Raw genomic sequence first — 60186 nt, 5'->3', positions numbered from 1 at the left:
TCTTTGTGTGCATGTGCACAGCACGGACGTGCATTTTCCAGTTCTCCCGTGACAGTGGAATGCAAAAACATGACTCCTTTGGACAGGAAACCATCTGCCTGGGTGTAATTAGCTTGTGTAGTGTCAGGGTGTTTACAGCGAGGCTACACGCGTGAGAGAAATCAAACAGGCAGGACTTCATTAATCAGTTTCCCACTAAAGCCCCCGGAGTCTCTGCAGCCCCAGCACGGCGTGATGCTCATCGCAGGCGAAATCATCGACGTGTTTTGCCCCCATTCCGTCGCCTCATTGGTTGAAAACAAATAACAAAACCTCTCTGAGAGAATGAAATTCCAGTGCTGCATGTGCAGCATCTGGCTGTGAAGCAAGCAGAGCACGGCCACCTGTTGGCCCCCACAGATGGTGGCCCTCTCTCTCAGCGCGCTCAGGCATCTGGTCAATCAGAGGAGCCGCTGCTCCGTTAATACGCGTCCTCAACATCCAGGAGTCGTGACTGCATTCCTCAAAATGTGGACTTGAAACGAGACTGCTCGAGCAGGTTTCTGCATTAAGTGTTGATGAGGAAAATCGCCATCATCAGTTTGAAGCTTTCTAAAATTTGCTGCTACTTTCCCCCCCAACATGCCACCTTTCAGCTTTCCTTACGTCCATCAGGCTTTGTGAGCAGCTAGTTGCTCTTAATTAGGAAATATTTAACTAACCCACATAGTAATAATAAGCAGCCAGGAGAGAAGGAAGTGTTAGGGAGTCCACAAGTCCACTTCATAGTTCTTGTTATAGTCCTGATTCACTGGTTGTAAAGTGTTTGTTTTTAGCCACTTCTTTAGATTTGTCTTGAAAGTGGCGTGACATAATGTGTCCCTTATCATGGAGGGTGTGACTATTCCAGATGTGGGTTCTTGTTTGCCCACACGAGGTGGTCTGAGTGGGATTATATAGCCCCCCTCTTGTAGTGACCCTGGTGTGTGGCCAGTGTTTTCACTCTGCTAAACCTATGCAGACTCCAGAACAGCACTGGGCCTCTAGAATTGTTTTATATGGGATTGAATGTGATTGAGGGCAGGTTTAGTAGAGAACAATAAGAAGATCATAGCATACACTTTTAAACACCCTGGCTGCTGTTGTTAACGATAGCCTGACTAATTTGAAATTGTAAAGATTCATCTTGATTGTTTTTAAGCGCTTTAATATGGCTCTTGAAGGTGAGGGTTGAAGATAGGGTGACGCCTATTTTTGAACTTGTTTTCTAGCTAAAGCTAGATAAAGAACATTCGTGAATGTGAGTTTATTGCTTTGAAAGAATGCGGGCACCCTCTTGAGGAGCTTTTACATTTATATGTAAGTCAAAAGTTTATCGGCACAAGAATCCAACCTTGCGGGATCCCCAATGAACATGTATGTGATGAGAGGACTGGACAAAAACACACTGATTCTTATAGTTAGATGTGATTTCAGCCACATGATCTTAAGTTAAAAAAAGACTGCATGACCCTCCGGATCAACGCCCTTTTCAGATCCAGGAATTCTGCACCAATGCAGGCAGACCTGTCAAGAAGCTGTCTAGATTTTTTATAGAAATATGTTAATAGCTTCCTACGTCAAGTGGAGTTCCTGGAAGCCAACTTGTGCCTGGGGTCAAAGGAGTATGGTCAAGTTTCAGGAAGTTGTGTCAGTACCCGTTTCTCAATTGTTTTGGAAGTAACTGGGAGGATCAGTAAGCCTATAGATGTCCGTGTCTGTCATGCCTCCAGCCTTTAAGATGGAATAAACTACAGCTACATACCGAGGAAGAAGCCTCTGAGTGTCGGAAAAGTGGTCAATGGAACAAAAAGGGAATCTTTGCTTTTAGAAGCATAGAAACATGCTGTGGAGTCCATCTGTCACAAAGGAATTACTGGACACCGACAACGGCAGAGAGGAAAGATGGTGTGTGTGTGTGTGTGTGAGTGTGTGTGTGTGTGTGTGCACGTGCGCTATTGAGCTTTAAGAGGCTATTAGGCCATTTAGAAGCATTACCACAGACAACACATTGGCGCAGTTGGAAAATATAAGTCAAAGAAACTATTAGTCTGACGCTCAGAGAGGTGTTTGAGGCGCTGTTGGCTTCTTGTCTCCTCCCTCCACTGAACTCTGGCTTACCTTTCATCTCACATGCCAGCTACCTGGGCCCCCGCTGCTCCTCCAGGTGTGCGAAATAAACCTCGCAACTGAGGTGGCGAGCAGAGTATGTAGACGTTGGAGGAGGGATCAAGTAGGGGCTCGAGATTTTTAACAGCGAGAGAGATTATTTACAACAAAAACCCTGCAGCAAAAATGCAGCCTTGGCACTGGCGTAAAGCATTCCATCTGACGGACGAGATGTTCCTTTTGTGGTCAAAACGGGGGTCCAGGTTTCACTCTGAGCCTTCTCTGCTCAGTTTAGTTTCAGGTTCTGTTGGGTTTTCCCTTCCACTGTGTTTCATCTCTGTACATACAGAGAAAATGTAAACACAAAAAAACATGTTTCAGCCAGATATTCATCCTAAAGTGACATGAAAGACATAATGTTAAGTGTGTGCTGGGGGGGTTCCCAATCTATGCTGTTCAGAACATGGAAAATCAGCTGATCTGAGAGTCAGCTGAAAGCCAATTCATAACAACCAATTTGTAGAGCTCGTTTTCCATTTTCCTGCCATTTTGCAACCTCATTTTGTCTCCCTCATTATACCAGTGGACCAACTGGTGCAAAGCTAATGGAAAAATCTGCTGTTGGCTACGTAGCAGCAACCCGAACAGAACTACCCAGTCAAATCATTTCAGTTGCTTTTAATCTCAATGTTGAATAGCTACTTTTTAAGACCATGAGCTTTAGCGGCTCGATCAGCTGTACCTGTTTTTCAGACCAGCCTCTGCTGGTCTGCTTCAGGACTGACCCACAACACTGACTAACAAGACTCATATCCATTATTTAAATCACAGAACATCATTTCTTCAGGTCCACTACGCAGAAAAGGCCCCACCTTCTTACCCCTCCAAGAGCTTCCAGAAGCCACAAGCAAGGCAAAGCTCAATGCTCGTATATCCACTTTTTTTTAAAATGCAATTGCCAAAGAGCCTTTTTGAAGATAGAAAATATTTGTTTGAGTAGTCAGATGATCCCGCTCATCACATTCAGTCTCTTATTTCCACGGCTGTTGCACTGAGACCGGGCAACCCACCCTCGCCAAATCAAACAGGCCCAAACAGCAACAGCCTTTCCATCACAGTGTTAAACATCGTGATGTGGGCGTAGCAATGCGAGGCCACTACGTCAACTCTGGGATGTTTCCTTAATGTACGATGGCAGTTCATGGTCTTTGGGTGATTTAAAACATCCCATTTGCTCCACGTAGCTTCTTCAACTTGTAATTCAAGGCTTAAGTTGGAATACACCAGCATTTCATGCTTGAAATTAACTTTAAGTGGATTTGGTTTTTCTTTGGATCTAAAGAACATTTCTTCTCCAGTAGAAACAGAAGAAACAAAGAGTTGCTTTTTTGTAAATGCGAGAAAGTTTTTGACATAGACTTGTCCAAATACAAGCAAAGGGCACAGCGACATTTAAAGGGCTCCCAGAACGAAAATGGCTCCAATTAACACAGGAAGAGATGTTATCTTTTTAATACTTGCACTCCTGAAACGGCACTTTATCCATGTTATTTCAGCGTACTTCACAGCCGCTCCGTGTGTCACTTCCAGGAAAAAATACATGAAACGATACCACGGCTTTTAAACACAATCATTTTCTCGATGGAAATGACAGCCTGCTGGAGATGAAGCCCTTCCTGAAAAAGCACCTTTTAAAATGACCCACAATAAACAGTTGGAGCCTTTTGCAGATGTAGACACATGTGCTGGATGGCAACCAAAAAATCTGATCTAATGCATAATTCTCCTACCGTGTGATGGCTGTCACACTTTATTAGCCAGTCTGAGGCTTGTATGGTAGCCTTGAAAGGACAAACTTTATTTCTACATGCTATTAACTTAAGTTTCCCAAACAATTTCAGTGATCCTCAAGATGGAAAGTAATTATAAATGTATTCTGGTCCCCAACAGCCACCGTAGATTCTGCAATAAAGAAGAGCTGCTTTTGTAATCTGTATTTTATTCTGCTAATTGATGTCTCCCACACCTCCAATAGTGAGTATTGGTCATAATTCCATGTTGTCATGTGATCAGGCTTCATTCTGCAACAAGGCAGCGAGCAGCAGCGCTAACAGCTCGTTGAATAAGCGACTCCAAGGCTGCACACCTCCTGAGACCTCATACTCTTTTTTTTCCCCCACCGACATCCTTCCGCCACTGGAACCTCGTACAAAAATACAGTCCTGCACACTGGGTGGGGCCAGAATTCAAGGAACTCGCATGTGGTCCACAATATTACCAGGGTTGGGTCCAGACTTGTTTCCACTCCGTGGGTGCCTGGCACCAGCGGGGCACCGTGCTTTGGTTTTCCTGAGTGGGGCACTCCACCCTCCCCTCAGTGGGGTTGAGGTCACAACCACAGGAATTACAGCTTATGTGAATGTTTGTCGCCCAGAGTCAACTAGAAGAACCGCCGAGCTCCCTCCTCATCCCCGCTGAGAGTGAGTCGTCATGGGCCGACAGTCAAGTATTACCCTGGGAAGCCAGTAATGGCTACCTCCAGCTCTACTTGGCGTTCTGTGGTAAAACTGAGGACTTAAAATGTTATGAGGGTGAAAAAAATCAATGTGTCTTTATTGGAATCTCAGTTTTTTTCCCCACATAGAGTCAACGAATGTGGCAGCGTGGTTGTCGGCACGCACGGTCGGCTGTGGTAGCTGAAAATTAGATTCCCAACAGAGGCTAAAATAATAACCTAAATGACAGATGGACACACTCTAACGGCCTAAATTATAGGCTGTATTTTCTGACAACTAGTTCATGCGTACTGCCAATTACTGCCTCCCTGTGTTTTAAAGCATGCTGTGTGGTTTTTCCTCTTTGTTTCTATTTTTGTGTGTGTATACAAGCCCCAAAAACACATAATGTTGGAGTTTTGAGATAAAAACCGGGATACACAGGGGAGTTTTTAGCAGATGGCCCGTGCAAGTGCTGAGTTTATATTAATGTCCATGATTTCAGTCATGGCTCAGTGGGCAACTTAGAGAGTAGACAGAGCTCGAGTGTTTGAATGGGGAAATTATTTACAGCAAACCTGCATAAGAAGAGACAAGTGTCAGAGGCCCGCAGCAAAGTTCCCCTCTGCCTCAGTCTTCCCAGGCGTGACAAAGACGATAAAACCCTGTAGTCGCTGGTTGTGGGGGGGGTAAAAACTGAGATCACATTTAAAAACTGGAGTGAAAAGGAGGGAAAATCTTAACATGCTAGTGCTTTGATGGACAGACTAAGCTTTGTGTCTTCAGTGAGAGGTGGGGGATGCCAGCTCATTACTGAACTGACATATAGAGACAAACACACACATCTCATGTCAGTTTACAGCCACTAACTCTACTATCGCACAAATGTATGAGTTTGGACTGTGGGAGGCAGCCGGAGAGCCCAGAGAGAACCCGAGCGGGGAGATTAGCACATGCAAAAATGCTCCATCCTTCTTGCTGTGAGGTGGCAGTGATAACTGCCCCAGCCATTCTTTATATGTGGTGTTAAAAATGCCTTTAACATTTTCACAGACCCACATCGACCATCTAACGTCACACCGTTAAGTAACAGAAAAGGCCCTTTTACACAAATTTGGACGGAACCGGGGATAAATATGACTGCAACTTAACAGGCAGCGTGGCAAAAAGTGCACGCCTGAGTCTCGGAGAAGTCGTGAAAACCTAAAATGGTGCGATACAGTTGAGTGCCGACAGCTTAGTTTTTCCACTGCTGGCAGAGGTCATACGGTTTGTTCTCCTTTGAAGCACAGTCACACTTCCTCTCTCCACGGCCTGGGACAGAGGCAACATGGATCCCAGCACTGGATGCTGCATTTTGGTTCCAAAAACCTTCTGTCTTTATTCAAAAGGTGCAGATTTTTTGGGTGTTATCAAATTCTCGCGCAGCCGGTGACTTATGGGGCCTTTATAAAAGGACCTACAACAAGATTAACCACATTGTTTTATTTACTACATATAAATAATCAAATGTTTTTTTTAAAAAAACATATATATATGTGATTGATGATGTAATAAGGCTTGATAGGCGTCTGCAACCTGCCGCGGAGAAGCTTTGGCTCCCCCTATAGGCAGAGATGTGAACTTGATGCGACATTTTCATGAACTTTTAAATCGGAAAATCGGTTTTCTTGTTCAGGCTGAATCTGCCAAGTTCCAGACATAAATGTGTGCATAAGTGTTTGTTTTCTTGTTGCTTGCGAGCTAAGAGTCAGAGGGCAGATCTTCTCAGACACAGTCAAATTTTCTCATGTCCTGAGTTTTCCTGGGGAAGATTTAAGACTGCGAACTTAAGAGGATGCGAGACCTCTAATGAACCACAACAAAATGATGAATAAAAAACACATTTAATCTTTTTTTCTATTTCAATTCATTTATTGTGTGCCGACAATTTTAGAAGCAGGACCATTCTGACTTTTGCCTATCGTTCCAGCACGTTTCCTGTCGCTAACACACACACATTTTAGACACACACATGCCTCGTTGTTTGCCTCAGGGCCGGCTACCCTCATGGCGTTGACAGGAGAAACAAGGGCCCCCATTTACAGGATCACCCTACTGGTACCAGATGCTCAGAATAAGAGGGCAGTTCGAAAACGGCGTCCTTTAAATGCGACACATTCGTTCTTCTGCCTTTTTGGATTTTCCCAGCACGGACAAGGTGAAGAGGTGATGAATGCAAGGGGGAAGAAACCAAAAAATCATTACGGTCGAAGCAAAAGGGCATTTCCACCCCTGCCGGTCTGGATCTTCTCACCGCGTTCCTTCAGAGATTTATGCACTGGGATCGTCCTGGACGGGGACGTCTCAACCTCGCATCGCAGCCGTTGCTGCTTCTCGTCAAGCCCGAGCCCCGGAGCCCCGAAGCAATCCGACAAGCGCGGGAGCCAATCAAGGTTTCGCCCCGCAGCAGACATGAAGCAGAGGCGTCCGCTCCAGGTAGCAGGACAAGGTCACGGCGGAGACGTGGCAGCTGCCAACAATCATCTGCTCCCACATGATATCATTATATCGTGTTTGAGCCACAACCCGCACAGGGCTGCAGACACGTTACAACTTTAATAGTGTTCCAAAACGCATCCAGACATTTATATAAGGAGGAATTTCCTAAATAAAACCTGCGTTGGGGTGAGATGGGCAACAATGGTGAAGAACTATATTAGAAAACCCAATAGTTTAGGTGGAGCCTTCGACTGAGGTATCATTTTTGGGTATTATACGTCCAATTGGACGTATCAGTATTAAATGCATTAAACCATTAGCAGCCCCGGCGTGTCATGGTATCGACTGACCGCTCGGCCTATTGCCGTGGGAAACAACACGCGCACGCTACAGCGTCAGGGTCGTAACTTCTGCTGGCACCGGTTTTACAGCCGCGTTTAAGGTGCCCATTATTGAATTAGGCGGCTCGGCCTTTCATGTGGAGGGGAAAGACAAGCGGTGGTTTTGTTTCCTCCTCCGTTTCACTGTCAGCATTAATGCAGAGCTGGTAAAAATGAAACACTGATGGCAAATTAAAAAAAGAAGATTTATAATGCTGGGTTATCGTCACGATGAATGACATCACTTAGAAATATTTTCCAGCATAACTCAGTGGGGTGTTGACATGTCCATGGAGCACACTGGGGAATATCTGCGCAACGACCATCAGAAAGACACAAAACATGAAACTAAGAGTGGAACCTCCTGAAAGAGGTTGTGGAAACCTGTCTTTCGCTCATTTTTGTTTCTTTCTCAAACAACTGGAGAATCAGTCACATGTCCAAAAGTCTGCTGATTCCTGGGCCCTTAGATCATCTGTCAGGAGAAGGTCCATGGTTACTGGTCACGACCGGGCTCTCTTTTATTGCTTATTCATTTGATTTAGGGAATTAGCCAGTGTGTCCTGTCAGCAGCGCTGCATTCACATGCTCTCAGGAACCTAAGAAGACACAGCTGGGCGCCTGACATATGCTTCAGTCAGTAAATACACAGGCTACCAGTAAATTACACACACATAAAGCTATGACAACACTGCTACACACATCTGGACGGTGGATCCCCGTTCATCCCACATCCTCAGCGTCCAGCTGGATAAACCCGGTTTCCTTTTCTCTTGAAACAGAATATGTAAGGTTCTCAAAGGTCATTAAACATGAGCGGCGCGGGCGTGTGTGACGCGGCGTCATTTGTTTGAGACCCACAGCATTTTGGGACGGACCTACTTAAGGCCAGCTGGTTGTAGTTTATGTGGACAAAGCATCTGCAACGTTGACCCTTCCGGGCTCTTCCAGGCCAACGGGAGAAGGTTATAATAATCCAGATGAGAAAAACACAAGGCGAACTCAAAAGGGTGAGAAAGGCACCCTCGAGGCGCTGCTCGGTGACTGACGGCTCTATAACGAGCAGAGGTCACAGGTCAGATGCCGCAATTTGTACTCCTGTGCCAGCATTGATCGGATTTAGATTCAAGGATCGGACAAATGCGGCCATCTTCAGAGTGTGTGTGAGTCGGGCCTGCCTGTGAAGACTTTTGCATGTGTGTATTTTTTGGCAGCTTTCATGAGTCCTATAGGACTGTTTTGCATGTGAAACAACATTGCAGCCCACCACGGGCTCCTGTGGCTTCCTGTTTGAGCAGACCTCCCTCTGCCTCGTCCAAAAACCAACTTGCTGCATATTCTGTTCATTCTTCGTCCCGGTGGCGTCCACAGATTTTAAAAAAAATTAAAATTAAAAAAAACAGGCTGGAATTAGCGTACAGACCATTCCTATGATTTTAATGTCCCCCGCCGGAGAAATGTAGGGAATAACATCAAAGAAACATTCAGTGGAACCTTTCACAAGGTAAGGCCTGCCTCCTGTCGGCAAGAAGTGGAACTACACCAGAAATATTCTCGTTTCCATATCAAAGTTTATTGCTGACATGCATGTAGAGATTTGATGACGTAGAAAAATATGCTTTTTATACAAACGTGTATTTCATCTGTACAGTTATGCAGTTGTCTCTGTCTAGATGCCCATGACTGTCCAAGCAGCTTACAACACATTATCCCATTGGGGTTAAACTACACCACATTTCATGTCCTACAGTTTCCAGTTGAAACAGTCAGCAAGATATTGGTTACACACTTGGGAATAAGGACTGTGCAGGGTAAAAAAATAAAAAGTGGGGGAGAAAAAAAAAAGCATAGCTTCCTGTAGGACCCAAAGAATGAATTATCTTCAAATTGTCAGCTGGCAAGTTCACTATCATGCAACAGTCACATGTTTAACCTCACTATTGTCATGCTGTTCAATCCACCATGAACTCCACTAGAACATGTCTGCTTCGAGAGAAAACAAGAGCACATCGACTGTGGAGCAAAATCGCGAGCTAAAAACGCAAAACACTTTAATGCGAGGGGGGGTCTGTTGAAGCTGTAGTCGCCAGCTATTCCAATAGTGTCATGGAAGAAGGCTCGACACATTTTAAATGCCAAAATTTGACGTCAGCATTCAGAAAAGAGCTACAAAGTTCGGATGAGTAATTGAGGCTACTGCAATACTGTCGTATGACCGTGGGATTCACATTGTGGCAGAAAGAGGATTCTTTCTTTAGACAGCGTGGCCCCCGTGGCCCCTAATGCACGTCGGGGTTGTAGCTCGGTGGGAAGTCGTGATGGTTGGTTTTAGACACGGACTGGAGAACGCAGCCTCGATGAGGAGTTTCAAGATTCTTAAAAACAAGAAAGATAACAAGCGGGTAGCATCTTGTCTTACATGATAAAAATAGAACAAAAAAGTCAGTCTTGTTATTAGTGTAGCTTAAGGTAACAATGGAAAGAAATGGGCGAAGAGGCAAATCCCCAAAAAGAGAGCTGTGACCCTCCTGAATGTGGCTGGAAGGGTTCAAATATGCAAAGGCTACCAAGGACGTCTGGGTGAACGGGGCGTTGAGGGGAGGGTGGCGCGAGGAAATAAATAAAATTTAACCCGGGGAGAAAAAAAAATTAAAATCAAAGAAAAAGATGCAAAGACATCTAAAAATAATCCAGCGCTTATGTTCATGCAATTTCAAATATAAATAGAAAACAATTAGAATAGAAAAACAGCCTAAAGCAGGTACCAAAGTCAAGTCGCAGTGTACAAATGCTTTAACAGTCACTGGTTAGTAGCTTAAAATAGTGTGAAGAAAGCTTTTGATTAAATAAGAACATTAACAGCCAAGAAGACCCAGCAACTTAAAACCGGCGAGTCCGTATTTCTCCAAAAGATTACAGTATTGATTACAGCCACAAGCTAGCCTCTGCACGGAGAGCTACCTCTGCCAGATAATGAGCATGTATAAGACGAGCTAGAAAGAGATCGTAAGGATGACAACAGATTTGTGGCAGTTTCCAGTCACAAGAAAGCATTCGTGACGTTGTATGGACATTCGATCAAGCCCATCTGGGAACAGCCTGCTCTGGGTTTCACAGTGTCTGCAGCAGGTGCAGGCCAGAGAACAGGACGCGATGCCCGGAGGCTAGCTTAGAGGGTCCGAGAGCATCAGAGAGTCGACTGCTCCACAGCTCTGCAGACTCTTGTTTTCAAACACACACACACACACCCACACACACACACACACACTCAGAGATACTGCAGATGTATCAGCATATAATGCCAGTTCACATTCATACTGACGAGAACCTGTCCTGGGACCTGTCCTGGTACAGATAAATGGGGAAGTAGGACTACCTGGAAGCCGTTGGATTCTGAATGAGACTGTGGTTACCGGTTTTCTTGGCTTTGAGTCATTTAAAGACATCATTTTTGGCTAAATGTTACAGTGCCTGGTGTTTACTGTAAGGGCGCTGCACAAGTGTTAGCATTGACGTGCCTTGGCAGAGCGGAGCCAACAGTTTACCCCATTCAGTTCTTGGCTTTGGGACATCCAGGTACCTCACACTAGCTGCCTAGATGATAAAAATAGATTTCCACAGGGATGGGCAAAAGCGGGAGACAATGCACTCAGCAAATATCAAAGGACTCGTGTACGCACTCCTTGATATTCTCGATCTTCAATCAAAAATGCTACTTACTGAAGTAAATGTGATTTAAAAGCTTATTCGGATTTTTTGTGTGTTTTGAAACCAATGAAAGGCTCCAAAGCATCGTGACTTTGAGAGATACAACGATTAATGCTTTCTAACTGGTGGCATCGAGACTCTTATTACAATCCCTTGTCTCAGAACAGTGAGCATGGTTTACCGACGGAGAGGAGAGACGGAGAGGTAGATTGATCTGAAGTCACCAGACAGGACCAGATAATTGATCAGGAAGGAAAACGGTAGGAGGGGGGGGAATGGAGGTACACAGAAGTGACGTCTGAGAACAGGAGATCGGAGACGAGGCGATACCGTCACCCGCGTGTCGGGGGAAGGGGTGCTACATGATTCCAATCCTGTATTGCTCAGTGGATTCAGAGATGAGAGGGAAACTGATCCTCAAAAGAGGAAGAGGGGCGGGATGAACGAGCTTCAGGCGGAGCTTTGGGTTCGCTCCACGTGTGACGGTGCCACCGGGCTGGTTACACAGTGAGATCTGACTGTTGGTGACCTGAGGGAAGGGACCTTTGGTGCAGATCTTCCTCCATGGCTTTCAATGTTTCACTGGATGTTCAGGACGCGAGGAGGGACATTCGAAATTGTACTTTTGTTCTCGTTTCCTCCTCGTGTGGATGCCTAACACAAAGTGCACCTATGAACGGGGCTGCGGGCACCCTGGAAGTGTTTAGGGGCCCTGCTTGTGAGTTCAGGTGTGGGCTTCAACGTCGTCGGTCCTCTCTGGGCTTCGCAGGACTCCGACGGCTCCCGGGGAGCTCAGAGAGGCTCAGTCTGCTGGGTTTCAGCCTATTTGCGGAGGAAACGTTGTGCCAGGATCGCAGCGTCGAGTGGACTGACCGGCTGGGCGTCATGACCCAGACGCCGTACAGGAGGGATGCTACCGAACTGGCGGTTGGTGAGAAAGCTCTTGGCCTCGTGGATAGTGTTTTTCTCTTCAGCCAGCAGTAACTGCTGACGCATGTAGTTCTCAAACTCGTACTGTGACGACTCTTCTATCGACTTAACCTGAGGGTAGAAAACGTTCTCTTCAGCGGGCTGTAACGGTCATCAAAACACGCAGGTTCGCTAGATCGCTTCCATAATAATGACGAGATGTATTTTACCTCTTGTTCAGGATGATTGACTTGATCATCGATGTCTGGCACCACTTGCAGGGGGCCACTCAAAGAGGAAACAGACTGCCTGCGATCGGGAAAAGACAACACGGGTAATGGTTAATAACGATGGCGAGGCGGGGTAATTCCAAAGAGATCCGGCAGAGGGAGCACTTGCCAAGAGGCAATGATGACGCTGAGAGAGCCCAGCACTTCTCCTGCGGTGAGCCTTTGCTGAGGGTCCAACACCAGAAGCTTTCGAATGAGGCACACCGTGTTCTCAGACACACGACCGTCTCTGAGAGGGTGGGGTGGGGGGGGCAAAACACATGAGAAAACATTATTAGCCACACAAGGTGCATCAAAGGTTACACAACAGAATGCAGACTGATTTTGACAGATTGTGTGTGTGTTTTTTTTTTTTAATTAATTCTAAATTTGAATTTCCAGGACTCCACACTCACTCTGGGATGGAGTACTCGGCTGCCTTGATCTTACGGAAGAGTTCTTGAGGTATGCTGTCATAAAAGGGAAACTGTCCATACAACATGGTGAACAGGACCACACCGAGAGCCCACATGTCACTGGGTTTGCCTCGATACGGCCGCCCTGGAAGCAGAAAATAAGATCTGGCATTACAAAATGATTGCACTGGTGTTGACGGAGACCGAAATTAAATGAATTAGGTTGCGGAATTATGATGTCTTCTTTGGAACTCGCCGAACTGTTCAAGGTGCTATTCATGGCAACCACTAAAATGATTAATAAGGCGAGTAAACAAAGAGAATGACTGTTATTTTAGCACTCAAAGGGACCGACAGCGCGCTGCACATTAAAGCCAGCAAATTATTATCTGTATTAAATGCAGTGGAGCTGGTGAGGGTCGGGTACGTGGGTTACTGCTCGGCAGGCAGTAGCAACAGGAGGAGACAATTATGTTAAAGCTTGTGACACACAGGCAGGAGAGGGAGGGGAGGGATGGGGGGAAGGGGGTGGATGGGAGTAGTTTCCCTCCAGTGAGTCACCACTGCGTGAGTCACTGTAGCTCCATTTAATTGTGCGTCTGTCACGTTATGCTGATGTACGAGCCCTGGTTTCATCTACAGACACGGGCGAGTTGTTGGACGCTTTGCAACCTGTTCAGCCTTGGAGAGCTGGATTCTTATTTTACAGATTCAAGGATCTTTTATAAAACACGCATGCATTTAGGGTGCGTACAGTGACATTAACATGAGGACTGAAGAGTACCAGACAAAGGAAATGTCTCACACAAAAGAGGAAAATAGTTTTCTCTGCAGAGTAATATGCAATGTCAGAGCGACTATGCAAAGACTTTTTCAACAGTTTAATACTTGCTTACTTATGTAATGATACCAACTGATAAATTAGTCTGGCAGCTGGACTGCTCTTCTGAAAGAATATAATGATCCAGTCTGGACCACATTTTACAAGGGACATCTTTGCAAAAGTCTAACTGCAGTGACCACAAAGAAGGAACAGACAAAAACAGACCAGTAGGCGACCCGAACGTCACAATAACATGACACAACGCCTGGAACCGTGGCCGTTGCACATGAAGTTCAGCTTCTTTTCGCTCACCACTGAGGACATCAGGGCTGATGTAGGCAGGACTTCCTCTCTGGTCTTTCAGCAGGTCGTCCTCGCTCACCAGGTGTTTTCCCAGGCAGAAGTTTGTGATGGTAATCCGGTGAGTCCTGGGTGCACACAAACAACACACCTTGTTAATTCCTGCGTAGTGTACTCTGACTCCAACCCCAACCATGCATTAGATCACCTAACACAACTAAATACAGAACTTAACAGAAGCACGTTTGTAATGTAAAGATTTACCGTTCCTTTCGGGGTGCTTAGTGATCTAGCGTTTGTAAGATTAAAGCTACATTAGAAAAGTGTAATCTTCAATCTTCTTCATTAGCATAAATGTTGTCTTCGTGTGCAGTGAACTCCAAATCTCAGAGGTAATGCTTTGAACTCTTTAAACCCTCTTTTCCATTGAGCTGCAATGCTTTTTTAGCAGAAAGGATGAAATAATAAGCTGCTATTTGACAAACATATGAGTCAAGTTGTGGTTGGGTATAATTGTCTTGATGACTCAGGTTGCGCGGCAATAGGCTCAAGAACATTTCAACTATGTACACAACATGCAAGTTCAAGTGCACCCACGCAACCCCCCCTCCTTCGGTGACACGACAAACACACAAAATGCTCTCAATCACGAGGACGCACGAGCCACGGTCCATGTCCGCGGTCCTCCCAACATCATGCTTCTCACCCACATCCGCTTTCTAAATCGTCTGAGGTCAACAGCTTCCCCAATCCTCTCTCACTTTCACACCCTGCTCCGTCTCACACTCTCGGCTCCAATTACAGTGTCTGGATTCAATTCCTGTCAGGCACTCAATTTTCCACTAAATGCTTGAATCTCAAGTTTCCTTCAGAACATGCAGTTCACATCATTTCCAGCCTGTTATGTGATTCCAGTGTCCACATCCACGCAGTTGCCCTGTATCTGGCAGAGAACCACAGCGCCAAGAACCATTTACATAAAAGCTTCCTTTATGAAGGAGTCTGTGCTTTTGTTTGTGCACCACGACCCACGCTGCTATTCTGGTACCGGAGACTTGGTTAATCAAATTGGGTGTTTGCATCACGGGACAAGGGTCCCTGAGGACTAAAGAGAACCCATGCCAGTGACACTTCCTGCTCCTGTGACCACAGATAAATCAGGCAAACCAGAAACCTCAACACCCCCACCCTTCATTCTGACAGTTCACCAGCTGATGAGAAAGGGGGTGAAGTGTGGGACAAATGTGTTCCGTTTTCTTGTATGCGAACAATTTAAAGGAAACGGGGACAGCCGAAGACCTCCCTCATCTATTATTGCTGTAACAATCGAGCAGCAATCTGAAAATAGATAATGTAATTCCAGTGAGATCTTTTTTTACCCGTCACTTCTTGAGCCAAGACCGTGATGTAATCCAACAGGAGCAGATCCAGAAAGAAACTAAAGGCAATGATATTTTAAGAGAGAATGATAGACATAAAAAGGTGAAAGACCTCACAGATTGATTTATGACATCCTGCTTTCATAACTGCTGGCTCCGCAACAGGAAATCACATCCTTGCTCAAACTGCTGGCCTTGTTGACGGCCCGGGTGCATTTCTGAGAGACGTATCAAGCAGTCGTGATGCGCCTAAAACAATCACGTCCTTTCATTTCCATAATGTTGCATATTAATGCCCATCCAAAGCATGATGCAAAAAGGAAATGGGAGAGAAACGGGGACATGACAATGGGATCAATGCAAACAAGGAACCCAAGCAAGTAAATAGGCATACACAAAGTACAGAAAACAATGTGGAATGTAAATAAGAAAAAAAAATCTAACAGATACCTCTGTGTGTGTCACGCACTGTGGTGAGTCAGCTCAGAGCTATGAGGCCTTTGGCAAGCCTCTCCCTAGTCTCCAGCGTGGATGCAGAGTACTGCCTGTCTGCTCCTCACAGCCGTGCTCCTCTGGCCAAAACACTCTCCTGTTTTAACCATCTATCCAAATAAACTGGCTCCGGTGCCAGAGCACGGGTGGCGGAGAACCGAGCCGCCATCGTTACGCCTCATTGAGCGTACTCAGACGTGCTCATCGTGCATGAGTGGTGGTTGAAAGGTGGGATTACACCCCAGGTGTGACGCAAGCCCCTTTGGTTGCGACGATGTGGTGATTATTGATACTCCTGCACGATTAATTCCATCTAATGCAAATGTTTTCTGAATCATCTGGAACAGATGCACATTAAGAAGGAAGCAGCAGCCAAAATCAACAGCATCACGGGACTCAGAAGGCTTTGCAGCCTAGTAGTTTTCCATTCTCTACTCTGTATCGTGCTGCTGAGCTCCTGGGGAGCTGCAGCAGCCGGATCATTCAGCACCATTACTGCCCCTCCACTAAGCATTTACAGAGGTAGCATTTGCTAAAGCAAATTTCACCCAGTCTCCAAAAATCTACTCACTAAGGTTTCGAGAAAAAGAACTTGTGGCTCACACTCTCAGAATGAGCACTCCGTCTTGAGAGATTTTCGAACACATGCTGGATACAACCTGATGACTCCTTTCACGTGTGTGACCTGAAAGCGGAGGACTTGCTGGCAAGCTAAAATAACCGACCTGGTATAATTAGTAAAGCTCGGGAGTACTTACCGTTTATTTAGCACCATGTTTCCCAGCTTCAGATCTCTGTGCACAATGTTTTTCTGCAGATGGAGAGACAATAATATTGGACCTGACCTTTCTTATTAAATCAGTGGTCAAATAATGAAGACTTAGGAGCTCAAATCATCTCCCATGATTGATCAAGAAGTGGAACTTTGATGCCGACCTTATGAAGAGCCTCCACCACGCGCACTACGTCGTAGAAGATGACAATGGCCTCCCGCTCGCTCAGTCTCTTCTCCTTGATGACGTAATGCTGCAGGTTAATTAGATCGGCGGTCTTGTCGCTGAAGTCGTGAGCACAGAGGCAGTCCAGCACCAGGCAGATTCGTTTCTTCATCTTGCGCACTTTGTTAGACTCCATGTCCTCCACTATTTCATAGGCTCGGTCCTGGCGACCAAGAAAACAAGCGTTGCAGATCTTAGTCACTTTTGAGCAGACTTGGATCTCCATTACTGTCATTACGCCTGAATTCAGGAGCCAGTAAAGGAATGCATCAATGTCACAGGATTACAGGACAAGCAGAGATTGATTAGCTCAGAGAACGGTTCCAGCAGGACAGACACAATTATCATCCTTTAATTTAGCCAAAGTCAACAAGACACATCCTCTGTCACAACAGACTTGGTTGGTGAAGGTCAAAGGTCGTTCCATTGCTTTCATGTGAAGGCCAAGTGATCTTTCTATAGTATATGCGTTCAGCACATCTGCAACAATACATCATCTGGTTTCCCCAAACAGGGGTGCTCTACAATAATCTAATCAATATGCAAGCCTCATTGAACCAGAGCGAATGGTTCAATACTGCTATTCTAAGAAAGAAGCAAAGTGCAATAAACACTAAGTAGGGGACTGAAAAGGAAAAGGTGGGTGTTGGTATGTAGCTATTCGGAGTGGATAAGACTGGAGTGTAGCTACCTTGGGTTTTTAAAACACCCCCCTCTTTCTGTGCTGAAGCCCCGATAGATAAAATTCAGGAAGCTGGCTAGACTATCAATCCATCCATCATCTCCAGCTTTATCCTTTGGCAGGGTCACGAGGCTGCCTAGACTAATGCTGGCTTAGTACGGCTTTGACTGAGATAAGAAAGTGCTGGTATTCTGGCAATTCCCATATGTCAGGTCCGTAGCTAAAGAATTCTACATAAACAGCAAGACAAAAAAAACAAGTGATGTCACATGTGGCTGAAAGATTAAGGGGTCTTGTGTACCTGGAAGAGACCATGGTGGTGAACCACTCCATCCTGGTTGTGCAGCAGAGAAAGGAGGGAGTACTCTGTATGCAGCAGCATCTTCCCCTGCCGCTCTTCCTGAGTCTCTCCAGCACAGTCCACACGTTCTTCCAGCGTCAGGATCTAACGCAAACACCAGAAAGCCTCAAATCACTTACATGACAATGACACTGCAGCCGGAGACATCGAGTTATATGCACCCCCCCCCCCACTGCTGTACATTTACTTTCTTTAAAAGCTGAGACATTCATGATGGATCCTCAGTAGTTCTCTGAAAGCTTTTTAAATCAACTTACTTGATATTATTTGCATTGTGTAACGTAAATAATATCCCAATAATAATATTCGATGTTGTTTTGAATGCTATGGCTCTGTTTTCATGGCAGTCTGGTTCTGGTGCTTTTCTTTTAAGAAAGACATAAAGAAAAAGAACTTACTTTAAGTTGGTAAAAGTCATCCGTGCCATCCTTTCTGGCCAGACACTGCACTATGCTGGGCACTGGTGAGTTGCCCAGGCGAGGCCCTGCGAGGTTAAGAAATGCGACAGCTGCGTGACCAAAAGGCAAAAGTGTGTGCTCTTAAACTCAAGGGTCAGCATATGCACAGATCCATTAACACCCCTGGTGTGATGTTTTCTTTGGCACTCGGCAGTGCAAACAATTATAGGACTTGTGCAGTTTAAATACGTCCAAATTTAGAAAAATAGAGGGTAAAATACAGATGAAGGGAAGGACCGTCCATTAATACAAACTCCGACCTATCTGCTCAATATCATAGGGACCAGAAGAATTCCTCACATTCTTTACCGAGGCATGAACACACACCCCTCAACTTGCATTCTTCTTTGCGAAACATTGCCAAAAGTCTGCTATATGCATGCGTTTGGGCTAAAAAGACAGATTCTACTGGCAGTTTTAAACAAAAGAGGTAAAGAAAACCCATTCCTTACCGAGGATGAAGGGTCCAGCTCTCTTGGCATTATTACCAGATATCCCCGGACACTGCCTGCTAGCCCTGCCCGATGTTTCTCCAGACCCTCTCTCCGATAGACGTCTCTTGGACATACTGCAGGACTGGTGGAAAAACATAGGATTAGTATACGGAATAAACATTCCCTGACACCTACAAGAGAAAAAAAAATCTACCATCGGTAATCTGTGATTTAAGATCAGCTGTTTAAACAAAAACAAATGCGGAGAGCTTCACCGCTGTTTACTGGTATGTTAAGAGGGAACTGATTAGTGAACAGAAGCCAAAGGAGGTAAATTTTAGGGCAGCTCCTCCTCGTCTTGTTTAGATATACCGCCTCCACATTTAGCAACACCTCGGTGTGAATGTGGGCCCATTACAGCTCATCCACAGTAATGGCTGCTGGTGTCAAGGGTGACACCTCACATTCAATCCCAACAGCCAATGCAAATGTCCTCCAATCTGCAATTTAAGTAGTCGACGTTTTCATTTAAATTTGATGCCAAAGACACGTTCTTACATTTTAACAAAATGCTATAACACATCTGCGCCATCTTGGCAATGAAATAAAGTCAGTTTTAGCTTTTCCTCTGGCAGTATATAAGGGTTTAGAAAATCGTGCCGCACTTAATCTGCACATTTTATCTCAAAATCTGGACAGCCTCTTTAACCGCACAGACCTTCCTCTGTTTCCGCCTTGTTCGAACACGCATGCCCTTTAAACCAAAGATGCCAAGCCTTTGCACTAGAACAATAAAGCGGAGAATGACAGTGACACACTCTGACACACCGCTTGTAGTAAAACTGACTTTAAACGCCGCCCAGAATCCAGAACCTACGAGGTATGCTTTGTTTACCGATTCAGAGTTCCAGACTTCCAGTGTGATGAAACTCCATCTGTTTCCTGGAACAGGGAAGTAAAGCCATGAACTGAGAGGAGTGACTCAGCCTGCTGCACGCCGTTTCCAGTGGACATTGGCCGATATACGCTACGCATGCATGATGACACGGGGAAATGGTCCTTTTCTTGTGACAAACATACACACATATCCTCACTAAGGTGGGCAGGAAAGGTAACTTGATCATTAAGGAAACGGCACATAAGTATTTGTGTGAAGAACGAGCGTATTTATGATCAAAAACGCCATCTTCCAGGTTCAGGCTAAGCATGTGCCTCTCGCTATCTGGCATTCCTGGGCTGGCGCTTAGTTACATGCTCGGAAGATCTGTCCGTTCTGTGAGGGTTATTCTGTGAGGGCGATTCTGTGATACCAGACAGTGTCATCATGTTTCTCCCCCCGTCCGGCTCTATTTCTACTCGCCATGAGCCACCGCGTCTGGTGAGCTGAGGTTTTCTGACAACATTCTGGGACACAAAGTCACACCGCCAACTGTAACTGTCTCAATTACCGGAGTCGACGTTCAGCATTCTGCCCGTAATTCTTTTCTGCCTTTAGGTGAAATGATTATGCTGGTGTAATTAGCTACACTGTGTTTGTGTGGGTCACCCTTGCAGCAAGTTTAATATTACATATATACTGTAAATATATAAATGTATGTGTGCAAAATCCTGGCTTATGTTTGAGTAGAATTTGTGGCAGTCCAATGCCGAATTTTTGATACTGAAATGAGCTTTTTGCACCACTTAATTTTACACTGTGAAGCCGAAACTCACCAGCACAGAAAAACTCCCCGCTACAAACCCCAGAGCACCTATAGATACAGAAGGCTACGGCGGTTTAAGTGGTGGCGGTGGGGAGCCCTCGATATAAGTCCATTTGCTTTAAAGAGAAAATGTAAATATTAATTATTGATATGGAGGGAATGAGATCAGAGATTGGAGCATGTTGCAAATCCTTGCAAATAATTGAATAGAGGGTGGTCATAAAAGGCAAAGGTCGAGGCAGCCAGCTAATGCATGCTGACCTACATGACATCAAGGGCAATGACAGCAGTCAGCTATCATCTTCACAAGTGATCTGGCAAGAATAACGCCTCTGACTGTACCACAGAGAAAAGATACTGCCTGTGAATCATATCGCGCAAAGTGGAGAGACGTGCGCGGCTGGTGCCCACGAAAATATGAGCAACCCTTAAATAGGATCAGAACAAAACAAGGTATATCGAGATCTACCCACGGTGACTCTGCCTCATGTCTCGCTGCGTGGGGGGGGGGGGGGGGGGACCTGACTTGAAGGTAGCGGGGACGGTCTCTGAAGACGTGCAAGGGACAAGGAGACAGCCAGGGCGCATTAAGACCATCGGTGCATGCCAGCACAACTTCCGCCATCATGCCACGGGAGACAGATGCAGATCAAAAGTCGGGAGGAGGGTGGGGGCACAGCAAGTCAAAGGTTGTTCGTAAATCAGCCCTGCACCAGACAAGAGCCGAGCATGTGATCACCGAAACTGTTGCAATGACAACGCCGATTCGTAAACATCGGATCGGATATCACGAAAAAAAAAACATGCCAGACTATTATTCCATGCCATTCTGCAGTCCCAATTTTAGGAACCAATGATTGGTGTCATAAAAAAGCGTGTTAACTAGAACTAACGTAAACGCACTTGAGAACCAGCTCACGGCTCCGGTCGTCAGGTGTCCGCAGCCGCGGCTGCCCGATCCCTGCACGGCGTGAGTCGAAAACACCACACGGGCTCCAGCAACACACAAAAGCTCACGTCCCCTACACATCTCCGTAACATAAAGCAAACACTGAATGCGTGTACCAACGTAGAGCGTCAAAACGCGATGATTGTCCGCGCACAAGAAAAAGGGGACCCGCCGCAACGCGGAGTTGTGCGTTAAGTGCCAACTAAACAAAGCAGCCGCTAGCTACGGTGCCGCTTCCTTCCCCAAGTGTTTTCTGTCAACACGACGGCTTTCAAACAGCGTTGCCGGCGACGTTAGCTGTAACGAAGCCGTAGGAGACGGGCAGCCGGGAGGCCATTTAAACAAAGTAATGTTACAGCTGGCTAGCTTCGCCTGGAAAACACACAGCAGCGTAGTCGCTACCTCGCTTACCTCGAGCCAAATTGCCGGGTAATTTCTGCGTTTTCAGCTTACAGCGTCGACATTTCTCAGGTAAAAGCTATGGTGGAGAGCCAAAGCTTCTTGTGCCAAGAGGCGAGACCGCAGATGGCTGGTTTAGGGTTGTTTAACCTCTGTTACAGAAATGAGCAATAGAGGAAAAGCCTCCGCTCTTTGCTGATCGCATCTTTCCACAGCGACAACGCCACCTGACAACGGAAATGACGCACATACTTATTTGATTGACAGCCGCAGCGAGCCAATGGCAGCGGCCGCTGGCATGTCCTGGTAAATGGTTGCGCACCGATGATGAAATTCTCTGCATAATGAATATGGCAAACTGAAACACATTACGTCATAGTTGTCTGACGGGAAATATCAGAAGCAGTCAAGTGTTGGTTTTTTTTCTTTTAACATAATAAAATTTAGAGAACACTTTTTATTCTTTGATCACGAGAAGCGTTTACGGTCATGGTCTGAAAGTAAAAGCCGGGAGTTATAGCGTCAGTGAATAAATATGAACCACAAATAGGATTTAGTTTGGATTAAAATCAATGATTGACTCTTTTTGTTATTGCAGCTTCATACCTAGACATTTGATTCTGGGGTGTAAAGTTGCAAAGAAGCTCTAGAATGCATTTATAAATCAGATTCTTCTAAAACAACACAGGTATTCGTTTTAAATAATCATTCATGACAAGATATCCTTCAATAATCCCATTCGTTTGCAAGGTTTTGACATTTTGCAAAGACCAACAATGGTGCTTTAGAGTCATTGATTGAAATACCACCCACAGCTTCCACTTTCAAACCTGTGGGCGTGTTTGACAGACAGAGAGGGCAACCTAAATGGCAGAACCATTTCTGAGTCTGTCTGGTCCTACTGCCTTAACTCAGCAGAGCATATGACCCAAGTGCATGAGGTTCAACCACCCACATCCATCAAAGATGAAACTGAATTATAAGGAGAACTGCAGAGTATGTGAAAGAAATATGATCGAGTTTTGAGGGAAGGTTAAGAAAACTAAACGTGTTTTTCACCTGACAGTGTTGCGAGTATCTTTGTAAATTTCCCCACTGTTGCAAATATAACATTCATTGCTTTTCAGTTACAATTATACTGCTATTGTTGCTTGCAGCCGGATAATACATGTATAGTTTTAGAATTTTGAATTGTTTTTTACATACTGATTTGCTGAAGTTTGATGACTGTGATGAACAATGCAAGCCAACGGCCAGGTAGGTCTGCCTTCTTTTGCAGATAATACCCCTGTGGTAGTGTTTCCTGTCTCTGCTTTGACATGATTATTGAAATGACCTCACTAGACTGCTGTTCCACCCAGATCAATTCAGAGAAATGTCTCAGCATGTTTTTCCTGCCTGGTATGCACCATGTTTATGTGTGTGTGTCACTGTTTTGTTTTGGGTTATTTTTTTAACCAGGGGAGTGCAGACTGTTCCAACATAGACTCACATCGAGTCATCTGCAGTCAGAGATGCACAAAAATATACCCAGAGCAGCTGGCCCTCCACCATAATGTAAGTCTAATTATGGAACACATTGAACATATGGTAGAATAATATAATAATTCTCTGTGAGAAATTCTACAACCTCATAGCAAATCTATTAAAATTGTGTTTTGGTATGCTTGTTATGCTGTGTATTTTCTGAAGACAACGTCGTTGGTTGTGTAATTGTTCGGACCATTAAGGGGAAAATAGTCAGCTGTCGACCGGACATAACAAGTTCTTATAACAAGTCAAACACCGCCCCCTGTCGTTAAATGTCTGCACTACAATAATTAGGCAGTTTCCCGCCATTAAGACACCATTACGTCACAACGTACGCCGGTGATAAAGGTTTAAACTTTAAACACATCAAAATAACGTATATATTTTAGAAAAATATTTATTACAAAATTCTACATTTTCTGTATTAAACAGCCACATTAAGCACAATCCTATACACATATACTATATTTTCATTAAAACAAGGAATACAATAAACATATTTAAGGATGCATATAATCACAGCCATTTACATTATAGTAATATCCTTAACAATTTGCACATTCCCAGGCTGAAAATGTCTTACTAGTTGGTTTTCATTATCATACATTACTTCAAAATTGTGATAAAGATTTAGCACTGAGCAAAATAATAGTTGGAGAAATCGCTTTAGAAAGAGCACTTGGGATTTCATTCAATTCTGCCACAGTAAAATTTAATAGCTGTCCCATTAAAATACAGAAATAATCCTGGGACAATGGACTGAGGTTCTGGGATTTGACTTTTAAGACATGGGAATGTGTGTTGTCAGCCTGTTTAAGCGATATGGAGTTTAACAAATACTTTGCTATTACAACACACAATGTTCGACACACTGACGTCCTGGCATGATGCAGAAAACATGCTATTACTGTGCATTGTGGCTCACACCTCGGCTCGCCAAATTCCTTCTAAAGGTTACAGTTTGCCATCTGATAGCTGAGTAACAATTATCAATATCAGCAGAGAGGGAGGGTTTGTGGCCCGCCGCTGTCGCATACCTGGCTGGTACTGCACAACAGATTCCTGGGACCTTTCTGCTGGGATAACCACGTCACAGACCATCCATCATGGCCAGAAGGTCATCTCCTTTGCTGCAGGCACTGGCTGGTTGATCCCCAGACTCTGTAAACTCTCCCATGATTTTAGCAAGCTCAGCGCTGGCCTGTTGGTCCTACAAGACAAAATCAAAAAGCCCTCAATTCCATTATTAAAACAAGTAAAATGTGCACAAATGCACAATAGCAACCATGTAAGGATGATGGAAAAACTTTACCTTTGTTGCTTGAATCTTTATGACTCCGTATGACAGCTCATCCGGTCTCAATAATAATGCCTCTCTGTGATAAAGAGTCACATTTGAAATTGTCCGTTACTTCAATAGTTTGATTTAACAAACGCGCTTGTGCCTGCGGACGATACAGCTTCCTAAAACACAAAGAAACAGGATTATTTACTCTTCTTCCTTGTCGTTGGCAAAGAGGTTGAGTCGGAAGTCGGTGTCTGCGTTTCCCAGTTTCTGAACTTCTAACCCTCCCATTAGCCTGGCCAACAGGTTCAACTCCTCTTTGGCCAAAGGGTTCGGAGCAGTGTTGACCTTGGTGTGCTGAGCAGAAGTTTTAGTCGTTCCTGACATATGAGTTTCCACTGGGCGGCTCACACTGTACCTGAGAGACAGAATAAAACAAAGCACCACGTTTGTCCAGGCAGCACCTTTGAGAATGTCAAAATCAGCATAGATCAACTTAGTTCTGTACACAGACCATTATTTTAAAATATGAGATTGAATGGAATCAGTGAATTACGACTATTACAGGAAAAAAACACAGACTTTATATGTCTTTGCAAGGTTATTTATATAAACCGAAACACATTATATTTGAACTCACATGTTTGTGCCTAATTTGGTGACCCGGTCTCCAAATATCTCAAAAGAACCTTCCCGGAGAGCAACAGAATAGTTCCCTCCATTACTGAACTGCAGTCTGCTCACTTCTTCACCAGAGCAACTAAACAACCTGGAATCAGCGCATGAAAAATCACAAGCGAAGGATAAACTAGCTTACTTTTTATATCCCTCCGAAATAGAACTCATTCTTTGGCCAACAATCCTTTAACTGTCCTGCAGCAACAGTGAACAGTGGAATACACAGAAATAGACAGTGGGACTGTTTCCAGTAGGGCTTCTTATGAAGAAATGTTGATTAATTATTGATAAAAAATATATAAATAACATGTCTATTTTATAAATGTCTTAAATATATGTCGATCCAAAACAGAACCTGGTACTGTTTCTTCCAAACTAAAGCTACGGACACCTAAATTTAGAATGGAAACGCTGGCACTTTAATGCAATTAGGTGAGGACAGATCAGCTAATCTTACAGTCAGATTACAGGACATGGACAATGACAAAGGTCAAAGGTCAGGAAGACAAAAGGTACAGTTTATGACCCAAACAACTTGTTTCATAGAATCGCTGGTGGACTGTTTTGGTGTAAAAGTAAAGGTACTCTAATATGCTACCTTATCGTACCAGGAACTTGGGTACCAAAGGGCACAGGACCACTAGTTGGAAGCACAAAGCGACCATTGGAGTTCTGAACTTTGTCCTTCAGGAAAATGGACACCTGGTAGACAAAAAAACAGACAAGTCTCTGAGGAAAATGCAAGGAGAAACAACCGTATGAACAGGATGGATGGAAGAGAACTCACCCTGATATGCATGTCCTGAAAGAAGATGAGGAGAGTTTGTCTAATCAACTGAAAGTCCCCGCTTGTCATGGGTGCATACATCTGGAAACCCAATCAGATCAGACGATAATGCAGAAATCGGACTGACATTGTCTGTCCTGTACAGGGGTTTGTCCACTCTTGTGTATCTAGACTAAAGTAACCTCTTTTAGTAACCAAGTAACCACTGTTTAAGATGTATGCGTGAGATAAAAAAGACATTTCTGTTTGATTAATCCTCAGTTCAGATCAGCCTGCAGTAGGGCCTGTGGACCAGTCTGTCTGAGGACGCAGTAACACCTTTCCACTTCATGGAACCCACCTCTATGAGCTGTTGGTACGTCTCATCGACCTGGTTGAGAATGGCGGGAGTGTCTTTGACAAAGTCTCTGATTGCATCCATGTGGTTGAATGAGACGAGGAGAATGTCCTTCGGTCGGGGACAGAGAAGCACCTGATACTTGAACGCCATGGTCATCAAGTCATAGAGCTGTAATGAGAGACAGGCATGCCTGGCTTCAAACTGCAACACTGCGGTCGGCAAAACTGGTCGTGTTCTTTTAACACTGTTACAAAACACAACTTATCGAACTACTTGTTTTATAGAAGTGAAGTGGATCTAGTTTCGATCTAAGCCCTTTTCCCCCACTAAGAGGATATCAGTCAGCATAACTGGTGCCTCTTTGACCAAGTCCTGAATAAGCAGATGAAGATGAAGCAAAGCCAATTTTAAAGTCAAATTAATGTAAAAGTGAACTAAATAAGGTTTACATTTTAAAGGTTCTGTTTCTCTATAGAATGCAGGATGAACTCACCTTGTCCATGCTGGCTTGATTGAGTCGCATGATGGAGGCGTGGGCCAGCCGGTCAAACACAGTCCGCAGCGCCTTCTTAGAATAGAGCTCCTGGGGCTTGAAAAGCTCTTCAAGGAACTTTTTGTTGAACATGGTGGTAATGATGTCATTCATAACTACAAAGGTAAAGGACCACGTTTCAATAAGTTTTATCAAATTCACCTTATTTAAGCCCAGGAGCATCCTAGCTTGTATAAATATATGAAGCTTTCTTTATGCGTGCTCTTTTTTAGGAAGCAGCAGTATGATAGAGCATGTCGTAGTCTAAAGGATAAGAAACAAGGTGGATAAACCAGGTTTGTAAGCCATGTACTGATATGATATACCAAGAAAGAGCCAAAGCACACAATTATTCTGCAAGAACCTGTTTTTCTGCTAATTTTCTCTAGGCCGGAGTGATAAACTCTGAGAATACCTCTTTTTCGGTTGGTGTCTATCCAGGAGGCTATTGTAGAAACGCCATAAACCAAAGGGACATACATAGATGGAACAATTGGTTGAAAGCTCATTGATAAATGGAATTGCAAAATATGATCGGTCACCAGCTCCAAATCCCATTTTCTCCCAGAATTGTGAAAGAAAACGCCATGACAGGTTACATTTCCTACCCCCATGGAGCGTTTTATTTATAATTGTCATTGAGAAGATAATAAAAACGATTTGAAATTACAAAACAAGTCACCCGTGTTTAATTGAAGCCGATTTCAGCAAAAAGCTACAACATTTTTATCACAGTCATTTTTTATCAACCTGTTTCGTGGCAGGATAACCTGCTAGCTTCAATGCATCCAGTAATTTGTGTTGTGATCTTGCTGGGCTAGCTACCTTTCTTAGCTTTGTCGGCTGGGATGTTTTGAGCTCGAAGCCGCTGGTCTAAGATGTACAACATTTCTCCGCCGAGGTTGATGAATAACAGAGGCAAGGTTCTTGAGGACATCGTGGCGCTTGGGCCGATAAAAAACTTAAAAAACGGAACGAAGCTAATCAATGTAGTTAGCTGAAATGCTATTAGTAGGGGGACGCGTCTGTTTAGGCGAGTCTCTTCTGGTTGCCAGGGCACCAGAGGAACAACCAATCAGAACGCGTTTCGTCATTCTCAATGCGCACTAGGTGGGCGGGGCCTTAATTTTCTGTATTTAAGAAATCTCGGATTCGACTTCATTGTGAATTAACCATGGTATTTGACACACATTCTTTTAAAAGAAGAGAAAAAGCTCTAAGTTCAAGTACAATGAATAGCTTGAAATGTTCCAAAGGTAAGTACCAAAAATGGATCACTCCATGGAAACTGTAAAGTAAGTCAGTTAGTCCCGCAACCATCACCATCAAAAGGCACCTAGAAACTGGGGGAAACTGACAGGAAAAGGTCTAACCGACCCAAAGCCACAACAGAATCAGATGTCTGACAGTCAACAGCCTGTGTGAGGCTCACAGCACAGTAAGGAAGTCTCCGTTATAACTGTGAAAAGGAGACTTTGCATTTCAAGGTTCGATGGCAAGAAAGCTGTTGCTAAGACCCCAAAATAAGAAAAAGAGGCTTTTCATCACATAACCAATGGACACCTGATGACTGGAAGCAGTTAGATGACTATAACTTCGAAGTCTTTGGTTCATAAAGCAGGATTTTTGTACGTGGTAAGGTGAAAGGTTAATTCCTCACTGTGTGACAGCATGTGGGGCTGTTTCGGTGGGACCAAGAGCATTTGGTGGGGCTGGTCGAGGGGTCACTTGGTTCGATCCCAGACACTCTAAAGCACATTGATCGGTCATAAAACATTTGCAAAAGTGCCATTCATACGATCCTTTTACCATTCAGCACTCTGCAGCCACCTGCAGGTCCCTCTGGTAGGTACCTCGATGGTCAAGGGTTCATCCTATTGCAAGTGAACCCCCCCAAAACAGTCCAGCCTACCTTATTTGTTAAATGTATTAAATATTTACTTTCCTTTGTGCTTTCATTTCAGAGAACAACGTATGATTTTCAAATTTGCCTTTTGGTGAATGGGAGCCGCCTGTATCTCTCTGAGGGTATTTCAGTGGCGTAATGACAATAAACGGTGTGTTGAGCTGGAGATGTGCCCCAAACGATGGCCTTTGTTGGCATTTAAAATTCATGCCTGAAAAAAGTTAATGTATGGGCTGGGGGCATGTGTTTGTAAGGTGAAGTGGGGGGGATGTGGAGACATCTGAAGGAAACATCTGCCCTCTGGCATTTGTCATTAAAATAAAAAAGAAAATGAAACAGTGGTAGGTTTATTCATCTTACAAATGTTTGAAGAATTAAAAGAAAAAACACATTAAGACACAAATTCAAGGACCTGGAAGAAGCATATATCCTTCAGTCTATCATACTGTAAATACACAAAATCATTCTGCTTAAATGGTGGGTTCTATTTCATGATAATCTACCCGGTTCTCCCAGGATAATACTGATTTTCCGAGTTATCTGTCACACTTGGGGATCACTCTTGTATTCCAACATGGGCTACTGGTTGATTGGTTTAAGTGTTCTGGTTGATGATGGTGCATATGGTGATTCATGAGAGAGGAGATCACGCCAATGACCTCTTCCTTCATCCCCTCCTTCTCGGTGTGTTGCAGAAGTAGCAATGAGGCCTCCGAACAAACGATTCTTGTCGTTCCTTCGTGCCTGTGCTACTGTTGGAGCCGTCCACCCGCTTGCTACATAGAAATGTCTCCATTCCTGATACGGACCTCGCGCGCCATCCTGCATGTCTCACAGATTCCACAGAAGAAGGTCATCAAGGCGTCGTTAATTATTGTTCCCTGCGGTCGAGCGATTACAACAACGTTAAAACAGGGAAGCCAAATGTTTCACACGGAAATGTGGTGCAGTTGAGGTTTCGGGATTACTCAATTTTAGGGTGAGCCCAAAATAAAAAAAATAAAAAAATAAATCTGTTTCATTAGTGTCAAATCATCAAAAAAAATCACTCGTCTGGCGTGGGATTGACAGCAGAATCGGAGCTTACCTGAATGCCATACGTCAGCCTCATGTGAGTCCTGACGGCTGTCATGCCACCTGGCAAACATCCCAAGCAGCAGTTCTCTCCATACTTATTCGCAGTGTAGCAGCTTAAAATCATGGGGCAGAAGCAGCCAATAGCACCTGCGCGCACAAAATGGGACCTTGTGACACAAGACGCAGGAGCAAATCGCAATTTGAAGCAGTTCGACCAACACTCACAGACAAAGAAGTCGGTGCAGCAGGAGCACAGACCGGTGCTCCACTCTCCTGTCTGAACATTCGTCCCATATCCGCCTGATCCTGGTTGGTGGGTGATCACCGGGTTTGACATCGTAGACATACGGAGCTGCGTGTGGACTTCAGCTGCTGGAAACACCAAAGAGTAAAACAGGAGAAGTCATGTCTGACTTTTTCACACTGAAGCGTGAAAACAAAACACCACTTGTGTGGCTCACTCACACACCAAGGGAGTATTTTACTCATGCGGTTAGATGAGGGGTGAGACCCTCCCCTCCTGACGCACACATGCACATGCATTCTAGCAAGAAGCTGTGCTTGCATTCAAAGGTGCAAAATGACCACAGAGCAAAATGTTTTAACACAGAATTAGATATTCTTACATATTATTATATACAGGAAAACTGCTGGGCTGCTTAAACAGAACTCAAGCTACAAAAAACACCCCCAAACTACAAAGAAAACCCACCTGCATGCTGGTTATCCAATAGCAATAACGCACCTATTATCATTATTTTAAAAAAACATTAAGTGCTGGAGGTTTTTCTTAAAATTCTTAAAAGTGAAGTCCAGCAAAGTTGAACTGCAGAAGAGCAAGAGTAACAGGAATCAGCCCGCTTTTACAAGAATCACTGTTTAAAAGAAAAAGGCACTTCTTACCTTGTGAGGATTTCAATGTCTGAGTGAGAAAAACGGCCAATATGCAGCTTAACAAGTTTGTTCGGCTGACGCCTCGGTTCAGCTGCTGTGAGTGGAAAAAGAAATGACACGCTCGTCAGTGTGCACAGCTCTGGAGGCTGGTAGAGGCACACACACAGGAAGTTATGACAGTCTAAAGCTGTCAAAAGACTCGTTTGTTAATGTGTTCTTCTGAGAATGACAACAATCTAGGCCTGCTTTCAGTTCACGATGTACCTTGAAATTATTATCTCAGCACTGAAAGCAGCTGGATGACAAACTGCTGGTCTGTGACAAATAATAAAAATGGCTTTAATTCAAATCTTAGTAGGTTATGATATGCTCAGCAGATGATCGCAAAACATGATACCAATGAGTCTAATGCCATCAGCATCAAACGTGTGATCGTTTGAATAGGACATCAGAGCTATGGAGAACGTTGGATGGACATTTTTGCCTTCATACCATGTCGTAGTCATCGCATCCTGAGCGGATTGGGATTGAAACTCATTTTTGTAGCTAAAGCAAATGGCAAACAGTTGGAATTTACTAAATACTGCTGGGCCAAATTTATATTTTGCACATTGCTGGAAAGAGGAAAAGACAAGCAAAGGTCTGTGGTGCATTCTTTTAATCAGCTTCTGCAATGTTACAGGATTTATTTTCGTCCAGTAAGGCATTTATTTATCACCAAGATCTCCTGTTGATGAAGAGAGATTGGACCAGCAGCTTCCCAGTAGGGGTCAGGTCTGGACTGAACCATTTCTTAACAAGCTTAATCCTGAGATATGGAAGAGGAACGCTCATTGATGGAATAGCCTGGTCATTCGGTATCTTCACAAAGTCGGCTGAACTGAGTCTTTTGGCATGTTTCCGGACCTGGACACTGGGCAACTCCAGATCACAGCACCACCACGCCAGGCTTGTAAGGCCACCACTAATCCACCTATGGGGGGGGTCTCTTCTTACCCTCAACCCCATCACTCTGGATCAGGGTGGACCTAGACTGGTCAGACCACCTGATCATCTTCCATTCTCCAGAGTCTTTTCCCTGATTAGTGGTTTTGTAAGGCTTCACAGCTGGTCCGGTTTAGTCCCTTCAGGATGTGTGTGGAAACGCTTTTACTTTCATGACCAAACAGCCCTGAGTTCTAATGTTTTCCTACGATTTGGCATGCATTTATATGACAGAGATTATCATCATTCAGGCATTTTTTTCCAGATACGTTCCTTTCTTCCAGTTTTTAATAACGTATTGGATGGTTCTCAACCCAGGTTTAGTCCTTTCTGCAGTCTGCTAGATGCAGGCCAGTGATTTCACCGTTCTCAAGCAGACTAACGTCATTTCCACAACCACAGGATGCATCTTTCGAGACTGTTGACGAAACGCGAAGCGACTCATTTCATCAGTTGGGGTTAAATAACTTGTTTCTAGCTGAAAGATAATCGTCCCTGCAGCAGTTATCCAATAGGAGGCCATTTCCTATTTGCGTAATTAAATCCACTTTGTGCTGCAACCTCAACAACCTGAAAATAAACCACCTCAACACCACTGCTAGAATGGCTTTTTATTGTTAAATCATCTGTTGTGGTTTAACAACTTTAACTAATGAACTGTTAGTCACTAACGCTATACAATATGATCAAGCAACCCTAAATATAGCATTGTGGGAGCATAGGGTCGCATCACAAATATGGAACAAATGACGTCAAATACCGAGAAGAACAGACACATTTAATAGCACTTTATCAGATGTGCATTTGTGACACTTTATGTCTAATTTGAGTTTGGTTAAAGCCTCAAACTTGGTAATTATTAACATAAGAGCTGTGGGTTGCTGACTTCCCTATTTTTTTCAATCCTATATAACATCAGGAACCTGTGTGGATAACTAACATCATGATGACATTTTCAACAAATTAACTTTAGTTGCATGCCTCAGTAGAGTTTTACAAATAACACGTTTGGTTAAATGTATCTGTAAATTGTGTTTCACTGGCTCAAAGTTGTTTCTGTGTTTTTGGATGCTAAATGTTGCTTCATCTTCTTCCTCTGCTCGGCTTTCTGCTTCTGCACTGCTTTGAAGACCTGAGAAGAGACAGAGGTTAAATGAGCGTTGGTGGAAGCGCGACATCACGCTGCCAGAAGCCGTTAGCCTGTAGATGGAGGTGGTCCAGGTCTAACAGGCCAGACAGCAGTTTTTAATGTAAAGGGCGACTTCTTCAGACGACTGGGGAACTCTACCTTGATGCAGAAGGCTTTCTTGGCCTGCCAGCGTCGAGTGGCCCGTCTGTAATACTCAGGGGGGAAGGTGTAAGTGATGCCAAGCTGTTCGCACACTCGCTCAAAAGCGCTGTATCGAACCAACCTCAGCTTTTTTAAAAGTTTTTTCCTTTTGTCGATGGCCATGAGCATGCGTCTCTTGTTAGCTTTATCCTGCAATAGAAGCATAGAAAAAATTGAATCCTGGACTCTGTGTGATTCAACCAGACTCTTAAGGGTCACTTTGGATCGACCCGGCGCACGGGGATAGTAGCACATTACAAAGATCCGTCTCTCTGACCATTTCATGTAGAGTGGAAATTTCCGATTGCTACTACACCGCACATATTTTTGTTAAATGTGGGGGAGTACACAGGAAATCCTGTAGCACATACATGTCTCGAACAAGAGAAGTGGAGAGGAAATGAACAGAGAGATGCACGCACACATGACAGTGCTGTGGCTGCAGCCAACGCGCCTGTCATCTGACAAATCATCGCAGAAGATCACAAGATGCTGATTGGCCGATAACGCTGACTCTACTTCTCTTCACCCACCTTGTGATTTTTTTGCAGATGTTCCTGGTAGTTTCGGATCCGTGCAGTCAAAGTAGCAACTGAGTGGGGAAGTGAAAAGAGGGAGTGAGCGGCCTCACAGCGATGGACAGGATATTCATTTAAAAGATCCGTGAAAACACACCTTGGACTTCCATTGAGCTGCGGTCGTTCTCATCCCTCTGGACTTTTGAAATGAGTTGTTCTGTTTTCAGCTGCAGCTTCTCACGCTAGAGACAGAGAATATTTAACAACCTCATGAATATTGTATAAATGGCAACTATGGGAATGTATCACACCAGTTGAAGTTATTGTCTGCTCATAATAGCCCAGGAGAAAAGAAGATAAAACAGGGGAAGGTTATAAAAAAGACTCACGTGAGAGGCAAGCTCCAAAGAAAGAAGTCTTTTGATGATGTCATCTGTCCTGTTCCCAAAAAAACCATCAGTGTCAAAAAGAGAATATTTTCTATCACTTAAACACATTGATGGTGCATTATCAGAATCCCTACTTACGTTTGAGCCATTGGCACAGCTGCGTAATCCAACTTGAGCATTGTTGGAGGAAGATCACTGAGCTGGCTCTGAGGAACTGGAGATAATAAAGTTAATATTAGTTTGAAAGTTACCATAAATCAAACATGGTTTGGGTATCAAACGGGCATACCTGTCCTCTTTTTCTTCACGGCTCGAGCATAATGTCTCACAGGAGTTGGAAGTGCAACTGACATTGGGGGGGAAAAAACATTAGCATCAACCAAGGATGGATACATCGTGTTATAAAAGCCAGCAACAACAGCTCCTGACATAAAGGAGGACACAGCTCTACACACAAATATTAATTTGCTAAACATGTAAAATGAACATGGCTGATTTGCTCGTAGAAGGTGCAAATAGAGACCTGTCGTAAAGAGCTCAAGACTTGTGTCCAGTTTTGTTAAAGCTGCAACGCAAGTTGCCATCCCAGATATTTAACTTCCAGGTTTGCTAAACTCACTCCAAATTTCTTTAAAGCACAGTAAAGACCTTCGAAATATGGCAGAAAACTCAAAGCATTTCCAAAATGACACCTCTACTTAATGGTGGTTCAGCGCGGCTGTATGAATTCCCACTGTGCATTTCTGACACTTTACATTACTTTAATAATCGCAGATACAGTAGTTGAAGCAGTAAATGTAACTATTGGTGAGAGCAAGAGACGAGAGGTTGTCCTAAACGTCCCTTTTCTCTGTCCTTCACATCCACTGCGAGGGATTTTATTCCTGGACATAAACAAATCACAATCTTGAGCACATTACAAGTAATGACAAGGTTTATATAGTATAAAATAGCATTCTTCCCATGTAAGACAAGGGGAGGATAAAGCAACGGAGACCTTTTTATTGCCTGCACCACATTTGCATTAAGTACTTTAGGTTTAGTTTAGATAAGGATGTCAAAAGATAACTACAAGTCAGGTTGCAGCCTTTGATATGCTAAACCACAAATATCATCATTTACTTCTTTAAAACCAATCAGATGTGTGCCACACATCTATTATATACTACCGTATTCACCAATGTTATAATATAGTATTTAGAAACATCATCCTTACAGAAACCGTAAAATGAATGCAGGCTAAACTATTAGCATGTTGTCTGATCCAAGTCCCCGCTGCTGGTGTAATCTAACTAATTACCATTAATCACACAAACACTTGGACTAGACAATGGACTGGATGGAGACGTTAGTCAGGGACAACCTGTCCAGGTTCCACTTACCACCGACTCCTGGGCCCAACAACGCAGAGCTGCAGCTCCAGGATTTCGCTGCTAAAACAGGAGATACTGAGCAGCTTTCTCGTAAAATGCCTGTCGAACATTTCACAAAAGCTCTAATGGCCACGTTTTGGAACATTGTTTTCGGAATAGTCAAGCACTATTACATTAGTTGCCTAAAAACGGTTGAAAGTAACTACTTGTGATTGTAATACACGACCCCTACATATGCGCCGCCATTTTGACTAGGCTAAACTAGCCGAATGCAGATGGCAGTGGGACACGTTGAAGGCTTCGAAAACGATCCCCGATCACATCGATACTAGTTGAAGTCGTAGCTAGCTACGGTAGCCGATTGAAAATTTTTCCCTTTCTGACAAGAAATGGAGCTACTTATTCTTCAAATTCAAATTAATTACATAATCAATAATTATGCAGAGTTACCACATCAAATTTCTTATTAGGTAATATGATAATTATAGTAAAATAAGACTTAGATGTTTCAGGTCTTCAAATACCTTACAATCTTCTCCACACTGTAAATACTGTATGTTACACAAATGTGGGTCTGACCCATGTGGACGTGGGAAAACTTCATGAAGACTGACAAAAGCTATGCTTATTCATAAAGGAAGAACAGAACACTTGAGGATGAGGATTTGTGCTACATAAAACAATTAAAATGGAAGAGATTGGTTTGATTAATAAATGATTAAATACATAGATTATAAACATTCAGCTTAGAAACACATGAAATAACATAGGAAATGGTTACGGGTCATTTTAGACCCATGTTGTGCATTAGAGGGGTAGTGATATAAAAAGTGTTTTTATTCAAAATGTAAAAAAGAAAAATATACAAGAAGAATGAATTATGATCAAAAACAAGTTAATTGAGGAATACCTGGAATGCTGAGTAATAAAATTAATTCATTGCAAAGATAAAGCAAATAAAAACTCAGTCGGGTCACTTTAGACCCCCAAACTATTAGTAAAATTTAGGAAAACATTTATCTTTATTTTGTGTCTAAAATGAATTAATAAGTAAAATAATCCATGTTTTCTCAAAAGAGAGTAATTTCAAGGACCACATACAAGCACATATGTTATATATTAACACACACACACACACACACACACACACACACACACACACACGCACTTAAATTGAGTCATATCTTTTCATGATAAGATGTAAAACATATTTTGTTTTTACAGTAAAGGCAACAGTTTGTATATACGTACCGTAGGTATGGATGGGTTACCGAGAAATGTGTTTTTCTTTCTTTAAATTTGATGTAACATATTTACAAAGCGCAGTTAGACAAAAAGAATAATACGTTGCATGATTTTTTTTCGATTAAATCTATAGCAAGCATTTATTACTATGTCCTATGACAGATCAACGTTAATCAGACTTGGTTTAAATCTACATACACATTGCTTCTATAATCAACGAAATATGTCTATTCCTTCTGCACCTGATTCATGGCAAGAGCCCGTAGAAAAGGAAAATCATCCCATGGAATTTCTGTGTCTGCTTCCTCTCTCACAAAATCATTGCAAGGGCCAAAAAAACACTGCTTTTCTGAAATCCCATCATTGTCTGCATTCTGGTAACACTGTGGAGTGAAGGGTTCTTCAGGTGTCAAAAGCGGCTGCGTGGACTCAGAACGCAAGTAGGCAGGACATGTTTTCATTGTCGGGCTGTTGCATGGACTGCCGAAGGCCACTGTAGCGTATGGAGCTGAGTACTGGGGGATGAATGGTGACCCACAGATGGACTCCCCAAGGTCACTGGTGTCTTCTGCATTGCTTAGCCACACATTGTCATCCTCTTTACTGGATTTCTGAGAGATGTCCAGGAAGCTGAGGTGGGAAATATATTCTGGATTGGGCTCCTCATTCTCTGAGGTAAAATGGGTGTCCTGCAAAAGGATGAAGCAAATATTCAATAATGTCTTTTAAAAAGTCCTTCAGCCTCAGAATGAGGACAAATGCCAACATTCTACATGTATCTGATTCTTACAGGTATGTGTCAATGTAATGCAGTGAAAATATAACAGCGATAACCTGAATTAAAATACACCATCCTTTGGACCCATTCCGCGCGCAGAATATGAATATAACCAGCAATTGAAGACATTTATTTTAAGATTATGTAGTGAAAAACCAACATATGAATTAAGACATATGAGCTATGAAATAGATAAAGTAGGTAAGGTACAAACACGTTTTTTTTATTAGTATTTTTCATTGTTTTTTGTGTCTTTTCACCACACTTTTACTATTTTCTGACTTAAACTATGCATAATCATTGCTCCAATGCTAAATACTTAATTGCACCCGTACAAAGTGTAGTAATTATACTCTACTTTAAATTGGACAGTTTTATTCTGATTATTACAACTAAGGGGAGGTGAAGAAGGAGGAGCACTATTATAAAGCACCTGGGTTGATTCTGATGACCATCTCTTGATGCTGCTGTTGGCTGGATCTGGAACAACTGGCCAGAAATGCACTTTAACCCTACAAAGGGAAGGTCAATATGATGATTCAAATATGCGCACTGAGGATGAATCATGCATTAATCCAAATGGTTAACAAGCAGCAGTGGTCTCACCATATGTGGCTGGAGAAATGTATCGCAATAATGATGAAAGCTGTCAGTGCCACTCCAAAAGACAATGTTACACTAATCACAGTAACAACATCTGAAAACAGATAAAGATTTTGAATCACAAAGCTTCTCTGGAGAATAACACACTGACATGCTGGGCGTCATTGGTTCTGACCGAATGATATAATACCAACCATAGGGGTCGACTTGAAAATAGATTCTTGACCCATTCAGGCTTCCACCGTATGTGCTGACCATCATAAAAGCTTCATACACAAGCTCACTGTCCAGGTTTTCTAGGACGAGCCTCCTTTCCTGTAGGTCAGCGGTCACAACTGAGGGAAAAGTTACAAGTCAGACATAGGAATACATTTTTAAAAGTTGGGTGTTGCACCTTTGAGCTGTATCAGATCTTAAATTTACCGTTCACGGGTCCTTTCTTATTCCAGTAGAAGATCTTGTAGCTCTGAATAATTCCATTCCTTTGTTCAACTGGTATTTCATCCCATTTAAATTCAATGCTTGACCTCCAGGTCTTTGTACTTTGCATTTTTGGAACCACAGAAGGAGCTTTAAAAAAAGACAAAGACTGAAGTATGGGCCTTTGTAAATCGCCCCGCAATCACAGCTTTATTCCGCATAAATCAGTTCTATCCACACGGGGGCGCCATTTCGCCACACTGTGGTTTGCACACATCACATGTCTTCCTACTTACTCGTCTTCCTACTAGTAAATTCTCCCTCCAAAGTTAATGCGGCTCAGACTTCAAATCTTTGTCTGAGATTTGTGCGATCCTCTCTGTCTCTGGCAACTTACCCTTTTGCCTTGAGTAGGCATGAACAGTCTGAGGAAGGCCAATCCAACCCTTAAACCGAGGATACACAGAGATCCCATAGGGCTTGTAGGGCTCAAAGCTGCCTATCGAGGAGGGTTAAGGAAATGTCAGTTACGCTTTCAGGCAGAAGAGTAACACATTTTCCTATATAGTCCTCAGGATTTGGACAAAAACGCATAAACGACAATAAAGCATACCTTTTAAAACAAGGCTCGTCTGGTTTCTATCAGTTATTTCAAACTGGGTGACAGAAATATTTGCATTTAACAAAGGTCTCCATTCCACTATGAATCCTTTTAAATCAGGGGAAACCATACTCCGCCACTGGACCGTCAGAGCTCCGTCATCATCAGGAGTGACCAAGACGTTTGATAATGCCGTATGAACTACAGAAATAAAACACATTGCATGCATTTTTGTTTTAAAAAAACAATTACATTTTAAGGTACTTGTGCCAAATCAAAGCTGTACCTTTAGGATCGTGTATGTGAACTTTAGTAGGCTTGGATTTCCCAGCTCTATTTACAGCATTCAAATACAGCTTTGCTGGTTTAGCGGGAAGCTGAAAAGTACAGTAATTCCCGCGTGTGGAGCACAGCTGTTCTCTTTCACCTGACTGCGTCTGCGCTGACACGACGTAAGATACATTCTGGCTGTTGGCACGAAACCATTTGGAGGCCTGACAGGAAGAAAAAGAAAAAGTTGGGGTACATTTTCAAGGTTGACCATAGAGTTTTGATCAGCGAATATGTGGTACCACGAAAGCCCACAAACTTGTCTTGTGTGCGTACCTTCCAAAACAAGTGGACTTGTTTTGTCACGTGATCCCCTGAACGCTTCATCCACCACTCGAGGTATCCAGAAGGAGCTGAAATAAAACACAAAATAAAACTTTTTGGGGGGAGGACACAAGAAAAGCGTATGGATTCACCGACAGACTGCGGGGAAGAACTCAATACATCAATTCGGTGTGTGTTATTAGGGAAAAGCAAGCGGAGATGTGGAACATGACATTAGCATATATTGAAAGGAGCTGGAAACGGAAGAAAAGGCAACAGATTGGAAAATGTCTGAGAGTGATTGTGCGACTGTGAATTGATCTACCTCTCTCCAAGGTGACTCCAGGCTGGCTGCGGCTCCATTCACTCCAGGGGCTCTCCTTGTATCTGACTCGGACTTGGACAACATACTGAGTGCCATGGAGCAGGCGGCACTGGTCTAGAGGTCCTCTCTGCTCTTTTGGCCTAAACAGGGTCTAAACACATGCTAATATTGATCTCACAAGGCTTGTTTCTGGCCATAGCGTCACATCTGGTCAACTGGTTTCCAGTTGATTTGGTAAGGAAATGCACTGACTGGTTTGCTGATCCATTGGCTGCTGCCTGCAGTTTTCACACGGAGCTCCAGGTCCATGGAAGAGGTGCGCATCCAGGCCTGTTGAGGAGATAAGCTCCATGACAGGGTCAGGCAGCCGTGCGCTTTAGCTTGGATCTTCTTAATCACGGGTGGGTCAAATTTAGCTGGTGGGAAAAAGGAGGGATTCAGAAATGACCACTGAGTTATTTTTAGAAGATAATCTAACCACATTTGGTTATTTTAAATGCATAAAAATGACTAGCATATCTAGTGACTATACTAATGCTTATTTAACATGTAATAAGACAGTAAATAAAGGCTAACAGACAAAATTCACATTGATTTACAGAATCCAAAATAATGTGTGGTAATTCCACGGTAATATAACATAGAGGTAACACATTAAAATCAGATTCTAATAGGATGAGAATGAGGACACGGCCATGTTTTAAACTTCATTTTCTTGTTTCCTAATTAAAAAGATTAGTTAATTAAGCAACAAAGTGAAAAGAAGTATATGATTAAAATAAAATACTAATCAGCAGCCAGGAGTTTCCAGCCTTATCAGCTACTAAAGAGAAATTGGATTTTCATTGGGAAGAAACCCAAACTATTCCCCACCCAAGAGCTCATTCAGGGCTGCGTCCTTTCTTTCCTACCTGCGCTGACAGGCTCCAAAGTAATGGGCAGCGAGGTCGCAGTGCCCAGCTCATTCACTGCTTTTACATATATTTCCATTTCAGAGAAGAGGATGATCCCAAAGCGTGGAACGGTATAGTGATTGAGTCCAGGCGGCACGTCGTAAGAGTAGTTCCCATCCCTGCAACACAACGATAGCGAGGCAGGCGAGATGTTCTTTACTTCCTAGGACACGTTTCAGCCTTTCACTGCTGAGTGGATGGAGGAGATAAAGGTGCTCTACCGGTTCTCAGTGTGGAGGACGTAGCTCGTGGGCAGGAGGGGCTCCCTCTGCCCGGGCTCCCAGCGACAGCTCATCGTTCCGGTCGTCAGGTTGGTCTGGCAGCTGAGGTTTTGGGGCGACTCAGGTGGATCTGAAATAAATGTAAAAAAATAAAAAATCTGATTCATTTAAATAAGTCAATAATAATCATGTCTGCAGAGGAGGGTTATTGGATGCCTCCAAATAGATGAACAATGTCAATAAAGCCACATTTACTTGAAAGTGTTTACATTGGGGTCACTTAGGGGCTTCAGAATGAATTAGTCGGTCGCCATGGTAACATACTAACCCTGCCTGGAAGCAGGGTTTGTTTTTTAATTAAAGTTAAAACACGCTGACAATAAGCAAGTTTCATTTTTAGCTGCTACCACGTCCATTTTTACATGGACCAAATAATTATCCCCCCCCCCCAAAAAAAGTTTGTTATATCTAGATAACGAAATAAATGAATGTGTTATCGTGAGAAAACAGACTTGTCTATTCTGGGATAATGAAACAATTAGTCGTTATCGGAAGAAAACGGCAGCAAACTGTTTGTCAACTGCTGTTGCCATGGTGAATTCTAGTAACACTGCTTTACTGCATTTTTTGTGGGGTAGAGGAAGAGGGGTTGCCAGGGTAACAATTTGAACTAAGGATTTGTCGAACCGCTAGCTGAAAACAGGCCCCAAAAGCTGTCTTTTCTCCCCCCGGTGTGAGGGAAAACTGTTCCATGAACAAATGTGGACTTTTACTCACATCCAGCTCTGATCTCAACTCCTCCAACTACCTGCGCCTGGATGTTGCAGGTGAGGAAGGCCCTGGAAAGGTTGAAGCTGGGTATAAGAACCCTGGATGCTCTCTCCCCCTCCCTGGTGGAGGAGCTGCTGGGGAGAGCGTAGCCGTCGAGCTGCCACTCGATGACTCCGCCGCCTTGCTGACTAACCAGAGGACAGCTGTCTCTGATGACACAGGAGGCTGACACAGACCCTCCCAGAGGCACCACGAAGCTGGACGTCTGCACCTTTGCACACGGCAGCGTGTCTCCATCTATCAAAGACCACATTCAGATTGTAAATATCTAGACATTGAGTCCGGACAAGGAGCAGCCTTTGAGCTCTGAGAGCGGCTGCTATTCATCATCAAGCTGCAAATTTAGACCAATTAAACACAAAGTGATCTCTGTTGTGATCCAAAACTTATAAAAGCAGGACACTGGTCTAAGGTCTCGGATTTACTGTCAAAACAACCCGATAATGCTGACTGAGGAACAGAACCATTCATGGACACACAACAGCAGCTTTAACGGGAGTCTAGTCTAAAGTCTAACCTTTATTTGTCTTTGGATTTGCCCTGTAAGTCTCGAGCAGCACTCACCGTTTCGGGCTCCATTCACAAACGCCGCCAGCGGGACGATCAGCGCCATCCACGCAGACATCATGATGAGAGTACCTGCGGCTCCAAATGGCAAAGCTCCCATTAACACGGCAAAGCCTAATACAGCAACATTTCAAACGGAGAAAACCTTTCCAGGCTCAAAGCAGATTCTGCAAATCTCTACCCTCTGGTCTTGTTTCTGTCAGGTTCCGTTAGAGGGAACATGAGATCCAGACATGATTGTCCAGAGACAGAAAGCATGTTTGTCTTCACAAACTACTACTGAACTACTACTACCGTGTCATTGCGCAAAATGTTCACGCCTTAGTTGCACAAGAAGAGCAAGTGTTCGGAAAAGAGAGAGAAAAACAAGTCAGGCTGGCCTACTGACCTCCGACCCTGCTGACCCATTCAATTCTTTTATTTATTTGTTTATTATAATTAATATAATTAAGGTAATGTATATCCCTGATCTCTGCCTATTCTCTCCTCTACCTGTCCTCCCCCTCTCCTCTCCTCTCCTCCTCTCCTCTCCTCTCCTCTCCTCTCCTCTCCTCTCCTCTCCTCTCCTACCTATTCTCTCCTCTACCTGTTCTCCCCCCTTCTCCCTTTCTACCCAGCCCCCCCATCAGCAGGAGGGTCCCCCTACATGAGCCTGGTCCTGCTCAAGGTTTCTTCCTGTTAAAGGGGAGTTTTTCCTTGCCACTGTTGCTTGTTGGGGGTCAGGCCCCGGGATTCTGGAAAGGGTCTAGAAACAATTTTGATTGTAATAGAGGCTATATTAATAAAGATTGATTGATTGATTGATTGATTGATTGATTGATTGATTGATTGATTGATTGATTGAGATGTAGGTGAATCAGACTGGAGGACCTATCCAGCAGTTCCGACCCGGCCAAGTGTTTTTTTTTAAAAAAAAGAAAGGATTTATCAAATGCTCTGGCCAGTTAGAACCCATGGTCTCCTCAATCACAGAGGCTATCGGTGTAACAGCTACACAAAATGGACCAGAACATGTGAGTTTCTGCTTCTGTCTCTCCAGAAAACCTCTAAATGTGAAGCTTTGCACAGCAGAACGTGTGTTTGCTGGATCCAAAAGGTGATTGGACTGCTTTGATTTAATAATTAAGCGCTTTAATGTGTGGAGCCGGTGGAAGTTCCCCCTTTTGTTATGCGCAGGAGGCCCTGATTTACACGCAAGCACGCCAACACATTCACACACAAGTGAGGCCACAGCATTGAGAAACTTCCTGTGGTCTTGTAACACTCTGCTGTCGTTCCTGACCGACACAAAAACAGCGACTGGAAATGATCTGCTGTCAGGCTTTCAGTCAGTCTGCTGGATTTCAAATATCGCCCTTTTTTCGTCCGGGGGCCATCGAAATGCAATCAAAGTGAGGACGCCTCACTTGAATAACTAGCGATATAATTCAAACCTACCCAGTCAGATTGCTGACTTCAGCTGACAATAACCCAATATTTGGAGAGGTCTGCGAGAGGTAGAAAACCTAGTTTCTTATCAGCCCTGTGCACAAAGGCCTCTCCTCTGCAGTTTAGGGAGAAATTATCGCTGATGACTAAAAGGGAATTCCCAGTGGCTCCAACACAGACAGAGAGAGACAGAAAGGGAGCGAATGTGCACAGATTTGCAAGAAAGAGAAAAGGTGGCTGAGAAAAAGGGTGTGAAGCTCCAAAAAAAATCGTTTTTCTCAAATTTCAAGGACTTAAAAAAAGCCAGTACCAGGGTGGTTACGAACATCTAATATGAAGACAAACATGCTTCCTGCTATCATGCACACAACCTGTGTGTGTGTGTGTGTGTGTGTGCGTGTGTGTGTGTGTGTGATCATGGCATATGCAGACAAATGTTTTGCCACCACCTGTTTCCTTTCCCGTTGTTGCTGGAGGGTACAAAACGCCCACTTTAAGGATTTGGCAACATCCTTGACAGAAGGTAATGACACACTCGCCACTATTTCCCCTTTTTGCTCCTATTTTGTCAGATTGTACTTTTGTCGTTACATTACTCATTCTCTCTCTCTCTCTCTCTCTCTCTCTCTCTCTATATATATATATATATAGTGTTTGTGTTTTTGTGTGTGCGTGTGTGTATGTATATATATACATACATACATACACACACACACACACACACACACACACATATTCCACAGTTTGTCCACACAGGGGTACGTATATATACATCTATACATAAATTATGTTTTTTCTAGGTACATACAGAAGACATACAGTATACTGTATAATCATAAAGCAGACAGTTTGATTATTATGTTGTATACTTATATAGGTAATAATCATAAAGCAGACAGTTTGATTATTATGTTGTATACTTATATAGGTAATAATCACAAAGCAGACATTTTGATCTTACATGTCAGTCGGAAAAGTCCAAAAAAAAGTCCAAGAGGCAACAAAGAAGTAAAACAATCACTTTCACATCCTCTAAAGAACAAACAGAAAACACTCAGATGTTAAGGCTTCATCCAACTTCATCAGATTTTGGAAAGAATAGGGAATCCGACTACTGAATCATTGAAATCAGCGGTTATATAAGAGCTCTAACAACAACTCCTAAACATCTTTGGCTATTAGATTTATGTCCAACAGGACCCTGCGGAGATATCATCTTCTGTGGTTCTTGTTTCATTCAAACTCTCACGAGTGTTTAAGCACTAAACAGAAACGGCGCACAGGAAAGGCTGTGATTTAAAAACCTCTGGAGATGGAAACGCTTGGGTTCCAGATCCAACTCTCCAGCCTGAATATCTTGTGTTCTCAAAGCAGTTTGTCAAAGTTTTCGATATGCCACGAGGACCAAAATGAAAGTGCTGGCGAATGGCTTGATGTGAGGATCAAAAGGCGATGGGTGGGAGAGGGTTGCCACTCACCTGACAGCAGCTGCGGCAGGCAGAGCCAGCAGGACGAGGGGGGCTCATCAGCTCTGGAGGAAACGCTGCGACTCAATGGAGGGCAAACGCGTCTGTTAGCCAAGAGGCTGCCGCGCCGTCTTGTTTTGATTTTGCCAGCGACTTTCAGGAAGAAATGTGTGAGCGTTGGGGCCCAGTTCCAGGAAGGAACACACAGAAGGGTTAAAGTGGAATCAACCCAGTAACTGTTCAGGCCCTGAAACCTGACAAAAGAGCAGCCATGCTTACTTACACCAACTTACACCACGTTAAATTACAGGGGACGGGAGGAGGGGGGGCTTCGCTTAGTATGGAGGTATTTTAACTTCATTTGATGATCCTTTTAAATGGCGGATGTGGAAGACCTGGAACACGACTTCAGGTTGTGAAGAATGCTATATTGACCCCGCTGAGCTCTGAATTAACGTGCTCGAGGGTACTTGAGCTCGCAGGCTTTTTCCTGTTTGAACCTGCCCCAGCGTTCATCAGCGTGGTACTGAACAAGCTCCTAAATGGGACTGTAAACCGTGCTTCGACCATCCCCGCAAGGCCACTTTAAACTACTCGCCGTATCACGTTTATTAGCTTATTAAATTGTAAAATTCTAGCCGAGGCCTCGTTTCAAATGGCGTGCGAAGCGACCCAGCGAGCTGCTGAACCGCTCCATTTTTAATCCAACAGCCCTATCCTTGCTCGGTCGCCCTGCTAACCGTGAAGGGAAAGAATAAATAAGCAAAGTGGAAGCTAAATGTTAAGAGGATGCAGCAGGAGGAATTCAGTAGTTTAGTGGTGGATTCTTGAATAGAAATCAACAGGAGGGAGGCACTAATTAAAAATTGCATTAAGTGGTTATCATGCCTTGCCACGTTTTGCTCGATCTTTCTCCTAATCAGCAGTAATGAAGGGAGCCTTCTCCATCCACTGGGTATTACACGCTTCGTTCCAGTGAGTGGTAAAATTAGCCGCCGGCCCCTGAAGCTAAGTCAAACCGATGAAGCTTTGGTTGGTGAGGTTACAACCCTACTGTTGTTAATAGAAAGCTGTCTCATCTTAAGGATTCTTTTTCTCATTAAAGACACGACTAACCCCAAATTAGCCACTGCTGGAATATTCTCTCACATGGATCTGCCATTATTTAGAAAATTGCAGCCATTTGACGTCATCAGGACTGCAGCCATCACGAAGGCTGACTTCAAAACAATTAGAATTTCACCTGCTTTTGACAATTTTCCTCTTTTATCAGGTGAAAGAACACATTAAATGCTTTGTTCAGACTAATTTAGTGGAGTAAATTTGTGTAAAAAAATCATATTTCTTTTAGAACCCACATCTTATATAATACAATAAATCAATCTTTATTTATATAACTAGCGTTTGTTACAATCAGAATTGTTTCAAGGCACTTTCCAGAATCCCAGGGCCTGACCCCAAACAAGCAACAGTGGCAAGGAAAAACTCCCCTTTAACAGGAAGAAACCTTGAGCAGGACCAGGCTCAGGACCCTCCTACTGATGGGGGGGCTGGGTAGAGAGAGAGGAGAGGAGGGAGGACAGGTAGAGGAGAGAATAGGCAGGAGAGGAGAGGAGAGGAGAGGAGAGAATAGGCATAGATCAGGCAAACACATTAATAATAGAAGCTGCTGGTATGTAGAGTAGGTCAGCAGGGTCGGAGGTCAGTAGGTCACTATACAGCTATAAAGGCGGCTAGACCTGTTGATGAATACAGAGGGGGGGAAGGGGAGAAGCAGAAAAACTACACAAGAAATACCATCATCACTGATAATACAAGTTAAATGACTTTGCATCTATGGTTTTCATTTTCTGATTCAGTTGGAATCATCTGTCATCACTTCCTCTTTAACCTCCACCATAGCTTGGCTGTGGTGTATCACAGGGCTCGTTGTGGGTTTCACCTCGTGGCTCGGTCGCAAAACACTGAGAGACCACGAGAGGAGAGAAGGGAGGGTCAGCCGGCCCTGACAAGGTGCTCCTGCTCCTTACACACACCCAATCCAGCCCTATCTAAAAGCTGTCACCCGCTGGCTGCAGAATGGAATTGACTATTGATTTCCTTCCTATCACAGGTCAGTGGCGATGGCAGGAGTTAGTGGGCTGGCTGAGAGGCAACCTGTGGAGAGGAGGGAGGCACCAGGAGGAAATACACAAGCGCACATGCACAAGCACACGTTTCAATGAAACGGGCCAGGACTGTTAGCTGTTAGCTTAGCCAGTATCACACCAAAAAGAATCCTTCCCAAGGACCAAAAAAGAAACCAAAAAAATGCTCTGTGACAAATAACTTAAAGTGAAACTTGAAGTCAGTCCGTCAGTTGTGAAAGACCCTGCAGTGTTACGGCACAGATGAACACCATTAATCAGGGACCTATTTATGGTTCACTGTGCTATTTTCTTTATTTCCATCTCCTTGTATAGCTGCTACTGTGGCTCTAGAACATTGTTCTGGTACCGTTATTGGTTTAATTATCTTTTTAACCTTTAAATGACCAAACCTTAGCGCGTGTGCAAGTGAGGATTAGCACCTCAGCGAGCACACATCCTCCATGGAAACAGGCGCTCTGAATATATGGAATTATCCGCAGCTGAAAGTTAATATACTTTAAGGTTTAAACATTAAATTCTGTTGAGGAAATGGGCTAAATACTAAAAACTCTTAGAGGCAACAGTGAGGAATACATTCAAAACAAAGTCACGAATAAAGGATTAAAGGTTTGTATCATACATGTCATATAGTCAACTAAAGGCATTCTAATTTATTTTACTTTTGCATCTAATCAAATGGAGACAGCAGGGCAATCACACAATTATCAGAAACTTTAATTTCTCCTCATAAGAAAACAAAACTCCAACATCAAGGTTACCTGTAGAATTTAATAAAGAATCATCTTGACCACCAGCAGACAGATTATGGGATTTGTGACGGGCTCACCCTCTGTTAATGTGGCACCTGAGAATATTTACCCTTCACCGCCAACAGGTGGCACTCTAGTAACATCCAGAATTCAGTGAACACAAGTGGGGAACGGAGACACTTCAGCCATTTAGAATTCTGTTTATTGTGTAACGGCACCGTTTTAAAGTGAAAGTGAAGCAGCAACCCTGGATAAGTTGGACAAAGTACAGGAAAAAAAAAAATGTAGCAACAAAATGCAACAGTTTTTTAATCCCAAGAACAAAATGCCTTCCTGTCAGCTTTTACAATTCCTTCTATTTGACAAGACAACCGAGGAAGACCACCTTAGCTGGACCTGAATTTAGTCCCCACTTGTCTAATAATAGGGTAACGTTGCATAAACAGTTGGACATTCTCGCTCGGGACCCGAATGCTTCTCATCCAATCGAGAGCAGGACTACGACTCAGCGCCGGGATGCGGTCCCTCTCGGCAGAGCCAGCTGATCCAGGGGCAGCCACCTCTCGTCCAGGGCCGTAACCAGTTAGATCCCTGCGGTAAAGGCCTTGACCCTGGCTCTGAGGGAGCGCGAATCCGCTCCAAAAAACGCCATGTCTATTTGGGGCAGACTCATCAACAACAAGGTCGTGCTCACGGTAGACAAACGAGCCTGGTTGAGTTTGACCTTGAGGATCCCAGCTCGCAGTGCTGGACTGACCTGGGGCTGCAGGCAGAACAGAAGGGGCCGCATGCTTGACCCCTTGAAAATTGAACTTGCGATTAATAACCGGGCGTCCTCTGGGAGGCCACGGCGCCGGATCTGCGGCGTATTGACTTTGAACTTGGTTGGAAGTCCCACGGCTCAGCGGAAACGTTGATTCCGAGCCCCTGGGGTGGGCCTGCTCATGGATTCCCTCATCCACAGATCTCAGCCCTGGGTGATTCTCACCGTAGGAGGCCATCATGGGTTTAACCGCAGCCCCTCTGTGCTCCTCATGACTGTAAGGCTGAGATCCTGACGCCATTTTACCAGTGCGCGGCCCATAGTGAGCTGTATGGTAGCCTCCTGGAAACTCCAACCCCATAGCAGCAGCGTGAGCTACAGCAGCAAAAAAATAAATAAATCATGAAACGCGTCCCGTCATTCAGGTTGTTCTTTAAACAACATACCTCTTGCTTTTTTAGCACAGTACACACCTCCAGCCGACACGTGGCCAAAGAAAACAAGGCTAAAGGTGACAAACAGCGTTAGCCAAACAGCACCGAGCGTTCCGAACAAAACAGCTAAAATACCTGAGCAGAATCACCAGAGCTACACCCATCCCTGCGCTCGCGTCAGCATATACATCAAGATGACACGCGCCTGTCCTGACCTCTTTTACAGCCTCACAGCTGATGCAGGCATGATTTCCTAATTACAGACAGCTGGTTGTCACAGACACCCAAGCCCGAACCAATGAATCCAGTCAGCCACTAGCAAATTGCTTCATTAAAGGCCGCGCGGCAGCAGCGGCGCTCCGGCAATCGTTCTCCTTTATTCTGCACCTCCATGCGTTAAACATGCACGTTCAGAGGGTGGATGCAATAACAATCAGTAGTTAGCTAAAAACTGCGCTCAGCAACCTACACGCAGTAGCGCAAGAGAGCAGCCCAAACCCAGAATTTAAGAGCTTTTTTTTTTGGTCTTCTTGGTGAAAGTCCCATGAAAAGGCTGCAGAGTTGCTCACAGCCTGGGAGTTCTGCAGGTGTGCTTCCGAAAACCTCCTTTCACATGCTTTTCTCTCCCCAGAGCTCAGACAGAGCAGAGTGGTTGTCGGTCTGAAACCTTCTCCGTCTCCTGGGTTCTTCGTCGCTTCTCTGACCCAGATTCTTCTCCCCCAACTGTTCACTTGGTTCAGACAATCAGCTGTAAGAAGAGTCCTGGTTGACCCAAACTTCTTTCATATGATATTTTTGGAGATCATTGAGCTCTTTGTTTTTTTCCTCGTCTCTGAGCTCTTCAGGCAGTTCTGTTGTCTTCTTGGATCCCAGAGTCTGAATTCATCTGATATTTCAGTTTGAATTTATTTTATTAATTTGCAAAATTCGTAAATTCGAAATTTGAGCTGAGTGTCGTCGAGGCTTGGCCTTCAGAAATCTTGGAAAACAATAGAACCATATTGACCTAAAAAGGAAGGTAGAGTGCCCTTTTTTATCCTTTTAACATTTATAAAATATGGAAGAAAACATTTAGAAAATATTTATGTACTGAACATTGAGAAGCAGGAGGCAGGGGCGCAACTCAGGATCCAGGCTGGCTTAATGCCTTGCTAGAGAAAGCATTTCATAATTCACTCTGACTTCTTTTCAGGACTGTGAAGTTAAACGCAGGCTTAATTTATTTCTGTAATTGCAAGTTCACCTTTACTCTAAACCCATCATTTACTAATTAGTAGCTCCTAGCGTCATTTAAAATGACGCAAAGCAAGTGATGGAGCTTAAATTACAGGGTAAAAAAGGATTTTTAATGATCACAGAGCACCAACCGTTGCACAACTCTCAGTCTGTCTGCCTGCCTGCCTGTCTGCCTGCCTGTCTGCCTGCCTGTCTGTCTGCCTGCCTGCCTGCCTGCCTGCCTGTCTGAATGCCTGTCTGCCTGCCTGTCTGTCTGTCTGTCTGCCTGCCTGTCTGTCTGTCTGCCTGCCTGCCTGCCTGCCTGCCTGTCTGAATGCCTGCCTGCTGCCAAAGACGGACACGTGATGTCCTGATCTTTGGGTTTGGACTCATGCTAGTATCCAACAACCCCGAGTCGCACAGAACCCGGCGGCCTAACGTGTCAGCAAGGCATTTCGGCATTTCCAGGCGCTCCATTTGGACTTGATCGAATCGCTTAACACCCACCCTCTGGAGGTGTGTGTGTTTGTGTGTGTGTGTGTGTGTGGTGGGGGTTACGCGACGCCAAATCAGAGTGTCGGTGCTCCACCTCTCAACCTCAGGGTGACGGTGAGCCCTCACGCTCTGCTTCCATTATCCCCTCCGGGCCTCATTTGTGATGAGCGGGAGGTCTGCGGTGCCATTTCCGATGTTGACAGACTGAGCAGCCTCTGCGACTGCCAAACGACCAGTGAACTCTGACACGTGGCGCCACACCATCCTCCAGTAACGGCTGCTTCGGGCATAATGCGGCGGATAGCGCAAGGCTATTAGGGCCACAATTACACAGCTCATATTTGCTTTCTACTAATTTTCCCAAAGTCATGTAAATATAAATTAGAATCAATTAGGCTTAATAATCCACAGTCCTCGGTGGATTCACTTTAAAGCTCATGAGCACACAATCCAATTAAGAATGTTTATTGTTTAGATTGAAATGCGCAGCGTTCCGGTCTTAAACCCAATGCTCATATCAGTAAACAATATTTTTTGTGTGTGGGCGTGTGCGAATATGAATTTGCTCCTATGTATATGAGAATCAGAGATAGAGAGTCTACTTCTTGTTTTGTAAAAGTCCAAACACACATGGCAACAATTCCTGATCTGAGGTAACCTGACCTCTCCTCAGAGGATAGCTTGCTCAGAATAGAATAGAATAGAATAGAATAGAATAGAATAGAATAGAGTGTGACCTCTTTGGAGATGCTGCTTACCTCGGTTCACCAGATGCTGACTGTAGACGCGGCCCAAGTGTGGGAGCTTGAGCGGTCTTCACCAGCCAGAGCAGATCTTCACAGGCGTACATTTGGGGTACCATGCAGACAGGCAGGAAGTTGTCAGGGGAGCGCCTGAAGAGGTATAAGAGTAAGGAAGTGGGAAGTTCTCGTGGTTCTCTTGTGTAAAGAGCGTGAACAGAATTAGAATCAGCACACTCGTCTTTCCTGTGTTAAGGATGAGTGGGGGACAGTAGAGGTACCTGGCACTCCACCAACCTCCACCAACCTCGGGTTTAGTTACAGCTTGGGCCTATGTGGACTTTACATGTCCTCCAAAGCAACTTCAGATGTTTCCTCCCACCATCCAAACACATGCACGGGAGCTCGTTTGGAGGCTTCAGACTCCGGGCCAAGTGGCCTGAATTTGATTTCCAGATCCAACTTTCTACTTTATAAGTGATCATGTAGCGGAGGCAGATGGTTGTGTATTTAAACTGAATCATTCATTTAAAGTGTCTCCTGTTCATCATCATCATCATCATCATCATCATCATCATCATCATCATCATCATCATCGTCATCATCATAACATGGAATAACATGTATTATTTTTATTATGGAATGTATATTATTGGAAGTGGGATAAATTGGCAAGCGAATATCAGAAAATTAGCTGCAGTCTGTCTCCAGACTTGGACAAGGTCCGAAGGGGCTGAAGGGGACTGAGGTCCAGGAGGCTTCGCTGTCTGGATACAATCCAACATCGCTGTCATTCAGAAAGGGTCTCATCTTAAAGACAGATGGTCCGATCGTCATGTCCAGGCCCGCCCACAGCTCCATTGGAGAAGCACGAGCGTCTAGCTTCACTGTAGTGAAGAAAACCATCCTCTTCCGCCCCGTTGAAGTCCGCAGACGCCGAGATTCAACAGGTTTAACGACTGAGACGTTACGGGAGTGAATGAAATGGGAATTTCAACACAAGAGCACACAGCTGGCCTTTTTTTTTGATATTCTACAGGAAGCTTTCAGCAATGTTACCACGGTAGCCTTTTCTTTTCATCTTGCAATCTTGAACACATGATAATTTCCTGAACAGTCTTGAGCATTGGCTTCTCTTCCTTCAGCACACCCACTGCTGATCATTCAGTTTCCTCTGATCACTGGAGAAAACAGATCCTGAGCTCTTGTATCTCCCTGGAACACTGGCTGCCTCCGAAACATGAATGGCAATCGTTAAAAAGATGGACAAGAAAAGGGAAAAGGGAGGCGGGGGAAGCACAGGCACACAATGGGCAACGCGGTAAAGCGGTTTCAACGCCTGTTGCAATGAAAGTCTGGGAAGGATTGTGTGCAAGAAGAAGTGAACCATTTGTTTCCACGCTCCCAAATGAGAAAGCTCTCCAGACTCCAACTCATTTCCTTTGCATGTGACTTTCATCTTCAAGGCTTGCCTGCATCAGGCATGCTGAGCCCGCAATTTCAGACAACAATTAGTTTTGTCTTCTTTTTTTTGGTGGCGACTGTTTTCTCATCTTTTAACTCACTGAGCAGAGATGTTCTCTAGCGAGCTGTCTCTCTCCGCGGGACTTCCATAACAAAAGAAAAAAAAGTGACAAGACTCTAAGGACTGAAATATAATTAAAAGTGGCACTGCCAGGATCCCAATTAGGAAAAGGAGCAGTCAGCAAGTAATGCTAATCATGTTGCAAAACAAACGCTCCAAGTGACTGTTTCCAGCATTCGGACAGAGATTAGCTGTTGAAATCCAATCACCTGCCAGCGTTCCTTCGGATTAATGAACAAAACTGTAGAAGGGCTTTTTATTATCATTATTATTTCTGCTTGAAAGTCATGTTGTTTTAAAACCCTGCATTCTTTTTTAAAAATATTTTGCACAGTTCTAATTAGGTATTTTCAGTTTTATCCAATTAAAAAGCAGTTGTGGAAGCAGAAATGCCCCCCTTAGACCCAGCCATATTTATTAATTTCATTTTCTTTCGTTATCTATCAGCATTATTCATGCAGACTGGTGGAGAATTTAAGAGTTCTGTCTTTCTTTTTTGAAGCACACCAAAAAACCAAGAAATTTTAATCACCCACAGAACAAAAACACTCCCATTTCAGACCATTTGTTGGGGTTTAGCATGTCGGTGAAACAGGATGGCTGAGTTGCTCTGAGAATACTGGACCTAAAACACGGCAATACAAAGCACATGTGTGGTGGAGGGGCTAATGAGAGGAAGGGGGGGTGTCAATTTTTAAACTTTTGAATGTCTGTGAAACTGCTCCTGTCATCCTCCACTCCCAGCTTCACACCCACACACACGTCTGTTCACAGGTAACGCCGTTGCACCTTCATGGTTTTACTCCTTTCCCATTTCTCATCTGCTAATATCTGCTAACCATGTGCTAATATTTCCACCAGCTGTCACTGCGCATCAGCTTGAATATGACGACTGATTCTTCATTAGCTTCCATTTCTGCTTTGACGCTCTGCTATAAATGGTATTTTTAAAAACAGCCACTAAGAAAAATCCAAAACAACTCTCGTCAGGTGTCTTTATTAACTACAACTGTATCACCCTGTCTGTCTGTCTGTCTGTGTAGAAGCTAAGAAAATTGTGGATGCAATCAAGAACCACAGTCGACAAGGACTGAGGAGATGGAGCGGAGGACCATCAAGATTGAAAAGTGAACATGGAGGTAAATGAGGCTCTTCTCTAGTCACTGACACAGCAGAGAAAACTGAAGGAAAGACTGAGGGACAATGAGTGAAGAACATGTTGAAACTATTTCTGACAAAAGGGCTCAAAGGCAGCTCTGTTAATCCAGTGAAGAGCTTCCTAAAACTGAGCTGAGGTGCTGACAGAAACCCACCTTTAGATCCAACAGATGCACCGAGCCCTGATGCCCAAAATGGACTTTAGCAAGCCTCCAAGATCCAAAATAGTGAACTTCCTAAACTACAGAACAAAAAAATGCCCCTGAAAGACAGTCCATGAAATAAAATCTAAAAGCAAGGCATGATTCATGACTACACAGTGGAAATAAGAGAGAGAAAGAGAGTAAAACCCTCAGGTGAATACTGTGGATGAACATTGTCGTTTTATTATAATTGAACATCGTGCAGTTGAACTTGTTTGGATTGAGGGATTTTACAATACTTTTACAGACATGGAACATTTATATCAGGAAACAGAGCATTACAAGTATTACATGACTTTTACCGCAACCTCACCCTCACCTCAGATATGCCAGAGCTGAAAGGCTGTAATAAAGGGAGCGTCAAAGGAACAGCTAATGAAAATTGATCAAAAAATGTCTAAAAGTGCATCAACTGCAGGCACCATGATGTACGACCACAGATATGTCGTCATAAAGGTTTTGCCCTCCATGTGTTTTTGCTACATCTTTGTGCTAACGTGAATCTAACGTGATCTACCAAAATAATCAGTACCTATAATAGCGAGTCACATTGCAATTTGAAATCATTTTAAGAACTAAATAGGGAGTCACACTGGGTGAAGCCAATTCAATTAAAGAAAGTGACATTTAAACCGTATTTGCAACTTGTCAGGCTGGAATTTCTGGAAATCTCTCTAATCCCAATGTAGTTAAAACCCTTCTAAATTATTGTCGTCGTCCCCATACGGATAGAAATCTTTACCCCAGATAGAAATCTACTGCTAACTTTAATGGATCTCATTGCTCCGTGTGTTGCTAAGGGCTATGGTACTCTCTGCTGACAGTGTAGGGGTAACATGTTACAAAAGAAATGAGTTTCAGTACTAGAATGTTCATGTAGAAAAAGAGTAAAATGTGTTTCTCACTATATTTTGCTGATACAATTACTTAGTCCTGTAATGTATTACAGTGTTACAGCTGCGCAGCAGCTCAACAGAAAGTGGGAAAGATGACGACTCTACTTTTTTAGAATGTTCTATTTGCACTATTTCAAATTTCTTGTCAGCTAAATCCCGGTTTGATCAAGTGAAAAGGCATAAAAAGATTCTTAATGATGCAGTCCTGTTGCTAAGGTTGTTGTCAATGACTAAAATTGGATCATTTTGTTGAGATTTGTGTTTGTGGAGGGATTTTCATAGTTTTTATTTCTTTTATTGTATCCTATCTGAATCATACGTCTCCATTTTTTACAGTACTCACAAATGTGCTAACACCTCACCGAGAAAAAAAAAAAAAAGCATGTATGTATGTATGTATGTATGTACAATATACATACTATATGTACAATATTTGCAAACTCACGTGCACTGTTCAATTCTGCAGATGAAGGTGCAACATGGCCAGGATGAGTGGAACTCTAACCCATCACTCTCTGGTTGCTTTGATACGTAAAGAGTTTAAATTAATTTGAAAGCTATAATCTTTTCCCTTAAACATCGTGGGGCTGCTGCAGCTAATGCTGGTGCTGCCCATTTCTGCCACACAGTGTGAGCGAGGCTTCTCTGCACAGTCTTAAGTCTTGTCTTACATACAAAAAAGTGCCTTAGAGGCTCCATTGCCGAAGACATGATGAGAATCAGTCTTGAGTGGCCTTCTGTCGAGGAGCTCCATCCCACTCCTGCTGAGGACCACTGACAGCTAAGATGTTAACCTAATGATTAGACGACCCCCTAAGTATGATAGTTTGTCTGTCTATGATAATAACTGGAACTGCAGAATTAGTAACAATAAGCTTTGTAGAGGTATAGATATAACCGCAAATCATCAACGAGAGTAAGACATTCTCTGCTGCAAGTAGAGCCTGATTGAATAATACATTTTGCAAAATACATTTATAACGACAGCAACATTTCTGACAATCCAAAACTTATGAGTGCATGAGTAGATAGAGTTTGTAGTGTCCGCCCCACCTTGGTAATATCTAGTTTCGATTTTTCAACTCGTACTACCAAGCAGGAACACATTCGTGAAAGCAGCCACAGTTTGTAAAAGATTTAGGGATAGACACACATGCAGTTGCAACAGAGCTAGAGGTTACCTATTCCAGCTATGGACTGAACAACAAAGTGTCCAGATGTGTGACAGATAATGGGAGTAAGTTTGTAAAGGCATTGAAGGAAGTTTCATCAGTAGAAAGCCCAGTTTGAGTGTGTGGAAACCCAAATGAGGTAACATTTACAGACCTGCACAAAGGGCTCGCTGCTGCCACTGATGATGATGCTCACAGCATTTGTGAACTGCCTCCCCACACCGTACCCTTAAGCTCGCTGCAAACAATGAAGTTGATAAATGGCCGGCATGTACTCCAGACTCAAGGGCTGCGAATTGTGCTACAGGAAAACCTTCAGTACTGTGGACAAAAGCCAGCTGCTCCACTGTCCAGAGTACCTGGACGAGGTGGGTGGAAAAATAGGTAATTGTTCCCACTGTAACTTGTTGGAGCTCATTCGATAGTGCTTATGCACGGATGACAAGGAGCACAAATTTCTCCAAGAATACCGTTTGTTCGTGAAACCCTTCAGAAGAGCATATTTTAAGCCAACCAGACGAAAGACTTTGTGAATGGAGAAGACCTGGCTTTTTCTGCCGGATCTGTTAAGTATTTATTTGGTGAAGGCAACTGTAAAGACACTTTCAAGTAACTTACACGACTCTTGAAATATGTCTAGTTACATTTTAAAGGATATAACTGCAATAATAATGGATTTGCCAACGACCAAAAATATCCAAATAAGTGGTGAATAGTTCAGGACTAATGGACCAAGTCTGCAAATTTGTAAATCAGGTAAAGCATTACATCAAAAACATTGTATATTGCAGAAAATCTAATCAAACTATCAAAAATGGTCACAGCAAATATTGCCATGAGGGCCAAAGATTGGGTTGTACTGTACATGGGCGGTATTTTTTGTAAGAATTATTGCCACAAAGAAATCTCATCAAAGGAGCAAGAAAAATTGAATCGAAAAAAAATGGTGAAATGTCCTTTTTATGTTTTCAGAGGTCAACCAAGAACACACCATTTTAATAGGCGTCCTCTCACCAGGCGCCATTCACGCAGCCTTTCAAATGGAGGCTCTGCTCACATCAGAGCCATCTCTTATGTGCCATGTTGAAATGTCGATGCCCTCCCCCCAGTTCCCTGCTGCCTTGCACTCACAATAGAAAAGTGCACATTCCTCCACCACTCCTATGTCGATGGCTCCCACTTTAATGAGTGTTTTTTCATTTTTTGATCAGTTTTCAGAGCAGTCCGTCGCTTCAGTTTTTAAAGCTGAAGCCCTTATGGATAGTGAGACTATGGTAGGTTCTCAGACAGACAAAAGGGACCTGTAAAAATTCACGAGAAATAATGTAAAGTAAAGGAAACTGCACCAGCTTGGGGTAATGAACACATTATCCATTACTATTGCGGTGGCTTCCTTCCTTCGACATGATACCCATAATCTTATAAAAGAAAGTGGTTTACATTGAGAATCTTGTCAAGCGAACCAAGGCACACTTGCCCCTGTGTCTGTATTCATTTATACAACATTGGGCACCAGTTCACACACATCAAACAACTGAGAGAATCCTAGACTGACGGTAATGGTGTTGATTACAGTGAAAATTACACCTGCAACATCAGTAAAGAAACCAAAGAAACTCACTTTGGTGGATCCCACCAGCAAGAGACACTCCATGCAGGAGAGGGGTGATCTACTTCACTGGTGGACAAGCTGAATCCTGTCTGGTAGCCTGGAGTGTGATGCAAGCCAGTCTCGGAGCACAGAATATAAAGCCATCCCCTGGCAAGAAATATTGACTTTCTATCAAATGAAAGGTTTTAAACTGGTGCTGTGGAACTTCACTGAGGCCTCAGGGGAAGGCCTCATGGGAAGGGAGCTCCTGACCGAGTAGGAGGTTATCTTGGAAACCGTGACCATTGTTTGGTGGCCAATGTCACAGAAATTCCAAATGACGCTGCTTTGTTGGGAAATCTGTCAAAGGTACCAGAGGAGAACATTACAAAATATATGGAACTGGTCCCCCTCATCCCTTAAATCAATCCCTGACTATGAAAGTACTTGATGTGAGCACCCTGCTTTTACATGCACGAAACTAAACAAAATCACACTCACATATCATTCTGATTTTGTCGATTTGGTACTTTCCTCTTTTCTTTTTTTGCAAATTTGATTGATATATTTCAGTCTCATATGTATATAAGATGGTCTATTTTTGTGTTTTTTCAAAAGAAAAATAAACTGCACGCATGTCTGAGCCAGGGAGAATCAGGTTTTGAGAGGTTTCATAGTTCTGGAGCCAGTCTTGGCACAGCTCCCCAAAGTTTATTATCATCCAAAGGGATCCAGAGGAGCCTTAAGAGACAGTCAACCAAATAAGAACATGGGTCCTCAAGGACTATGATGGAGGTCTCTATCCTGGTACGATAACACAGGTAGGTTTAAATCTCAGAGTTGAAAGAAGAGGGAAGGGTTTAAAAAGTGAATCTGGATCGTCAACTTGTAGTAACAAAGGTCGAGGTAATAATCACGTAATAATTAAATAAAATGTGTTTGACAAATTGCTGCACTTTTTTTTGCTGTTTTAATGTACCTTTCAAATTCATTTATCCAGATTACCAATGGTCAGTTGGAGGAGAATGAGCTGTGCCGGTGGCAACCGTTTCTACATCCAATCAAAACCATTTGTTGTCGAGGTGTCGCATTATTTGGACGACATCAAAGAAATGATCCCCGAACCACTGCCTTCCTCTTCATTTGCGAGGCTCTTCTGTGTGGTGCCAGAGATCTGGGCCAAGTACAAAAAGAAAACTAAATGAATTCTCACTTGGCAGTGTTAACGAGAGGGATGAGGAAAGCTAGAATCTAGGCTCTAAGTGATGTTTTAAAAAATGTCAGTGCTTGCTTCCTGAGATTGTTTTATGGTTTAGCTCAGTGGTCACTTGTATTTTCCTGTCCTCACAATTTGTTTTGTCACTAGATGTTATCACAGGAAAAATTTTCAAGATTTATCTGTTAAAAAAAAAAAGTTTCTCTGCATTCAGTCATGTCTGTACCACGTCCCTGTTGAGTTACCGTACTTGTTTGTTTTTTTAAGTTCGGTGGCCTGTCTTCTTCCTTGCACCCTAATGTTTCTTACCTGTGTTGATTTCATTTTAGTTGTTACTTTGCTGTGTTGTTAATTGTTAATTGATTAAACTCCAACTCAGTTATTTCTGTTTACTGCAGAAA

At 43.6% G+C, this 60186-nt stretch overlaps 6 protein-coding genes across 11 annotated transcripts; all 6 read right to left on the bottom strand.

Annotated features, from left to right (window-relative positions):
• Positions 1 to 9034: 9034 nt before the first annotated feature.
• stk40 (serine/threonine kinase 40) lies at positions 9035 to 22005 on the bottom strand. 4 transcript variants are annotated; one of them, XM_057045203.1, is made up of 12 exons: positions 21776 to 21994; positions 20426 to 20531; positions 18731 to 18854; positions 18219 to 18304; positions 17761 to 17904; positions 16716 to 16940; positions 16538 to 16590; positions 13921 to 14036; positions 12786 to 12930; positions 12496 to 12619; positions 12331 to 12405; positions 9035 to 12232 (listed from the first exon to the last, which is right to left on the bottom strand). In XM_057045203.1, exons 3-12 carry the CDS (start codon positions 18843 to 18845, stop codon positions 12014 to 12016), a joined length of 1302 nt encoding a protein of 433 aa, XP_056901183.1. In that variant the 5' UTR covers positions 18846 to 18854; positions 20426 to 20531; positions 21776 to 21994; the 3' UTR covers positions 9035 to 12013. The 4 variants fall into 4 exon arrangements, with proteins under 4 accessions (XP_056901183.1, XP_056901184.1, XP_056901182.1 ...); XM_057045204.1 differs by lacking the exon at positions 20426 to 20531 and adding an exon at positions 19608 to 19654; XM_057045202.1 differs by lacking the exon at positions 20426 to 20531 and having other exon boundaries at positions 21776 to 22005.
• A 1669-nt stretch (positions 22006 to 23674) lies between these two features.
• Positions 23675 to 27988, bottom strand: oscp1b (organic solute carrier partner 1b). Its single transcript, XM_057044982.1, has 9 exons — positions 27741 to 27988; positions 26877 to 27031; positions 26384 to 26551; positions 26044 to 26124; positions 25855 to 25958; positions 25219 to 25347; positions 24787 to 24996; positions 24606 to 24669; positions 23675 to 24503 (listed from the first exon to the last, which is right to left on the bottom strand). Exons 1-9 carry the CDS (start codon positions 27850 to 27852, stop codon positions 24384 to 24386), a joined length of 1143 nt encoding a protein of 380 aa, XP_056900962.1. The 5' UTR covers positions 27853 to 27988; the 3' UTR covers positions 23675 to 24383.
• A 1164-nt stretch (positions 27989 to 29152) lies between these two features.
• Positions 29153 to 30914, bottom strand: LOC130532361 (cornifelin homolog). 2 transcript variants are annotated; one of them, XM_057044985.1, is made up of 4 exons: positions 30802 to 30914; positions 30124 to 30270; positions 29909 to 30045; positions 29153 to 29702 (listed from the first exon to the last, which is right to left on the bottom strand). In XM_057044985.1, the coding sequence occupies exons 2-4, from the start codon at positions 30242 to 30244 to the stop codon at positions 29598 to 29600; spliced, it is 363 nt and encodes a 120-aa protein (XP_056900965.1). In that variant the 5' UTR covers positions 30245 to 30270; positions 30802 to 30914; the 3' UTR covers positions 29153 to 29597. The 2 variants fall into 2 exon arrangements, with proteins under 2 accessions (XP_056900965.1, XP_056900966.1); XM_057044986.1 differs by having other exon boundaries at positions 30124 to 30267; positions 30802 to 30909.
• Positions 30915 to 32372: 1458 nt separating this feature from the next.
• mrps15 (mitochondrial ribosomal protein S15) lies at positions 32373 to 35654 on the bottom strand. Its single transcript, XM_057044984.1, has 8 exons — positions 35396 to 35654; positions 34303 to 34359; positions 34152 to 34227; positions 34014 to 34062; positions 33782 to 33866; positions 33640 to 33698; positions 33065 to 33256; positions 32373 to 32908 (listed from the first exon to the last, which is right to left on the bottom strand). Exons 1-8 carry the CDS (start codon positions 35529 to 35531, stop codon positions 32813 to 32815), a joined length of 750 nt encoding a protein of 249 aa, XP_056900964.1. The 5' UTR covers positions 35532 to 35654; the 3' UTR covers positions 32373 to 32812.
• Positions 35655 to 36202: 548 nt separating this feature from the next.
• Positions 36203 to 45588, bottom strand: csf3r (colony stimulating factor 3 receptor (granulocyte)). Of its 2 annotated transcripts, XM_057044981.1 has the most exons (16): positions 45431 to 45588; positions 42522 to 42596; positions 41904 to 42194; positions 41127 to 41256; positions 40864 to 41024; positions 40205 to 40368; positions 39953 to 40103; positions 39640 to 39716; positions 39320 to 39527; positions 39046 to 39234; positions 38830 to 38931; positions 38436 to 38582; positions 38207 to 38347; positions 38016 to 38106; positions 37843 to 37921; positions 36203 to 37320 (listed from the first exon to the last, which is right to left on the bottom strand). In XM_057044981.1, the coding sequence occupies exons 2-16, from the start codon at positions 42583 to 42585 to the stop codon at positions 36859 to 36861; spliced, it is 2457 nt and encodes an 818-aa protein (XP_056900961.1). In that variant the 5' UTR covers positions 42586 to 42596; positions 45431 to 45588; the 3' UTR covers positions 36203 to 36858. The 2 variants fall into 2 exon arrangements, with proteins under 2 accessions (XP_056900961.1, XP_056900960.1); XM_057044980.1 differs by lacking the exon at positions 45431 to 45588 and having other exon boundaries at positions 42522 to 42926.
• A 3115-nt stretch (positions 45589 to 48703) lies between these two features.
• On the bottom strand, positions 48704 to 49749 carry LOC130532468 (uncharacterized). Its single transcript, XM_057045135.1, has 3 exons — positions 49650 to 49749; positions 49527 to 49585; positions 48704 to 49455 (listed from the first exon to the last, which is right to left on the bottom strand). The coding sequence occupies exons 1-3, from the start codon at positions 49676 to 49678 to the stop codon at positions 48704 to 48706; spliced, it is 840 nt and encodes a 279-aa protein (XP_056901115.1). The 5' UTR covers positions 49679 to 49749.
• Positions 49750 to 60186: the final 10437 nt, after the last annotated feature.

This window comes from Takifugu flavidus, chromosome 10, assembly GCF_003711565.1.
Source record: "Takifugu flavidus isolate HTHZ2018 chromosome 10, ASM371156v2, whole genome shotgun sequence".
NCBI classification, from domain to species: Eukaryota; Metazoa; Chordata; class Actinopteri; order Tetraodontiformes; family Tetraodontidae; genus Takifugu; species Takifugu flavidus.
This window is presented reverse-complemented; position numbering and strand designations above follow the sequence as displayed.

Coding starts and splice junctions, on each gene's coding strand:
- LOC130532468 (XM_057045135.1), bottom strand. CDS start 49,678: ATGGGTGTAGCTCTGGTGATTCTGCTCAG. Junction 49,586..49,649: donor GCTCTGGTGATTCTGCTCAG/GTATTTTAGCTG, acceptor TGTCACCTTTAG/CCTTGTTTTCTTTGGCCACG. Junction 49,456..49,526: donor CTGTGCTAAAAAAGCAAGAG/GTATGTTGTTTA, acceptor TTGCTGCTGTAG/CTCACGCTGCTGCTATGGGG.
- mrps15 (XM_057044984.1), bottom strand. CDS start 35,531: ATGTTCCAAAACGTGGCCATTAGAGCTTTTGTGAAATGTTCGACAGGC. Junction 34,360..35,395: donor GTTGGGCCCAGGAGTCGGTG/GTAAGTGGAACC, acceptor CCCCAATGTCAG/TTGCACTTCCAACTCCTGTG. Junction 34,228..34,302: donor CGTGAAGAAAAAGAGGACAG/GTATGCCCGTTT, acceptor TATTATCTCCAG/TTCCTCAGAGCCAGCTCAGT.
- oscp1b (XM_057044982.1), bottom strand. CDS start 27,852: ATGTCCTCAAGAACCTTGCCTCTGTTATTCATCAACCTCGGCGGAGAA. Junction 25,959..26,043: donor TTCAGGACATGCATATCAGG/GTGAGTTCTCTT, acceptor TTTGTCTACCAG/GTGTCCATTTTCCTGAAGGA. Junction 24,997..25,218: donor ACCAAATTAGGCACAAACAT/GTGAGTTCAAAT, acceptor TCTGTCTCTCAG/GTACAGTGTGAGCCGCCCAG.
- stk40 (XM_057045202.1), bottom strand. CDS start 18,845: ATGTCCAAGAGACGTCTATCGGAGAGAGGGTCTGGAGAAACATCGGGC. Junction 14,037..16,537: donor AACATGGTGCTAAATAAACG/GTAAGTACTCCC, acceptor GTGTGCACCCAG/GACTCACCGGATTACCATCA. Junction 12,406..12,495: donor TCATCATTGCCTCTTGGCAA/GTGCTCCCTCTG, acceptor GATCGCAGGCAG/TCTGTTTCCTCTTTGAGTGG.
- LOC130532361 (XM_057044985.1), bottom strand. CDS start 30,244: ATGTCTACGATGTCAAACCCGGTGATCACCCACCAACCAGGATCAGGC. Junction 30,046..30,123: donor CTGCACCGACTTCTTTGTCT/GTGAGTGTTGGT, acceptor TTGTGCGCGCAG/GTGCTATTGGCTGCTTCTGC. Junction 29,703..29,908: donor GGCTGACGTATGGCATTCAG/GTAAGCTCCGAT, acceptor GCTCGACCGCAG/GGAACAATAATTAACGACGC.
- csf3r (XM_057044980.1), bottom strand. CDS start 42,624: ATGGGAGCTTTGCCATTTGGAGCCGCAGGTACTCTCATCATGATGTCT. Junction 41,257..41,903: donor AGTTGAGATCAGAGCTGGAT/GTGAGTAAAAGT, acceptor CATTTATTTCAG/ATCCACCTGAGTCGCCCCAA. Junction 37,321..37,842: donor GGTCATCAGAATCAACCCAG/GTGCTTTATAAT, acceptor ATCCTTTTGCAG/GACACCCATTTTACCTCAGA.